Source organism: Nycticebus coucang, chromosome 16 (genome assembly GCF_027406575.1).
Source record: "Nycticebus coucang isolate mNycCou1 chromosome 16, mNycCou1.pri, whole genome shotgun sequence".
Classification (NCBI taxonomy): domain Eukaryota; kingdom Metazoa; phylum Chordata; class Mammalia; order Primates; family Lorisidae; genus Nycticebus; species Nycticebus coucang.
The window spans coordinates 66,848,008-66,920,096 of NC_069795.1; the positions used below are offsets into that span (position 1 = coordinate 66,848,008).

The 72,089-nt window shown below is 39.3% G+C and overlaps 1 pseudogene across 1 annotated transcript; it reads left to right on the top strand.

Annotated features, from left to right (window-relative positions):
- Positions 1 to 27,853: 27,853 nt before the first annotated feature.
- On the top strand, positions 27,854 to 30,247 carry LOC128567720 (Golgi phosphoprotein 3-like; annotated as a pseudogene). The gene has a single exon (XR_008374918.1). The product of XR_008374918.1 is annotated as a Golgi phosphoprotein 3-like (transcript).
- The last annotated feature ends 41,842 nt before the right edge of the window (positions 30,248 to 72,089 follow it).

Genomic DNA, 72,089 nt, shown 5'->3' on the forward strand with positions numbered 1-72,089 from the left:
GGAGTTATCAGAAGCAAAGTGAGAGATGGATTGATTTTTGCCTCCTCTCTGAGACCATCTTTTCAGTCAATTTCTTGGGAAAGTATCTAGTCACAACTGATGGTAGATCAATTATACAGACAGTCAGCACTTTTTAATTTGAGTTTGGGGTGTTGGTCCCAATTCCAATATAAAATAATTTTTTTCTGCATCCTATTAAATATGAATCTTTTCAATAACCATCTAATGGGCTTGGGATAGGACTGGATACATAATAAAGATTGTAAAGTAGAATCCCTGAGATGTTCCAAAGGCTATGATGTCTGAGAGAAGAGAGGTTCAGTCAGGAAAATGGACAACTGGCATTTGGGAAGATCCTGTATCAGAAGATCACGCCCTCCCAATTCTTCCCTGCTCACCCTGCAAGGCCTGTCTCCTTCCATGCAAGTTGATGGCTCCACTCAAGGAAGCAGGGTTTGAAAACACCTGTGTGCCCCAGGACCCAGCAGTAGACCTGGGATCCAGTGGGCACTGGCTCAGGTTATAGCTTGTATCCGTCCCACTTCTCAGAATATCTCACATTCCTCTCCAGCCAGCTCAGCAGGCGCCTGGTGCACCTGCCCCAGTCTCGTTTGCACTTCCTCCTAAAAGAAGCCTATTCTTACTGTTTTCTCGCAATCCCAGTTTTCTGCTCCCCTTTATTTCCTAGGTTTGCACTGCAGCTTGGCGGGGAATCTACTGTTTTCTCACTAGCTGTCTCAGTGTACACCCTCAGCCCAATAACTGTTCACACACATTTTGAGATCCCCACTGATTTGTTTTTCCCTTTAGTTTCAACTTCCCAGAAGCATCAATAAACTAATCTTAAAAGGTACAGGCCTCAACAGGAGCCCCAAACCCAAAGTATTGACAAGTGAGCTGAAAACACCATGAATCCACCAAGTGAAACCTGATAGTTGGGAAACGTGTTTCTTCTTTCACCGTCCTACCTATGGCCGGAAGTAACGAGGAGCAAGCACGGAGGGGACACGATGACACATCTACACACACCTCATCTATACACGGCTTCTCCCTCTGAGAGACAAACGCTGAGGCATTACCAACTGTCAACCACTGGAATCAATAATCTCGCCGTCCTGGGATTCTATGCTTGGGACTCACAGGTCTTGGTTGGAGTCGGGGGGATGCATTGGCTGGCATTTTGTCAGCACCTCTGTGCCTCGGAAGATTTGTATACTCCCCTCTAAGATAGATTCAGGCTCAGGGAGAGTAGGTAACTTGTCCAAATCCCACCCTGAGAAGTATCAGGGGCAGAGTTTAAATCCAGATCTTCCTGATCCCTTAAGCCACATGACTTCCTCATCACTTCCTGCTGTCCTCTGGGGCAGACATCCGGAACAGTAATCCCGAATCTCATGAATACTTGTGTCCTTTGAAGAATCTTTTTTAACACATGGATTTGGGGCTTTTACTTTGAGAAATTTTTAGTTATCAAGTCTCAGGTACAGCTATGGGCATCTATATACAGTTTGAAAGCAGCCCCAGGTGAGTCTGATGATCTGATGGTGAATGTGAAGACCACTATTTTAAATTATCCACCTCAAAAATGAATACACACTCCTGAGCATCTCCTGGCTTCTTTTGATAACTGATTACGGATTTTTCAAATATAACTTTATCAAAACCTATTTAAATTCACTTAGTTTATAGTACTACTTAAGGGTAGGAAATTGCATAAATGTACTCTGTGCTTCGTAAATGGCCACTGTCTTCTGCTCAGCTTTCCTCCACCCCGAGCTTCCCGGCTTCCCCACGGTCTGACCGTGTAATGTTGGCCATCCCGTCTGTGTTTACCTTATCTGTGCCCTTCCTACTTTTCTAGAGGTCAGCATGTAGAAAGGTAATCATTTTAATCTGCTCTCCTACAGCAAGCACCCTTTATTTTTATCCTTCTCATCATTTTTATCTGCCCTTCTTCAGACCTTTTCTAGCTCCATTTCCTCTCTTTTAAGGTTCATCAACCAGAACCACACATAGTGCAGATGAACTAAGGTTTTGTACGAGGGCATTGACCTTAGTGCTCCTGGGGGATGCAATGTAGTTGTCCTAAAAAAGGCAAATCTGAGGGGTTATAACTTGAAATAGTACGGGAAATGAAAAGGCAGACAAAATAGGCACATGAATAAAAATCCTTCTTCTTTTCTGTCCTGGTTTTTTTATTCCTTCCTTCCTTCTTGTTTCTTACAAAGGAAAGGGGTGGGGTTTGGAGGACAGGACAGTAAAGGGGCTGCAGTGACCTGAGAGAGCAGAGATGTTCATCAAGTCAGCTGGTCCACAAAGCAGTGGACAGGGTTGTAGGCAAAACTGTCTTTGCTGCATCCATCCCGCTTTTGAACGCCATTACTTCTGAATTCCATCGGTATTCTTCCCTTTGCCTTCCCCTACATTTCTACAAGTGGTCTGTTGGCTGTCCAAGGCATACCCCAAACCACCAGCTGCTCCCACATCCTTGCTTCCCTTACCCCTCCTACACTTAAAACAAAAGTGCAAATTTGCAGAAGAAATTTTGCTGAGCTGGCAACCCTTAAGGAGCTGGTGATTTGATTATCTCATTAAAGTAATTTATTCTGAGTGCGAATGAGCCTTAACCCTTCCAGGGATCAGATGAATTTTGTAAGGCATTTGTCAAACCTAAGTAATCTATGATTGATCACGTTTTGGGGAGTGTTTGAATATGCATAATTTCAGGGGTGGGAGTGCGGTTCTTTTTGGATAGAGGGCTTCTCTATTTGCACGCTCCCAAGTTGGTGGGCGGAGTGTGCATTGTGGGGGAGCGGGGTGGTACATAAGGAGGGAAGTGCAGAGGTTCTGCCTTGTAGCTATACAAAAGGTATACTTGGTCAGGTGAAGGAAAAGAATACTTTGGGGGAGAATACAGGTTAACTGATAGGATCTCAATTCCTTTTCAGAATTCAAAATCTCACAGCTATGGAGGGGTTTCTATGTTTCAAGTTATTTTCCCATTTTCCCTGTCAATATCTTTTCTAGCCTACAGCATTGCTTTTCCATATTTTCTAAGACACTGATATCTTCTAGAGTTCATCAATAATTCCTTCTGTATTCTCTTTTGTATATCTCTCCCTGCTAATCGTCATGCCAATTGCAAAACTGAAGCACAGTTTCATAGAATCTTGGCATTGGAAAGAATCTAAGAAATCATCCAGTTACACTTGTCATCCTAGTTTAATAGACATCTGTCATATTTTGCAGCCCATTGTCTACACATCGTTTTTCCTGATAAAGACCAGCCTGAATTACCTTTCAGAGACACCTTCATACTATCAGCCTGAGAAATTTGACGACTTTGATTCCATCCTCAATTAGGGTAGTCTCTGTCTGACTTGAGGCATGAAACAATTACTTCCTACTCCCTGGCCATAATAATTGGTTCAGGAACAGAAAAGGGGGCCAGTTACCAGTAAGGAGAACAGGATCTGAGATTTTCATTCTACCATTGATAGGACAGGTCTTTCTCTTGAATGTGAAATAGAGGTTGAGATACGGTAGCTATCTGACAACCATGAAACATAAGGAAAAGGGGGGAAGGCGTTCCTGTGGGCATGATGAGAGCCAAATAGCCTCTGCACAACCGAAACTTGATTGCACCCATCACCTCTCAGTCAATACATTCTCTTTTTGATTAACATAGTTTTGAGGAAGATTTTCAATCACTTGCATCAGAGCGGATCTGAAATGACAGGCCTGGGATGGGAAATGTGTTTATTTCTACTATAGCTCGACACACAGTTTTTTTTAAACATTAGGGAATCCTTCTGAACATCTTTGAATCTTTTGTGCATTTGCTCAGGTCTTTTACTTAAAACCTTACAGAGATAATAAAAATTTCTTTCATTGTTATCCTTCACACAGTGAATAGAGCCTGGCTCATCCTCCTTAGATCTCCAAGTTGTCAATTCTATAGGATAAAAATGGAGTTACTACAAGTTTTCTTTATATGACCATTACCATCGTCTAAACAATATCTATTGTTACAGTGCTTATTTAAACCTGGTTCCTGTAACAGAACACCACAGGACTGTGTGCGTTTATAGCTCTGTGACACCCTCATCCCCTACTAAAACTCTATAATTGTTTATACAACCAAAGTGAGAGTACTTTTCTATTAGTTGCCATATCACACTGTGGTAATTCAGAAAAAAAGTTTCATTTGAAAATGCAGGCCCCTTGGTCTTATATTTTCAGTATAAAATTTTTATCACAAAATTAATATATGTTGTGAAAAATCAGAAGACAGAGGTAAGCAGAAAGAAGAAAGTTTTGCTCCTAAAATTATCAACCACAGAAACCACTGACATAACTTCTGGATATTCATTCACATTGTTTCTCCATGTATTTACATATCTACATATACATAAACTTTATTTTATATATAAAACAATATTTTATAAAAATAAAGTATATAATTCCATGGTCTTCTTTAACCTGATTTATCATTAATATATTCTGTCAATAGGTAAATGTTTACCACATAATTGTTAACAGTTGTGTAATATTTCATTATGCTATAATTTGTTTGGTCAATGACTGTTTGTGGTTTCATTGCTTTTGTCTATCAATAGATATTTTCTTCATTGTTTCCTTAGACTAAATCCCTCAGGTAAAAGAACCAGTTATTAATATTTTACAGCTTTTTTCTCATATTTGTCTTAGCTCAGGAGTTTAGCCTGTCAAGTTTGTTTTAAACTCTTCTTTTTCTTATCAATGAACTATTTATACTCACCTCTTGTCACATTATCACCAATTACTGATAAGTTATTTCTATAACACAGTCAATAACGTGGCTACGAATCTTGACAAGGGTCATCCCTTATTAAGATTAGACACTGAGATCTTTCCAGGTTCACAATAATTTATGTTAATATACTTTGGATTTGTTAGCAAGCTATTGTTTTACTTCTCTTACTACATAACAACCCATACTTTCATCTTTTCCACTACATTTGGTGGCTTGACAAAAGAAGGAAAAGAAAAAAAGAAAAGAAAGAAAATTTAAAAAGTCAAGATATGCCTGTCTCTGGATTTCCCTACCACATCTCCAGCCACCTTTCCCTTAAGATTAGATTTAAGCCAAACGTTGTAGTTCCCACTGTAACATCTTCCGCCCTAAGAAAGATGAAACTGTCAGCAAAGTAAATCAGGTCAATGATTAATCAGAGCCTGCTTGTAGAAGGTATTTCAGTGTGAAAAGCCTCATCTAGAACATTTGTACAAGGGTCAAAACTGGCCCAGGAGGGATTCCTCTGAGTCTTAATTATCAGCTTTGCTTTACACATACATATATATGTTCCTGTATCTTTTCTTCTTCTTCTAATCCCATCCCCTATAATAAATTATTTCCTCTAACAGTAATTCATTTTTAATAGTGTTTATTATGTAAAGATAGTAATGCCCCAGGGCAGCGCCTGTGGCTCAAGGAGTAGGGTGCCGGTCCCATATGCCGGAGTTGGTGGGTTCAAACCCAGCCCCGGCCAAAAACCACACACACAAAAAAAAGATAGTAATGCCCTATTAATCCACATGAAAAAAAGCCAACAATCCCATATATCAATGGGCAAGAGACATGAATAGAACTTTCTCTAAAGAAGACAGACGAATGGTTAACAAACATATGAAAAAAATGTTCATCATCCCTATATATTAGAGAAATGCAAATCAAAACCACCCTGAGATACCATCTAACCCAGTGAGAATGGCCCACATCACAAAATCTCAAAACTGCAGATGCTGGCGTGGATGTGGAGAGAAGGGAACACTTTTATACTGCTGATGGGACTGCAAACTAGTACAACCTTTCTGGAAGGAAGTATGGAGAAACCTCAAAGCACTCAAGCTAGACCTCCCATTTGATCCTGCAATCCCATTACTGGGCATCTACCCAGAAGGGAAAAAATCCTTTTATCATAAGGACACTTGTACTAGACTGTTAATTGCAGCTCAATTTACAATCACCAAAATGTGGAAACAGCCTAAATGCCCACCAACCCAGGAATGGATTAACAAGCTGTGGTATATGTATACCATGGAATACTATTCAGCCATTAAAAAAATGGAGACTTTACATCCTTCGTATTAACCTGGATGGAAGTGGAAGACATTATTCTTAGTAAAGCATCATGAGAATGGAGAAGCATGAATCCTATGTACTCAATTTTGATATGAGGACAATTAATGACAATTAAGGTCATGGGGGGGTAAGGAAAAGCAGAAAGAGGGAAGGAGGGAGAGGGGTGGGGCCTTGGTGTGTGCCACGCTTTCTGGGGTCAAGACATGATTGCAAGAGGGACTTTACCTAATAAATGCAATCAGTGTAACCTGGCTTATTGTACCCTCAATGAATCCCCAACAATAAAAAAATAAAAACGGAAAAAAAAAAATGCAATCAGTATAATCTGGTTTATTGTACCCTCAATGAATCCCCAACAATAAAAAAATAAAATAAAATAAAGAAAAAAATTTAAGAATATGTAGTTTATAAAAGCAAATCTGCTGGAAATATGGACTGTTCAGGAATATTCAAATGGGAAAGAAACAGACCTTAGGAAAATAATTTAAATAAAGTACAACAGAGTTAGTTTGTTTCCTTATTTACCAAGGGGATTAATTCCTGCCATGTGTTCCTCACAGAGGTCCCAAGACTACGGAAGGCAAGTGCACACACGGGTGCATGTCATCATGAAGCACCAGATGAATAAGATACAATCATCAACAGATTTAATAAAAATAAGTATGTATAAATAAAAAATATCTCACTTTATTCTCAGGGATGTCTTGTCAAAGTTATTTAATGTCTCAATTTTAGTAGATGTTAATACTGAGGCTCCAAGAGTTTGCTAAAGTGTCCAGAATGAAATGGCAGAACCATTCCCCAGGCCCAGCCTACAAAGTTCCAAATCAGTGATCATTTAACTTAATGGGCTGTGAGGTGTGTGGCTGCAAGTAATTCCCTATTTATACAATATTAAAGCCTGGGAATTTAAAAAATAAATATAATTTAGAATAGGTCAAAATTATATCTTAAATTATGTCATTATCATTCATTGAAATTTCATGGTCTTTCTAGAGTGACAGAAGAAAAGAACAGAGGTACAGCTAGTATGAAATTAATTACTTATGCTGGGCATTCAGCCTTCTGAGGCACCTACAGGGAGCACGAGATACTGAAACCACTTTAATAATTATGCTGACTATGAATTATCGTAGCGCCTGACTTTACTGTAAATGTTGTGATGTTCGTTAAAATCTGGGTTTGCCCATGGGAGTGTGTTGAGCAAATGAATGTCATCTGTTATACATGTCACAGCAGAAACAATGGCAGGGGACGCCAGACAACACCAGGCTACAACTCTAGATGAGGGATTAAGTAATTTATATACTTTTCCTTAAAAGATTTTCATCTCTCATTGAGCTATCTGATATGTGGGATTATCTAATCCTCCAAGGCCAGGAAATTTCATTATTTTAAGATTTAAACCCATATAACTTGACTTATTCTGTTTCCAGAAGGGGAATCCTGCAGTAATCTCTTAGCTACCGAGATCCCATTTAATTAAGGCCCTTCAAACAGAGGAAAGACTTTTTTATAAAGTACAACCTGGGTAAAAGAAACACAATGACAGATTCCTGAAATGACTAAGAATTCCTAGTGATCAGGGGCAAACAGCCTAGGGAAAATAAGATAACCGGAGCCCTTTGGGCAGGGAAGCAGATGTCAACCCCGGCTTTCAGTGACATGCTGAATAGAAAATATTTAAGTATTAAATATAAAATGCCATATCTAGTCTTGTGGGATCTCCCACTAACAATGACTGCTTATGAAAACAAACCATGGAATCCCTTAAGGATATTGGCAGAAGGACAGTTCTGGCTAATAAGGTAAAATTTTCAGTAATATCGTATAGCTCAATTTATCTACTAAAATTTTCAATAATATCGTATAGCTCAATTTATCTACTAAAGGTTATTTTTGCCAAATTACACGTAACTTAAAAGATATTACTGATTGCAAGAAACTTATGTATTTGACATCACCAGAGAAGGAGGAGGTGCTTTATAAATGATATTTTCTGCATAATTCAAGCCTAGCCGTGTTAGGCCAAGATCTGCAGCAGCATGGGAGTGGCGAGCCCTGCTCGAAAAGGGCCCTAACTGCGGTACACCTGCAGCTCTTGTTTCTGCTCTGACAGTAAGCAATGTGACAGCAAAGAAAAATGCCACGGGCTGAGAAACCTGATAAGCAAGTCTAAACAAATCATCTCATGTAAGAGTAATAGGTTCTGGAAAAGAGTTTGAAGGAAAAAGCCCTGAACATTGATACCTGTGTAGCAAGCAAGATAGTGGGTATGAAGAAAAGTTCCTAATAATTACAGCTAAGAAGGCTGTGCAGCTCCACGCTTTTTCTCCAATATCAATACAGTCAACATCTCTGCCCATGAAAAATCCTGTTCAGCCCATCCTCAGGTGGAGATTGACTCTCCCTGCTATAGGGAGGATTGATAAGTTTCACAACAAACCTGTAGGAACCATTTCCAGCCAGATCAAAAAGAAGAAATGCTAAAGAAAGGACTTGGGGCAGCAGTCCCACACACGACCTCAGAGTTTGCTCTAAAACGGCCAGACATATCTGCTCCTCCAAAATAGAACTCATCCCAAATTTCTCATCCCTGCTTCCACACAATGTAACCCTTCTTCATCTACAGCTGGTAAAGACTCTCTTTAAAAAATCTGAACTCTGAGTAACTCTTGGAACCGAGGCTTAGGATTCTTCTGCAACTAGTAACAAGGATCCTTACTCAAACCAGCAATCATCCTGGGCACACTTGACGAGACAGGGAGGAGAATTAGCAGAACCAACAGGACGGACAGACAAGGGAAATCAGGAGCACGGCAGATACGCACACCCTAGTACCTCAGAAGCCGTGGAAAGAAATTAGAATATCAGAAAACCATGGCATATTGCATACTGCATATTGCATTCCATTATGCTTAAATTAATGGTACAATAAACTGTATTAAAACGTCCGTCAATAGTATGCGTTTAGTCTTTACAAGTCCTTAAATTGAAGGTTCCCCCCAGGTGTTATTATAATACTATTGTCAGCGACTGAACCAGAGGGATCCTAAATGACAATTGCAGTTAACATTCTGGCAAGCAAAGAGGGTAGGAGCACAGTCACTTCTTTTTTTTTTCTTTTCTTTTTTTTTTTTTTTTTGTAGAGACAGAGTCTCACTGTACCGCCCTCGGGTAGAGTGCCGTGGCCTCACACGGCTCACAGCGACCTCCAACTCTTGGGCTTACGCGATTCTCTTGCCTCAGCCTCCCGAGCAGCTGGGACTACAGGCGCCCGCCACAACGCCCGGCTATTTTTTTGTTGCAGTTTGGCCGGGGCTGGGCCTGAACCCGCCACCCTCGGCATATGGGGCCGGCGCCCTACTCACTGAGCCACAGGCGCCACCCGGAGCACAGTCACTTCTATAAACGCTAAACACAAGCCAACAGAGCACATTCATGTCAGTTGAGTACAGAGAACAATTCATCATTTTCTCAGATTGTATGTTTGCTCCCTTTAGGGATAAATGGTATTGCTGCGTAAAAGCAATTATTACGTTATGTTTTAAAAAAGAAAAATCTTCTATTATAAATACAAGCACTTGAATTTTTGAAATTTAATTTGCAATTTAGAGTGGACCTGATATACACTAAACAATAAATAACATGCAGTAATAATAATGGGGCACAACATCAGGACCTTACCACTTCCTCAGTGACTATTCCTTTGTTTCAGTCCCCTCCCTTCTGCACAGATATGAATGGTTAGGCTGACTCTTGTATTTTGTCGAATGCCAAGCAAAATTTGGAGGAAATATGTGATTGGTATATGATGATTTGGTTTCTAAAGTTTAAACAATCATTATTTCATTTCAATAAGCATTTAATCAACTTTCCAAATAAAAGTTCTAGATTTTTAGAACTAGATTCTAGTTCTTTGACAAAGAATTGAGGCCTTGTTCAAAGCTCAGTCTATAATGAAATATCCAGAGCCATTAAACCGAAGTCGTTACCCTCTCCTTTGCCTTTCATTGTACATTTATAACAGTTCTTACCTCTCTTTCTCACATCATGCCAGAGCCTCAGCTCCTCTGCTCAAGGAAATACTCGCAAAGTTAAGATACTCTATATCAAATTAAATTTCTTCCTTAAGATCAATACGGAGGGGTGTATATAGGCAGATAGATTATGATAAGCTACTGGTGAATCATTTTATGTTAAACAGAAATTGGCAAAATGAGCAAAAAAAAAAAGTGATGTATTTTAATGAAGTCAAAACCCCACATGAAATTAAAGCCAGTATAATTATTTATTCACATGACACCTTAGTAGATGGTCCATGTTTGTTCTCTCTCTTTCTTTCTCCCCCCAACCCTCCCTCTCTCCCCATCTTCTCTTTCTATTAGTTGATGACTGGATTATACAGGTTTTTTTTTCCTTTATACTCATTTGATGATGACAGAAGTTGAAAAATTCAATATAGCCCCAAATAAATTCAGAATACTACATACAAATGCATATACGTATACTCAGCTCACACATATGAACATTATCTTACAAGAGGACAGGTCTCTGGATGGCCTTGACTGATCCGGCTCTCCCCACACTGCCTCTTGTAGTTCTCAGAACACTGTAGAATATGCTTATAAATCAACATCCTGAGATAAGGGGGAAATGTCTGTAAGAGTCCAGGCTATGGGCAGTGTCCATAGCTCAGTGGGAAGGGTGCCGGCCACATACACCGAGGATGGCAGGTTTGAACCAAGCCCAGGCCAACTAAGACAACAATGACAACTGCAACAACAACAACAACAACAACAACAAAAAAAACAGTCGGGCGAGAGTTGTGGCAGGAGCCTGTAGTCCTAGCTACTTGGGAGGCCGAGGCAAGAGAATTGCTTAAACCCAAGAGTTTGAGGTTGCTGTGAGCTATGACACCACTGCAGCACTCTATTCAGGGCAACAGCTTAAGACTCTATCTCAAAAAAAAAAAAAAAAAAAAAGAGTTCAGGCTATGTATCTTTTCTTCCTAGAACAGGATGTCCTACAATACTTGTGCTCAGTGAGTCAACTTGTGCCCAGGTATAAAACCCCCAGCTGTGGTATAAGGTGGTGCCTGCACAAATAAGACTTATCTACCCTGAGCAGTTTCCTAAGCCTTGAGGAACAAGCTCAGTATGGATTCCCGGCTTCTGTTTATTCTTATGGTCTGTCTGTGAGTAATACATTTGTTTTGCCTGTTGTGTTGCACTAGTATTCTGTCTCACCAGACTTGAGAACACTTACATATTTGTACACAATTACTTAAACATTGCTGGAGCATTCCAGGAACATTTAGAATAATAAAATATTAATTAACACATGTCTCATTGGGCAAAAGGTATCATTGGTCAATAGCAAGGCTAGCTTGTTTATGAAAATCAAATCTTAATTTAATCATTCCCTAAGAATGACAAATTAATGCCACAAATTACAGTGTGGTGACAGAGATGATCTTGCTATAATACTATGAGTATTTCAATCTGCATAAAATGTGTACAAAAAGAGCTAAAACTATAAAGTCATTTTCTTTTATTCTTTCAGTATTTCTACAATTTATAAAGTTTTCTAACTAAAAGTTGAGTTTTTTAAGGGGAGTATTGCAACAGGCAGCAAAATTTGAAAACTGCAAATTTCATTGGAGAGAATACATTTCAGTTTTAATTAAGAATTCATTAGAAAGGAAGGCTAAATGAGCCATGGGAGAGGGGAAAAAAGAGAATAAGATCTAGCTGTTAGTAATTTAGAGAGTCAGAATAACCTGCGTTGATTAGAAGAAATGGTCACAGTTTCGGAAAAGGAATACAGAAAAGCCAGTGGGCGGGTTTTTTGTGCTTTTTTTTTTTTTTCTTGCTTTTAATATCCTTCATTTTAGACTTCAAGAGCAGTTGTGCAAAAAGACTGAATGGGTCTTTTTAAAAGGTCAGTATGTAGTGGGAAAGGAACCACAATGAGAGTTTTAGATCTCCCTACAAGAACTGATTAAGAAGGCTATTGTAAAAAAGCTAATTAAGGCAATTAACCCAGCATCAGTCAGAGCAGCTGGCGGGGACTTTCCAAGTAAAACCTGAACTAGCTTAGGTGTCCCACTGTCAATGACATAGTCCAGGGGCTCCTGGCTTTCACAAAAAGATGCGAGTAGATTGTAATTTAGGTCTGGGAGGGAATCCAAGGGTTTGATTAAGTTAAGTGATAATTGATAATTGCTGAGGGGAAATCAAAATTGTCTAAGTGTACTTAAAAGTAATAATGTGTACTGACAGTGCCTTACAAATTGCAAAGGACAGGCACATTTTGACTTGTTAATTCATCTCATTTTAACATCAAATCTAAGGTATGCTATTCTAAAATAAAACTTGCCTTCCTGTTGCAAACTATTCTAAGTGGTTGTGATCTGTGCATCACTTTTATGAACTCTATGGTCTAATCACAGGTCAGCGCCTACTGCCACAAACCTGAGAGAGATAATTAAAGTGGGTGCTCTGGTCTGTGGCATTTACTTTTAAAAACTGAATTAATTCTTTGTTCATAAACATGCTAAGAAACAGCAGGTAAGAATGTTGGGCTGAACTTGGAGGTAACAAGAGAAGAAAAGTACTTAAGGAAATGCAACTAAGAGAAAGCCTACATTTCATTATCAGGAATTTCACACTGATGGAGAAAATTGAGACCTGAATAAGAAAAGGTATTAGGCAGAGAAAATGGCCAAAAAGAATGAGTAGAGCAAGAATAGGATGGAATTAGGAATTGTAAATGGTTCTAAATGAGTAAATAAAAGTTTGTCAACAAAGTTGTAATAAAAGAGGAAAGGATTTGCTTTTGAAATTTTCTTTATAAATTCTTTCCTAAGGCCAATATCTATAAGAATTTTTCCTTCCAACATTTTTTTGTAGAATTATTATAGTTTCATGCCTTGGGGTTAAGTCTTTTATCCATTGTGAATTAATTTTTTGTAAGGGTTAAGAGGTGTGGATCCTGTTTCAGCAGATTACATGTGGCTATCCAGTTCTCCCAGCACCATTTATTATAGGGATTCCTTTCCCTTTCCCAAGATAATGTTTTTATTTGCTTTGTCAAAAATCAGATAAGAATTTTAAGGTGGTCTTATCTCTAGGTTCTCTGTTCTAATCCATAGATCTGCATCTCTTTTTGTGCCAGTACCATGCTGTTTTTGTTACTAGCCTTGTAGTATAGCTTAAAGTCTAGCAAGGTGATGGCTCCCACATTGTTCTTATTACATAAGGTTGCATTGGCCATTTGGTGTCTTTTCTGGTTCCATATGATGTTTAGAACTACTTTTTCTAGACCTGAAAAAAATGCCATTGGTATTTTAATGGGGATTGCATTGAATCTGTAAATCACTTTGGGTAGTATAGCCATTTTAACAATGTTGATTCTGCCAATTCATGAGCATGATATCAGTGGGACCTGATCAAATTAAAATGTTTCCGTACAGCCAAGGACACAATTGATAAATAAAAACCTCTCAGAATGGGAGAAAATATTTGCATGCTATATATCCCCAAAAGGGCTGATAACCAGAATCTTCAAAGAACTCAAGCAAATCAGCAAGAAAAAAATTAAACAATCCCATTACAAAGTGGGCAAAAGACATGAACAGAAACTTTTCAAAGGCTGATAGTCTAATGGCCAACAAACACACAAAAAATGCTCAACATCTTGGCTGGTCACAGTGGCTCAGGCCTGTAATTACAGCATTATGAGAGGCCAATGCAGGAGTTTTTGAGCTCAGGAGTTTAAGACGAGTTTAAGCAAGAGACCCCATCTCTTGTGGGTACCTGCAATGTCAGCTTCTCAGAAGACTGAAGCAAGAAGTTCTTTTGAACCCAAGAGTTTAAAGTAGCTGTGAGCTAGCATAATAGCACGGCTATTATGGTGTGTCTCCTGGATGGACCTGGAGACACTTCTTCCAAGTGAAGTCTCATAAGAATAGAAAAACAAATACCACAGTTACTCAGTACTAAATTGGAACTAGTTGATCCACACTTATGTGTACATAGGAAAGTATAACTCAGCGAGAATCAAGTGAGAAGGGTTGGATTAATTCACGTCTAATGAGTATAATGCACATATTCCAGGTGAAGGGCACACTTCCAACTTTGACCTGAAATGTATGAAACAAACTATGTAACCAAAACATGTTTACCCCTGTTATATTCTGAAATTTTTAAAAAAGAAGATTCATCTACACAGAAAGAGGGCCTCCAACATGTGTCAAATATGGGAATTAAGTAGAAGTTTATGCTAATAATGATGTAAGTCCAATCAGCATATACTTGTTTGGTATATTTTGTACAAAACTATTGATGAAATGGCAGGAGTTTGCATTTTAATGAAGGCTTAATAGTCAATATATTTTTATTTCTCCAATTATAACAGCTTGTATTGAATAAGTGCTTCCTAACTGCCTTATTTGATTAATACTTTACAGATGTTATCTCACATGAATTTTTTTCCCCAACCTTATGAGGTAGGTACCATTTCACCTTCATTTTTATACTTTAAGGAGATTTACACCAAGGAAGTCAGCCTCTCCAGAGTTACTGTTAGCAAACACTGCCGTTACAAGTTTACTTATACAAAAGTAAACTATATTTTGCAAAAAAAAAAACCAAAAAGGTGGTTATTAAGTAGTACAATCATTTTTTTTTATTGTTTAAAAATTTGATCATTAGATTTTATTTTGAGCCAGACTGTCAGAGTTCAAGAAGTACTTCTTAGAATTTTGATTGAAATTGCATTGAATTTAAAATTTAATGGGGAGTTTTTTACAAATTAAGATAGAGATTTCTCAATTATACACATATTTTATTATACCATTTGTTTACAGTATGGCTTCTTAATATTTTAAAATTTCCTCATAAAAGTTATACTTATTTTAAATATTTATTTCCAGTAGACTTACAGATTTTGTTTCCATTGAGAGTTGTATAATTTTTATTGGTTACATTTTAGGTTGGTTTTTGTTGGTATAGAAGAATACATTTAAGTTTTTCATGATGAACTTGCTGAACTAGAGCCATATACCCATTGGTATTCACTTTCTGGCAAGCTCCAGGGAGTCGTCATTTATTCATTTATTAAATGTTCTTTGAAGAAAGATTGAAAACCCATTAAGTACAATGATGTCACACAAAGTAGTCCATAAGAATTGGTGCATGAAGGCCAAGTCTTAACCCCAAACTAGTAACTTATACTTGCATAGTGGTTCATAGGAAGCAAGGAAGGTATCTTGAGGTTCAGAAAGAGCAACATGCTATTAAAACACAAACACACATGAGCCTCTAACATCACCAAAGCTCTTCTTCCTGGAACTCTTATCCACTCTTGTTAAGTTTCAGTTTAAGCACATATAAAGTAAACTGAACAAATCAGAAGTATACACTTTGAATTTCTGGAGCGTGACAAGGTCCAGGTAACTAACATCCAGGTTAATAAAAACAACACTCCTAAGTCCTTGCACATGCTTTAAACTCCTGACAGTCCAGTTGTCCAAGACAGGAAACCGAGAATGTCTGTCAGACCCTGTTCCCTATATATCTGCATACGGCTAATAGCCAATCATACTGATAGTATCTCACGGCCCTCGTCTTTGTTACCTCTTTCCAAGCTGATCTTCGCAGCCAGTTGCAGGCCTCTCTCTCTCCTACTGGAGCTACTGTGAGGGTCTCTTGCCCAGACTTCTCAGTCTCCAGTCTTGTTCCATCATGTGCACTTTCTGCTGTGTGCCACCTCCTCCAAGAAGCCTTCCCTGATCCCTCAGGTTGGACTCTACTGTCTCCTAACTGCCACAGCCTTACCCTATCACTCAATTTGTTCATTGTTTTAGAAATTCATCTTTCTTTCTGTTTCTCCAAATAACTTGTATTTACAGTAGCATCCACAAGTTCACCAGAATAAACATCTACTAGATGGTCATTGTGTGTCTACTGAACTAAAGGCAAAGAATTATACCTGCTAGTTCTTCTATTAACAGGTAATCCTCTAATTGTTGCTATTTTTTTCAGACCTTTTTTTTTTTTTTTTTGTAGAGACAGAGTCTCACTTTATGGCCCTCGGTAGGTGCCGTGGCATCACACAGCTCACAGCAACCTCCAACTCCTGGGCTTAAGCGATTCTCTTGCCTCAGCCTCCCGAATAGCTGGGACTACAGGTGCCCGCCACAACGTCCAGCTATTTTTTGGTTGCAGTTCAGCAGGGGCCAGGTTTGAACCCGCCACCCTCGGTATACGGGGCCGGTGCCTTACGGACTGAGCCACAGGTGCTGCCCTTTCAGACCTATTTTATAAACATTATGTTTAGAATTTATTTTCCCTTTCTGGCTGCTCTTTTATCTTTGATTTGACTTGATTTAGAAAATACTACTGGCTGGAAGGGGCAGCACAAGGGTAATGCACTGTGAGTATGGCCCCGAAGGATGGGCATGCGTTGGTCCTCACATGGATGAAAGTAGATGCGCAGTGTGGGTACAGAAGAACAAGGGTGTTTCTCACCGGGATGAGAGCGAGCTGTGGGCATTCTGGTCATTAAAATTTTAAGAAGGCATACAAAAGATTGTAGGTTTGCAGAGATATTTTTAGCCACATAAAATACAGAGCCACCATAGGTCCTTATTAAACTGAGAACCAGAGAAAGGTCATGGGTGGTACAGGAGACTTTTCTGTAGTTCATGACCATTCTAATCCTCAGGTTCAACAACCCCCTCTATTACTACTACTGAGTTCCACATCACTGGGGGGAGAGGAGCTGTTTCTCTTCTTTTAATATCTGTGATGAGGGAAGGAAAGAAACATTTCAGAAATGAAAGATTACTTTGCTAAATCATAAAGATGAGCTTTGTAATCATTTTCCTTTAAGCAAGGAATTAAAGGATAATAAAAGCCCTAATTAAGAACCTCGTTAGCTTAACTAGATTTTCATATGCAAAACGCTGTTATGAAGTGCCACCATCAGTGGAAATGCCTCCTGTCCACAGCAAACTCGAACGGAAGCATCCTGCCAGGGCTTCCCTTTGGCTTCTTTCTGTCCATAAAGGGTCATTTTGTTTTTCTAAAAGCGCTAATTCTTTTCACTTTCTTTGTGATTCCTCCTTCTTTTAGTTGTTCCGTCTTTCTGCTTTCATTTTCTTTTAAAATCTGCCATGATTTCTTCATTCCTTTATTAATTCAACTCACAATTATTGAGCCTTTAATACGAGTCATGCACAAATCAAGGAGCTGCGAGGCACAGATTAAGGCAGCATGTTCTCTTCTGTCGTCCCTGTTCTGGCCCATTCATTCATCATTAACTTTTAGTCCTTCTTGCTCTAAGCGTAAAAAGCCTCTTCCACGGTAGCCTGACAATCTCTTGCTTTCTTCCAACTCTCTTTCTCTCTTATGCAAGAACCCTGATATTAGTCACCCTGACGTACCCCAGTGACTAGGGGTGATATTACCATGTGTCATCTCTGGGTTATTCTACGTCCTCTGTTATTGGTGTAAGTCATCACATAAGGCATACATTTTGACAATGTTCTTTTAAAACTGGTCAAGACTGAGACAACTGCATGAAAAATTATTCTCACTGCTAGACTGGGAAAAACAACAATAACACATATTCTTGCCCATTAAAATGGAACCATTAGAGTTAATGTATAGCCTACTATATTACAGGAGTCAGTGGGTGAGAAGCTAAACTTTCTCAAATTATTTTGCAGTGAAAATCTTTGGTTCTTAACTTCAAACTTAAAATAAAAAAGGAGGAGTTGGTTTCTCAAAGTAAAGTCCTGAGATTTACTGTAAGCTTACTGAGTACGAATCTCCTGCAGGTGGGGCCTGTGAGTTTGCATATTTAAAAAAATTACCTAGGGAGACTCAAACATTAAACTCTGAGAACTATCAAAGTAAGATTTGAAGCCAGGAGATTTTGTTTAAAATCTCAGGTTCACGTTGACTCCCTTTCCCTGAGCTTTGATTTCATCATTTATAAAGTGGGATTAATAACTCCAACTTCATGGAATTGGTAAAATTAAATGAAATAATGTACTTCTCCTTTAAAGTATCTAATTCATAAAGGGCTCAGATGTGATGCATTTGAAAACCTGGTATAGGAAATATAAAACAATATAATTGAAAATATTTTATGTATTAGAAATTTATTTTTATATTATATTTTTAAATTAAATTATAATTGGTTGTCATTGATGCTTCCTTGTCAACTTTGTGAATCAAAACAATATCACGTTGCCCTAGGACCCAGAAAACCAAATAGAAAGTTTCTTTGGAAAATGATGTGAAAATGGCTAGTAAAATTATATGATCAACTAAAGCAGAAAAGGTGAGCTACACAACGGGTGAAGAGATGCAATTTTGTTTTCCTTGGCGGTCCCATTCCTATCGCTGTTAGTAACAGCTGGGTGCCTGCAATGCATTAGGCTCTGTGAAAAGAGAAGCAGAAAGTACCTTGGCCCACAGGAGGTCCATTATTGATCCAGAAAAGGCTTTACTGAAGATGTGAGCCTACCAGAAGAAGACAGAATGGTCAGTGGGAAGCAGTTCTAGAACTTTTGGTTAAGCAGAAAGAGGAGACAGTTCTGGGAGTGAGAAAGGGGAGAATATAGGAGTTAAAAAACACACGAACCCATTCATCCCAGACCTACAAGCTGCAGAATCAAAGTGCTGAAGCCAGTCAGCTAGAAAGCAGCTACCTCAAAAAGAAACAGAAGCACGGTCCATTCCAGTGATATTTCATTTTAAAAACACGATTTCAAATGAGAAAATGTTTACTGAATAAACAAATAGAAAAGAAAGATGATTAAAAGCAATGAGCATTCATAAATGCAAAAGATTATTCTGATTGTTTAGTAAGTATTTATTCAGCATCTAACATGTCTAATATTCAGTCCTCTACTGTGCTACCTGTGTGTGTACACGTATGTATGTGTGTGTGTGTGTTTGGTGTAGCTTGGATACAAGGATAAATAAAATTTTATCTCTGATCTCAAAGTTTAGAATATCAAGGGTGATAATGATTCAGATATGTAGCATTTGAAAACGCAGTGTATTAAATATAAGCAAGGCGTGGCAATTCAATATTTATCACCTTATTAAGGCCATGAACAATAGAATATATTGGTTTTCCAGAGCATCCATTTAAGATTTTTATGTTTTGAAATTATAACCCTAATCAATATCATATATTTTTTCACTTTATTCGGATACTTAGTAATGTAAGATAGCAAGTATAAAATGATTGTCTCAGAAATATATCATGTGTTGGCTCGAAGGTCAATCTATCTTTCTTGTAAGGCCTGAAATAACAGATTTTCTTCCTGGTATTTAACCAGTACTCCTGGTGAGAAATGGTTTTCTATAGGTTTTCAAGGTCTCATTATATGCCAACTGAATTTTCTGGGTAATGATTTTTTTTTCTAGTCACTTTAAGATGATTTTTTTAAACATAAGTTGGCCAAAGAAAACCCAGCCATTCGATTAATGTTGTCAAATTTGAACACTCCATTTTTAGAGAATAATATTTACTAATGCTCTTAAATCAATAAGTAAAATTTATTGGCCACTTGTTACCGGATAGAAACTCTGCAAAGCAATTTCCGTGTATTAATTTCATTTATGACCCTTGATACTCCTATGACGTAGATATTATTAATGTCTCCATTTCACAGATGAGGACAACTGAGGCACAGAACAGTTAGGTAAATGACTATGTTATATAGATACAGTGCTTCTTTTGCTTCTTTTTTCATTTTTAACAAATAATTGCATGACTGAAAATGTTATATTCTAGAGAAAAAAGGAGAATATTAATATTTATCCCCTAGATACTTTTTTCCAAAATTTACAACCAGATGAAAACAGAGAAATACATCACAAAGTAAAATGTCAGCCCCTTTAGTACTCAGAGAGATAGGAGTAGTAATTACATTGTGTTTCTTTAGAAAGTCAGAAATACATGTTTAACCTCAATTATTCAGTGAAGCTAATGTCATAACTCTCTTAGTCTACTTCTAACAAAAGCAGAGGGGATCCCTGAATTTGACATTTTTATTTTCTCAGAGCCACTATGCCAAAGAGGAATAGGACAACCACTGGAGAGCTGCCCAACAAAAGTGATGGTAGTGACAGCAGCAGATGGAAAGTAAACCATTGGTGGATTGAAAATAACCAGGCATCATCCTACAGCTGGGAAATCAGCAAGAAATGGAGATCAGGCTTTCTGCTCATTAAATCTGTAATTAAGGCCTCATTCTGCTTTGTTGAAATCCTGCTGTGGTGGTGCGTAACACCCTCTCTGTGCTGGGGTGAGGGAACCCCTGCAAACGTCAGAGTGATGTGTTAATCAAAGGGTTATGCTGAGATAAAGAAAAGTTGGTAAGAGATTCAGGACGGACTATAAATAATAAGGAAATAATTCTGATCAATTAAGCTTATCCCAATCGGATGTGGAAGTTGGAGGATACGGAAAAATATTCAAGAGTCTGTGTTTTTAATCTAAATTTTGATGGCAGGAATGAAAATCAGAAACTATTTTGCACGCTTAATGGATATAATTCTCTGGCATATATAAAAATAATAAACTACTCATTTGCATTAGAACCTTGACTGAGATTGTCAGAAGTACTGCAAAGTCAGATCCATGGTATGTTCTGCGAATAATTTAAATTTGACAGAGGCAATCCAGGATGATTTGCGAAAAATAATTCTTGCCTTGGCACATCAGCATGTGAATATGAAGCACATACCTAAATATTGCCAGACATATATAATAGTCCAATTCTGGTCTGTCATTAATGAGTTTATATAAGCATGTTTAATTGTTACTATCATACTAGCCTATACAATCTCTTGGGGTAAGACTTCCGTAAATTTAATTTCACCATAGGTATCTCTTCTATTTATAGACCCATAAATTTCCTCTTTCAGACTTAAGAAGCTTGCCCAGCTCTCATTTTCCTGAAATTTAATGTACCTGCACTGACCTTTCATAACTTGGTAAACTAGAATTATAGGCTTCTGAGTTTTTCCCAATTGGAACATTCTTCTTTTTTTGTTTTTTGTAGAGACAGAGTTTCACTTTATGGCCCTAGGTAGAGTGCCATGGCATCACACAGCTCACAGCAACCTCCAGCTCCTGGGCTTAAGCGGTTCTCTTGCCTCAGCCTCCCAAGTAGCTGGGACTGCAGGCGCCCACCACACCCAGCTATTTTTTTGTTGCAGTTTGGCCGGGGCCGGGTTTGAACCCGCCACCCTCAGTATATGGGGCCGGCTCCATTGGAACATTCTTAAAATACCTGTTAAATACAATTCAATTAGTTTCTTGAAATAACCTTCAGTATTGTTTTAAAAAATCACAATATATCATTCTTTCCTCATGAAAGGAAAAATACAAACATGTAATGGGTCACATGTCAATGAGGTCTGAAACCCAAATATCAACAGCAGCTATGACATAAAAGACACTTTATCTTGAGAGAAGCAAGGAGGGTGTAGATAGCCTTTTTTTTTTTTTTTTTTTAACCCTTGGACAGAGGCTTCCAATATTATTATTTCCTAAATTCTGTCACCAACAGATTCTCAAATAAATGGAGCCTCATGTCTTTTGCTGTAGAGTAGAAAGACCCAAGAAGCAGGTCTGCACTTGGACTGTAAATCCAGAACTCACTAATTGTGTAACTGTGATCAACAACTATAACCAGCAACAAACCTCCTGAGACCATCTCCTCACACATAAAATGGAGATAAAAATAATACTGATCTATTTTTACTAGGCTTATCAAAGATCTAATGACGAGATGTGCTTGGATTCATCTCTTCGTTTTCTATTCTGTTCCATATATCTACATCTCTGTTTTTGTGCCAGTACCATGCTGTTTGATCACTATAGATTAGTGTAATCTGAACTCTGGTAACATGATGTCTCCTGATTTGTTTTTATTTCTAACTAATGTATTGGCTATTCAAGTTTTTTTTTGTTTTTCTGATTCCATATAAAAGTACTAGTTTTTCAAATTCTTTAAAATATGACATTGGTGCTTTAATAGAGATTGCATTAAATCTATAGATTGCTTTGGCTATTAAATGCCCATCAACCCATGAATGGATAAACAAATTGTGGTATATGTATACCGTGGAATACTATGCAGCCATAAAAAGATTTTACATCTTTTATGTTTACCTGGATGGAGCTAGAACATATTCTTCTTAGTAAAGTATCTCAAGAATGAGGGAAAAAAGGATCTAATGTACACAATACTATTATGAAACCAATATATATACACTTACACATCCACACAAATGATAAAACACAAATCTAATCCAGAAAGAAAGAGGGGAGAGGAAGGAGAAGAGAGGGGAGAGGGGACAGCAAGTGGAGGAAGGGTATTTAGTGGGATCTCACCTAATGTACACAATGCAAGGGTACATTTCAAAACAACTATGAGTATGTTATAAATGTCTTACCACAAAAATAAGTGAGGCGATGGTTATGTTAATTAGTTTGATTTAAGCATTCCACATTGTATATCAAATCATTATATTGTACCCCATAAATGCATATAGCTACTATTTAATAAAAATTAAGTTAAAAAAATAATACTGATCTAACTTAACATTTATGAAAGTGCTTTGTAAATGGTAAATGACTATACAAATGTTAGTGTAGTTTGGGGGCTTAATAAATTCTAACCCTTTCCCTTATGGGGAGGGCCAACAGTGGACCCCAATTGCCATCTATGGACACTAGGAATGACAACCACATTTTAAGGAAAGTATTTCATCAAAAGGAAGATAATTAAACAGTTTGGAACTACTATTGTGCCATTTGGTGAAAACTATCAGATTTAGTGTATCTAGCTTTCAACACATGTCGAGAGCAATGCTCCCCCAAATGCAATGTGCAAAATTCACTAGAGGAGAATAACCTTAAATGCGGAAACCACTACAGAAGGTCTGGGTTGCACTGTGAGATTCCACAGGGTGATAAGGTCCCAGGTGACATCACCGCTGCTGGTATCTGGGCCATAATTTTAAGACACTGTAGAACAGTGTTTTTGAACCTTTTTTATTTCACAGCACACTTGAACCTTAGTTAAACTTCCATGGCACACTTAAATTATGTTCAAAACAAAGAGTAAAAAAAAAAAAAGAATATACTTACTGTGCTTTGAACGTCCTTCAGAAATAATTAATGAATCTTTAAAAGTTTTCATGGCACACTGGTTGAAAAATCACTGCCCTAGAGGTACATCGTTCCATGTGGTAGCCAATAGGCACACGCGGCTCTTACACTTAAATGGATTAAAGTTCATAAGATTACAATTCATTCCTCTTGTCACACCAGCCACACTTCCAGTGTTCACTAGCACATGTTGCTAGTGGCTACCACACTGGACACCAAGAACAGGACATTTTCATCATTGCAGAAAATTCTACAGTGTACAGCTACGGTACTCAGGCAGAAAAACTACCTTGACCTAATCAGTTTTTCTTTACCTCCTTGGGTTCTAAAGTCATATCCCCATGTGTCTCCTTGGCATCAATGGCTTAATCTTCTGTATCCTTTTGGTATAAGGATGATATAAATGACCTCACTATGAAATATACTCTTGGGGCCGTGGTGACAGGAGGAAGATGGATTTTCTGTGAGTCTCAGCTTTTAGAAAAAGGAGAAAAACTGAATGTCAGTTCTCTACCAGCAGGAAGGAGAAGAGGGTCCACTGATGCCCAATGGGAGAATGACTAAGAGGCAGCCTTGCTCCTCTCAAGGGGGAGTGAAGTGATATTAATCAGCACACTATTGTGTACAAGGAAGGTTCTCCCAGGCAGAGAGCCGCGCATCTGTCCCACTCACACATCAAAGAGGCCCAGCAGCTGAAAACGCTTGTGTCAAATCTCCACTCAGCCTCTTTTTCTCCTAGCTTTCCTTTCCTGGTTCATTTGCTATTCTGTGGGCTGTTTAGCAATAAGCCCTTCATCTGATTAACATTTCAAACCCATTGTTGGTCTGTGCTGGCTTAAATGAACTAATCATCATTAGTACTTCAAAACCTGTCTGGCTATGCCTTCCAGGGGGGAAAGGAGGGAGAGAAGAAAAGGCAAAGGAAGCGAGCCTGGCTCATTAAATAAGTCATCCAGAAGGAGCTGGTCAGGACGGAAACAAAAGCAGAATCCTGAGTATTTCCATCACTAATCAAGCCACAGCCAGGAATAGGAACCGGAGAGCAGAAGTGGGGCCTTGGGCACGGCTGGACTGGAAGTGTCTTCTTCAGGAAGACAAGGACCCATTCCTTCCTTTCCTCTGGAATATATCAGTTTATGACTGACATCACAGCAAAATTTGTTGCAGAAGCCATTTATTTTCTATTATTTCTGCTTCATCCATTTTGACAGAATTATATTCCCCAAACTAACTGGAATGGATCTTCTTTCTGATTTTCAATATATATTATGTAGAGTGTATTGCCCGATTCACAAGGGGAAAGACGCCATATTATTACTACTTCTTTTTTTTTGTCTATCAGACTTTCCTAGTAAGAATATCCATTGTTCATATCACTTTGTACTAAAGTTTCATCATGATATTTGTACTCCTGAGGACAAAGAAAAGGGAGAGGCTTTGTGCTAAAGTTTTTTATCATGATATTTATAATCCTGAGGAGAGAAAAAAAAGGGGGGGAGAGACACCACAAGACATAATGACAGTCTTGAAGAATGTTCTGGACTTCAAAGGTGAATTCAAACCTAAACGAGAACATATGTCTAGCTTTTCTTGTGAAATTAACATTTCCCACAGATTGTGAAGACCCTGTGATCCACTAATATGTTTCCTAAAGTGTAATACAGGCAACAGCCATGACTAAATATGGTTCAGCATCACACCATTTCACGTAATTGAATCACTCTGTGTGTACCACATCCTCTTTTCAATTCTCTTTTAATCCTTGGATCAAGTCTCTTTTTGTTAGCTTTTGCATTTAATACAACTTCTATTTGTCAATTTCTCATTTTAACACATAAAGTAGCCCTTAATCTCAGAGTCTTCTGGGGGAATTATAGTTAGCTAAAGATCAGTAACATTTTGGTCTCATTGAATAGATATTATTTTTCTATATTTTCCTTTGATTTATGGCACACAAACCTGGCTTTTATACTTGTGATAATCATGGTTCTTAAAAAATACGTTTATGTAAAATTAATCTTTAAGGAAAATATAAAAATTATAATGAAGCAAATGAATATGGCACAAATCATGACAGCAGCACTGATTTTGGTCACCCTTTTTAACATTTTGAAGTGTTAAAAGGAGAAAAGATGTGTTTCTCCTTAGATGGTAGCCACCTATATACATAACGGTTTTGATTTCAAAGTCAAAGACTGAACTCACGTAAGCTTATAGAAGAATGTTTCACAGAAAGTACAAGTGGGAAGACAAGAGGAAGGGATTGTCTAATTCAATAGTAGAGTGATGGTTTAGGCTTGAACAGGGTCCCAGAAAGCACACAGGTGGCTGAGTGGCAGGAAATGATGAAGCCCAAAAGCCCCACAGCAGAAGGACGTGCTTAAGGATCACCAGGAAAAACACAAGAAAACATGTTTCCTTCTATTCTAATGTAGTTGATTGCCATGTGGTGAGTTACTTAGAGTTTGTCACAAGTGTTTCCCAAAACTGAGCTTTTACGTGTCTTCTTGTAATCTTTACGAGAAGAGAGGAAACATAAGATTTGTTTCAAATCAGTGTCGCACTGTCATTTTTTGAAAAATGGAACCAAATTTACTCAAAGAAGCAAATATTCTGGACCTCTCTATCAATAATTGCCCTATTATAATTTCAAAACATCAGCTCTCACCTACCAATATGGCTTAGATGAGACTCTTTGCCAGTGTTTAATAAATATTTACAAAGCATCTACTATTCATAACATAGTTCGTGTTTGCTGCATCAAGGCTAGGATATGGTATTCTGATACTCAAAGTATGGTTATGGTTTGTGGGTAAGCAGCTCTGCTTCACCGGGGAGCTTGTTAGCAATATACAATCTCAGCCTCACCCCAGACCAATTGAAAGAGAGTTTTTGTTTTGAAGGTGATTTATATGTACATTAAAATTTGGAAAGCTCTGTAATAAGATATAGAGACTCTCCTCAAACAGGTTATGAAGCTATTAGTTCAGTTTGGAAATAATACTGATACCCAAACAAGGAAGCAACAAGTGATAGTAGTTAGCATAAATGGTGTAATCTACATAAAGACAAGAAAATGATCTCCAAAACTCATGGTGGAAACAAGAATGGAACCACATCTAAAGAACTATCCAGAATCAGAGCATAGTTCTACCTGCTACTACCTTAGAATGTGGGTGATTGTTAGAGAAAGGGAGGCTGGAACTGTACACAATCTAAAGGTGCATAGAGAAAATCTGCTTGACTAGAGTGACTTAGAATAGACTACATGCTGGGACCTTTTAGAAAACCAAACTCAGTGGGAAGTGCAGGTCCATTGTGGCAGTCAGCCAGGAAAGTTCACTTTGTGTAGCTGAGGAAATACATGCTACAAAAAGATGTGTAGACCAGGAAGTCCTACAACCAGAACAAATGCTCAGCGTTTGCAAAATTCTACTGGTTAGACTGGATGTTTGGTGTGATTACTCTGGCCCCATGGTGGGTTGTCTGATTGCAGGAGAAAGGTCAGGATTGCAGAGGCTATAAATCTGGATGTGTCATCAAATGCCTTGAATAATGTCTGTTTAGCAGAAGATAGGGAAAGGTCCTAACAACAATAATTACATGTGAGAGACTAATATAGTCAAACCACTGTACCACAATGACGATGCTGATTTAAATTTGCCTCAATTAGGGAGCTCTTTCATAGAAATAAAGTTTCTAAAAATGTTACTTAATGGCATTACTACACTTTTACCCAATTCATTCAGCTGAAACCCATGTACTTGCTATGTATCCTTTCATTCCCACATATTATTGTAGAAGAATCACAGCAAAAAGGAATGTAAACCACTGCATTTTAACTCAGAAAGTACCTTGCTACGCTGGTGCTTGAAACCTGGCCACAGCCCTGATCCTCACTTTGTCTGTAAATCCAAGTTAACAGTACCCGCTTGACATAAGACCTGGCACATAGTTAAACTTCCAAATTAGGTGCTGCCATTAACATCTTGTTCATACTCACCATCATCACCATTTATAGCAGACTTGACGAGAGAGTCAAACCCAAGGCTTACATATTCTCCTCTCACGTTTAAGGATACGCCTCTGATTTTATACCCATCCAAGTTTCTATAGAGTGATGCCACAGTTAAGCTTTTCAAATAAAGAAGAAAAACATTGTACCAGAATGTTCATTGTAGCCCAATTCATAATTGCTAAGTCATGGAAAAAGCCTAAGTGGCCATCAATCCACTTATGGATTAATAAATTGTGGTACATGTACACCATGGAATGCTATGCAGCCTTAAAGAAAGATGGAGACGGCGGGCCGCGGCCACAGGCAGGCGCCCTTCTCCCGGCTCGCTGGCACCGGTCCAGCCCGCTTCGCCCCGACCGTCTCCCCATGACTGCCTCCAGCCCTGCGGCCGAAGGACGTCACCCCTGCGCCCGGGTTTAACAGGGAAGCCCGGGGCCGAGGCCGCGGGGGGAGAGGAGGGAGACCGGGTCGGACCCGCGTCCCTCTCGGCCGGAGCTATGACCTCGCGGACCCAGCGCAGCTCGGGGCTGGTGCAGCGGCGGCGCACCGAGGCCTCCCGCAAGGCCGCTCCCGCAAGGCCGCCGACAAGGAGCGGGCGGCGCCGGCAGCGGCGAGGACGACGCGCAGAGCCCCGCGAGGAGCAGGACGACAACGACAAGGGCGACTCCCAGGAAACGCGGCTGACCCTGATGGAGGAGGTGCTCCTGCTGGGCCTCAAGGACCGGGAGGGTTACACATCATTTTGGAATGACTGTATATCATCTGGATTACGTGGCTGTATGTTAATTGAATTAGCATTGAGAGGAAGGTTACAACTAGAGGCTTGTGGAGTGAGACGTAAAAGTCTATTAACAAGAAAGGTAATCTAAGTCGGATGCGCCAACAGGAGATGTCCTTCTTGATGAAGCTCTGAAGCACGTTAAGGTGACTCAGCCTCCAGAAACGGTCCAGAACTGGATTGAATTAGTGTTGAGAATGGAATCCATTAAAATTACATTATCAGTTAAGAAACGTGCGGGAACGATTAGCTAAAAACCTGGTGGAAAAGGGCGTGTAGACGACAGAGAAACAGAACTTCCTACTTTTTGACATGACAACACATCCCCTCACAAATAACAACATTAAGCAGCGCCTCATTAAGAAAGTACAAGAAGCTGTTCTTGACAAATGGGTGAATGACCCCCACCGCATGGACAAGCGCTTGCTGGCCCTTATTTACCTGGCCCACGCCTCTGATGTCCTGGAGAATGCTTTCGCTCCTCTTCTGGATGAGCAGTATGATTTAGCCACCAAAAGAGTGCGGCAGCTTCTCGACTTAGACCCTGAAGTGGAGTGTCTGAAGGCCAGCACCAACGAGGTCCTGTGGGCGGTGGTGGCGGCGTTCACTAAGTGACTGCTCAGAGGGAGATGCTCTCCTTCATGTAAACCAGTAGATTTCCTTCTGTTGTCTTCTGGTTTTCTGCAGTTTGTACTGTCCCACACTATAATCTGCTTTTGTTTCACGAAATGGTGGGTGGCGTTTTCTTTTTGTATGTATGAGGGATTCTGCTGGTACGAGAGGCCTTCCTCTTTCTGTTTTTAAAAAAAGTTTTACTGCCATATCGGCATTCCATTCCCTGTTGCCATTCTCACTGTTACCTGTTGTAGGTTTCTGGTATACTTTGACTCTCAGAGTACCTCCAGTCTCCTCACACATGCACGACTTGTGGATTATCTCAGCTTGAGTTTTCCCACATGTGCGTGTGTGGCTAGCATTCTGCTATGATTCAGACAGAAGTCACAAAAAGGCCTTCAACTCACCAAAGGTAAATATCTGTATCTATTAGGACATTTTCTACATAGACCTCGGTTGTTGAGATGTATACTTAGCAAATTATTTTTAAATTGAAGCAGCACAGTAAATACTTAATATAAAATGCCCCTTGGATTTTGCTACCCATGTAAATCTATTGTATTATTACACTTGTTACAATTTTAACTATTAAATCATAAAGGTCCAATTGTTTCACAAAGCCAGTTTGGGATGGGCTGCATTCCAGTTTTGCTGTATATAGTTTGAGTTATATGTCAATCGCCCCTTTTGGCCACTCCTGCCCCCATCTTAGTATTTTGCAAGATTTAATTAGTTGTATACCTGGTGCCCCTCACTTGATTCAGAAGTGATTGTTATGTGATGGCAAAATAGACCTCACTGAAGGAGAGGAAAAGACACGCATCTGATTGGGCCCAGATTTTTTTGAGCTGTGCCATTCATGGTACTCTTTGCCTATGCATCTCCTTTTTGGAATTTTTTTCTTTGTGTTTTTTTTTTTTTTTTAATAATTTACATAGGGAAGAGGCTTGTGACCAGTACCAATCTTGAGTACAGATTTTTTTTTCTGTCCACAGTAAATTAATGTCTGCTCTGAAATGTCACTTACCTACTCACACTTTCTTAGGGAAAGAAATCAAATGTCAGTCCTAGCAGATGTTGCATGAAAATGGATAGCAAGTAATGACTACAACTCAGATGATAAAGAATTTTGTAACAGAAAGCTCTGCTATGATTTAATTTTTTATATGCAATTATGATAATTAGCATTGTAAGAGTATAAAACTTTGCTTTTTAAAGCTTATTTTTACTATTTCTTTATCATTGTTTATCCTACCAACATTGGTTTCATAATGTAAATAATATACATTGAACAAATAAATGTCAAATTTTTATTACCATAGTTCATGTTAATAGTGGGGCTTTCAGGTGTTTAGAGATCATTTTGGTTAACATTCAATGCAAAAGTACTAGATGGTGTATAACTCTAGAGTTGAATTTTGAGGGATTCCTTAATATGTATACTATCTTTTTATCTGAAGTAATAAATAAATATGATCTTGAAAGTGCCTGAATCAGAGCAAGCAAAAAAAGAAAAAAAAAAGAAAGATGGAGACTTTACCTCTTTCATGTTTACATGGATGGAGCTGGAACACACTCTTCTTAGTAAAGTATCTCAAGAATGGAAGAAAAAGTATCCAATGTACTCAGCCCTACTATGAAACTAATTTATGGCTTTCATATAAAAGCTACAACCCAGTTATAACCTAAGAATATGGGGAAGGGGGAGAGGGAGGGAGGAGAATGGGTAGAGGGAGGGTGATTGGTGAGATTACACCTACAGTGCATCTTATAAGGGTATATGTGAAACTTAGTAAATGTGGAATGTAAATGTCTTAATGCAATAACTAAGAAAATGCCAGGAAGGCTATATTAACCAGTGTGATGAAAATGTGTCAAACGGTCTATAAAACCAGTGTATGGTGCCCCATGATCGCATTAATGTACACAGCTATGATTTAATAAAAATAAATAAATAAAGAAGAAAAACAGACCAGGGTTTCATTTAAGCTGTATAGTTGTGCTCCACAAATGTAAAAATGCACTGAGTGGCAAGTAATGTGTTGATGTGGGAAAGTCTAGGGCCCCTGCTATGTCTTGTGCTGACTCTTTTCCCATCCTGTGAGTTCCAGTTCACCTCCACCCAGCCAGTTTTCGACCTGACCTCCTCTGTCTTCCATTTTTGTTCCCTCTTTGCTAATCCTGTGATTGAAGCTACAAGCAAAGAGCTCTCCCCATCCCTGCCCCATCCTCCCTTAACACTAACCCAAGCTAGCCACAAGAAGGAAGGGAGGAAGGAAGGGAGGAAGGAAGGGAGGGAGGGAGGGAGGGAGGGTCTTTCTCTGAAGAGTAAGGGAAATGAAAGAACCATAGCCCCTGAGTCACGACTCACTAACTTCCCTTAAGAGCTTTCTACTTATTACCATCTCTCCAGGGGTCATTGATGGAGCTTCCCTGGAGGAACTAAAAGGGGCTTTTGACTCCCAGCGATGATTGCCTCTAGATAAAGTGTCTGTCTGCACTTTTTCCTCTAGCCCTTCTGGTAGCTAAAAATATGCAAGTATGTTCTCATTTGTAAGTAAAGAGGATGTTCCCAAATCATTCATAATGAGACTAGTTTTTATTTGGAAGCCATCTGGTATGGTCAAGAGTGTGACTGGTAAGAAGGACTTGAGCCTACTTCTTTGGCATACACGGGATTTAATCCACAGTTTCCATAAGGACAGGAATTGCTCCAGAGTCTGGGGGAGGGGGGAATTTCTTCATTGCTCATGAAGCATTTATTTAGTCATATAGTATAGAGAACTACAGACCCGGAGAAGACAGGAGCTTGAACATCTAGTCCAAATTTATTTTCCCAGAGGAGAAAGAGCCTCCTAAAATGACTTAAACAAGTGACATCAGAGTCGAACCCAAATTTCCCTGTATCAGTGGTTCTCAAACTTTCAGCTGTATCAAAAATACATGCAGGGCTTGTGAAAACAGATGTCTGGAGACCACTCTGGAATTTCTGAATCAGTAGATCTGGGGTGGGAATTTACAAGTTCTCTGATGATGCTCATTCCGCTGGCCTGGTGGTAACACTTTAAAAACAATTGCTCTCTACCTGGCCTTTCAACAAGGCAAAAACATTATGAAATGCTCCCTAGATAATTTTTAAAATATTCATAATAAGTACTTCTTACAGGAGAAACAGTCAGAAAACCCAAATTATCTACAAAGTTTTATCATTATCTCCCAGTCTGCCCAGCCCTACTTACTTGCCATGATCTTCACAAACTCCTCCCTTACGGATGTACTGCCTGCTTTTAGCTCCATTTTGGGTTGTCAGGAATATACTCAATGAGAAATGAAATTAAACTAAAAGTCCTCATTTCTGTCTTTAAAGACAAGCTTTTGAATATTGAAAGTCAGTACAGTCTTCTCGAAAATACCATAGTGTGAACTTTCCTATACAGTATTTTTCTTAGGGTGAAGAAAAGAAATGTTGATTACTCAATTTTGATATGAGAACAATTAACAACAATTAAGGTTATAGGGGGTGAAGGAAAAGCAGAGAGAGGGAAGGAGGGAGGGGGCCGGGGCCTTGGTGTGTGCCACACCTTCTGGGGGCAAGACATAATTGCAAGAGGGACTTTACCTAACAAATGCAATCCGTGTAACCTGGCTTATTGTACCCTCAGTGAATTCCCAACAATAAAAAAAAAAAAAAAAAAAGAATGTTGATTAAACCAAGTGGGTTTGGGGGAAAGAAAGAGCCTTTGATAGAAGAGTAGGGAAAAAGCAAAGAAAAGAAAAGGAACATAAATCAGTATTTTGAGTACCTACTGTGTGTCTGGCACCAGCAATGCACCCTAGGGCAATTTCACGCGAATATCCAATCTTCAATGGTCCTAGGGCAGCTGCTTGCATTTTAGTGCTAGTGTTTATACACCATGCCACACCTCTCTTACTTACATATACACAGTCTCACCCCAGGACTGGTCAACTATTACAATATGTACAATCTGGATAACATGCCAATTCATTTTTAAAGTAATCCTTTATTTATATATGTTAGGTGTAAGATTTGTACACCTAAGCAACCCAAAGAGACAATTTACCCTTGGCTAAGTTGCTATTAAATGCTATTAAACTGGAACTATGACACAGGTTTTTCTGGGCACTACAGAGTTTGTTTTTTTATTGTTTTCCTTCTTTTATACTGGACACAACACACAAGAGGCTACGCATAAGAAAAATTAACAACTGACTGCAGGCCACACATCAAACAGCAGGTCTGGGATGCAGAGATCTGAAATAGATTTCTTCTTCTTCTTCTCTCTCATCATGGCCCCTACTCTTTCAATGCATCCCTAAAATTGTATTTATTGGGACAGAGGAGAAGCAGAGGGACCAAACTAGATGGAAGGGTGAGGGTGTCCCCTCTTGCCACCCTACACATGCTCCCAGCGTGGCTCATGGGCACTGCCACAGACCCTGGAGAGTATTTGTTGTCCTTGACATATGGCTCTGAATATGATGAATACCTGTTTTATTCTACGAGTGGGTCAGCAGAAAGAAAAGCAAGGAAATGTCGATTGCTGGTCTGAATGACAGGCTGCCAGAAGTCTGAGAGCACACACACCAATACAGTGTCCCAAGTCTGAAGGGAGAACGCAAGACCAAGGCTTGGGGGAGGCACCTCACCCAGCTATCCTGGTGGTCAGCCTGAGGCTTTCCACTCTGGGATATGAGTGTCCACAGCACTGGGAGGCTCAGGAGTCATCCCGCAGATGTTCAGGGTACAGATCGAAAGCGCTTCCTTGTATTTCCCTTGTGGTGTTTAAGGCCAGTTTGTACCATTTGTCCTAGTCCCTGTTCCCCATCCCCGACCCCATCTGTAAACACAGAGACCTGTACCTGTATAACATGCAATATTAATAAAAGAGTATCCTTCTCTGAGGAACTCAGTGAATTTGCTTCCTTCTTGTTTTTGCAAGGAAAACTAATCCAGGGAAGAAAAAAAATCAATAGCAGAAATAGCACGTAGGCACACACGAGCCGAAACCTGCCCAGCTGTTTGATATTAGTCCTCTGCGGAGAAGCAGTGTCTGGGCTCGGAGTGGCATTTCCTCCTGCTCCTCGTGGAGTCTGGGATAACTTAGCTCTTGGCTATTGAATTGAATTCTGAATTGAATTAATTTAATTTTGACATGGCCAGCATGGCACAGTATGAGATGAAGCAGATGCTGAGTTAAGTGTAACATTATGAGTCCCTGGGTCTAATATCTTCTTAATAAGAAATGTTGCTGTGCATTTAAAGCAAATTGTATTTGAGTGTGCTCAGAACTTACACAAGACAGAACTAGAGCTCCAGAGTTTATTAAGTTAAATGATGGATTGAGGATAAACCTAGTTAGGGTTGTGTGCATATTGAACAGAACTTTTACATCTGTAAATTCAAAGTACTATAAACCGAAAAGACTAGGGACCGAGTGATTCTGACATGCTTAGAACTAGCGAAAGTGACCACAAGCCACCAGGAATGGGATGACAGATGACAGCTGATCAGCTTGGCACTGAAGACTGACAGATGGGCCAGATGGTGAACCTCATTCAAGGCAATGCCATATTTTGATGGGGATTATCTTTTAATAACCTTTGATAACTTGTTAAATTCTGTAAGAGGGACAAATCTTTGTAATATACCTACATCTGCTTTTTTTTTTTTTTTTGCCAGAAACTATTAGTAAGTCATTCTCTGAGGTACTATTTATTGTCAGTAGATATCTTACAGTCTGTGGTCAAAGCAGGATTATACTATATAAAAACTATTTTTCAGATAGGAATTCTAGCATACTGGGAATTTTAGCAGATGGGAATTCTAGCATACTCACTTACAAAGTTTTATCAATTACAACTGACAATAGTCATTCAATAAATCATTACCACCATTCTCCTTAGGTCACAATTAGAGTTCATGGTTTTGTCTTTTTTTCTCTGTTAAAAATTAAATTTTCACTACAGTTCACAGTGTCAACTGAATTCAGTCTATACTTTCAACAAGAGATTAGTGAATCGTTAGCATATTTCAGGGTACACAAATACAAAATAGAAAAAATATACAGTTTTAGGCTTTACAAAATTTAAACTCTAACTTTACTTCAAGATCAAAATTAGACTTCTATCCCTAGTTTCATTCTAACTATTAGAGTTCTTTTACAATTATTTTTTTTAGACCCCCTTTCCCTGAAGTTAGAATGGTCTCCTCCCTCCACTCAAAGAATACTGTTAATTACTTAATTCTCATCCTCTTCCTCGAATACCTGTTTCTATCTGTCTCAGTCAGCACAGACTAAATTATACTGCAATAATAAATGACTCCCAAATCTCAAGGTCTTATGGCAACAAAGGTTTGTTTCTTCTCTTGCTATAAGCCCATTATGGGCTGGCTATGATTCTATTCCACAGAGCAGCGTTTATCTGAATCACTGCCAACTATGTGGCAGAAAGGAAAAAAAAATGTCACAGCAAAGCATACACTAATCCTTAAGTTTTCCTCCTAAAAATGACATACATTCCATTGGCCCAGAGCAAAATACATGGCCAAGCCTCACACCAATAGAGGCAGAGAATATTGACAACCATAATGCAATCGACCCTCCAGGCCAGTCTTACCTACTAGCTCTCAGCCCAAAGTCTGCTGTTAAGTTTTCCCACTTTCATTATCACTAACTCTTCTAATGTTCTTCAGCAGGGTTTATCCATACTAACACCCAAAAGCATTTATATGTGATATAATTATCTTGTAACATTTTATAAAATATCAATTTTGTTTGCACTGGTATTCTTCATTCATTTGTAAGCGCTTTGAAAATAGCAACTATGGGCGGTGCCTGTGGCTCAAGGATGGGTTCAAACCTAACCCCGGCCAAAAAAAAAAAAAAAATAGCAACTATATTTAACTTTTTTCCTTGTGCATACACACAGTTTATAAAACTGGCACTTGTATCGTTCAGGGGTTTTACTAGCCTTAGATATTTCATGTGGGTTGACTCTAAAAATAACTCAACCTATGCATATACTGGTTTTTAATTAAAGCGAGTGAAAACAAGACTCTTTTCTCTGCAAGCACTTTAAAACGAGGTATTTGTAACACAAGTTACTGTTACATCACACAGGAAAACCATGTTAGCTTTGAAATGACCACAAAATACACAAATGTGTTAACATTATATATGAAATCCAAGATAGCCATTATTTTAAGAAACAGAATCTTTAGGTTACCTTTGAAAACTACGTTAGGATAGAAAAAGTACAAAGTAATCAGCAATGATCTACAGAAAGATTAGAGTGAAGACACCTTATTCAAATGGCTAAATTTAATTAAATAGCTTTCGCATACATCTAGCAAAATTAGAGAAAAATGGTCTCATATGCGTGTCTTACCTTAGATTCAATATTATAGTTACTGTGATGCCCTTGCTTGTGATTATAGAGGAACTGAGTGCATAAAATTATAAATCTTTTTTTTTTTTTTAAACAAGTACTTGGAAGATTAATAAAGTAATTTGTTTGGCAGTTGTGGTATTCAAGGGGGCACACAATGGAACCTGATAAAAGTGTGTTAACCATATGTGATGATTGAGAGAGGATGTACAATTAGGAAATAGAAACATCAGCAGGCAGATAGGTAACAACATCAGAATTGTAAGGAGCCACTTAATAAAAACCAACTAAATACATCATACGTATTTAGCTCCTTGAAATCATTTCATTAGTCTGAAAATTAAGCATATGCTGCTCCTAAGTGGAGGAACAAGGGAGACTGGTTTGCTCAGGAGCTTGGTAAATGCATGCAAAGCTATTTATCTTGAGATTATAGGTCTGGCTTCGACCAAGAAGCTAAAGACAGTTATTGCTACTTTATGGCCCATATGAAATGAACTATCATTATCAGTGTAGATGCTCATTTCAGCAGGCTGTCACCACAGTGTGGGTTTAGATAACCCTAATGGATATGTGGACAAGCGTCTGCCTGCAGAGATAATAGACAGTACTGAAAAGAGCCCTTGGCTGAAAATCAGGGGGCCTGGGGGTTCCAATTCTATGTCTGATAATAAGTAACGTTATTGTCTCGTCTCTGAGCCGGAGGTGAAGAGCAGGGAGAGAAGGGAGGAGTCACATGACTTCCAAATTCCTTTCTAGCCCTCAAGTTGCATAGTGTCATATGCAAGAAAGTTCCTTTTTGGCTCTTCCCAGTAAGAACTTTGAAATTATCCTCCTCCAAGTGATTGTGAAAATAATTGCTGGCCTCATTTTTGGATTTTATTCTAGATCCATTTTCCCTTGTGGTTAAAGGGATAGGATGTCTTCTTCTCGTCTTCCCCTTCAAATATGCAGCTTACAAATTATGACTCAATCTTGGGCCGATTTTTAGGCCCCAGCGCATGGTCGGTTTCTTCCTTGAAGCTCTTTTCTTTTATCTTCGTGATATACCACCAGCTATTACAGAGAGTGTTGGAATAGTGCTTCAAGAAAATTACCTTTAAATATGTTTTAAATACGATGTATTTTTTAACCTAATACTTCCCTTATTTTTTCTAAACAAAGTATGGTGACATGAGTTCTGGGCCCCTGTAATGCTGAGATAGCCACAGCTCTTTCTGAGGCTCCTAAGTATTAATAAAGAATAGCTTCCAGGCCCGAATTGTGCATCGGTAGGCTAATTAATTACAACCTATCTGCAGTGTTCCCATTCATTGTTATTTCCTGCTGCTCTCTGTGAAAGCCTAAAGCTGCCTGCTTCTTTGTGAGGAAACAAATGAATTCCAGATGATGGAAAAGAACATTATGTTTACCTTTATACGTTTGTTTTATTCTTTTATTTTCTAATTTGAACTTTGCTGTGTGGGGACTTAAGAAAAGTGAAACTGATACTAAAACCTTCGCCCAGCATCCTGCCACCAAGTTGGAAGTGCTGAGGAAATGACGCTCCCTGGCGGCCGGGTTAAGGGCATGGTAACTCACACAGATTCAGACCCTGTTACAGACCAGGCCCTGTGCTATCTTTTACGTACATTAACTCTTTTGAGTCCTCGCAGCCTGACAGAGGAAGAAGCTGAGGTCCAGAAAGTTTAGTTCACTTGCCTAAGGTTACACAGTAGGGATGGGGCCAGATTTACACCTCGGTATTCTGTCTCTGGAGTTGATTGTGCTAACCAGGAAGCTGTGCAGGGGGCTGAGGATCACACTTCATTTTCATATCATGCCTTAAAAACCCATGCCTTCTCTCACCAGTTCAATCTTCCTTTTAACCATAAAGAAGCAGGAGTGATTGGACATAAAATAACAGTAAACACCAGGCGGACCCCTCCTTCCATCATGTACGCTACATCTGGAACAACTGCGCAGTGCTGTCTCCCAGGTCCCTCCCTGTACTCTGACAGGGAAAGCATTCTGCTTAGAAAAACTCTCCGTACGGCCACAGACATTTTCTAAAAGTGATTTAGTACAGGTGGGCATTTAGGGAAACAGATCTCACCCCAGCTCTGCTGGTTACCAGCTGTGTGGCCTTGTCTAACCCATGCAATATAAAGGGGTTTCAGATTCCACAGTTGTAACATGAGGACACCAGACATAATTTAAATCACTGGTTTTCAACATTTTCCCCACAGAGCAGCAAAATTTATTGTGTAAAAGATACCTCAGGCTTAAACCTAATATACGGAATAAATACAGTCACTTTCCCTGGGTGACAGGGACTCAACTGTCACCCCTTTTCCCACCCATGCCAACAAGGTAGGTGGAGGCTTCTTGGTCCACAGGAGCATCCATTAGGTGGTCTCTGAGCCCTTCACAACCCAGAGAGCCTGAGGCAGTTCCAGGAGTCCTTGGAGTCATGTCAGTCAATCTGCTAGTGTTCAATAAGACCTTCGCTGCCTCCTTTGAGCAGCTCTAATCATAGACCTTACAATTAGTCTCCTTTGAATTACAGGTGTGACTGACTTAGTTTTAAGCACACGGAAACACCCAGCAGGTTAGATAGATTTACTCTTCAGCTCAGAGGAATGAAGAACTGGACTTTGATCCATGACCACTGTGCTGGGAATTGATTTTGGGGAAGGATATGTGATTATGGGATAGAATGTGGATGGGGACAGTCTGGGCCGACCTCGACTCCGATTCTCCGTCTGTGTGTGGCGTGGCAAGAGTGACGTGGGGCATGAGGATGGCTTCGTAAGACGTAAAAAGAATGGATTGATTTATCGATCTAAGGAAGACAGTCTCCTTGATGGAGACACACTGTCAAACACTGGCAGGATGCGCTGCTAAAAGCCCTCGAGATTGATTACCATACCTGGCACCTGATCCCTCGTCACCGTGGCAGGGGAAGGGTTCTGGAAATACACTCACAGCTGCATTAATAAGATAGGAGGTGTGCAAACAAGCAGGCACAGGTCACAGAAGGTTCTGGCAGAGCGGCGGTGTTCCCACTACTCTGAATTTCCTCAAAATGGAAAGTCGCTCAAACAGTGCGAAACACAGAGGCTGAAAATGAGACAAAATAGCTAATCCAGCTGAAAATGCATGTGGCGGCAATGACACCTCTGGGTCCTGAAGTTCTGTGATTGGGTTTTCCCGTCTGTTACTGCTTCTAAAATTTGACAATTCCTGTCTGAATACTTACGTGATTAGAAAATGTTTTGGAAATACTTTACTAGGCGACACACCTGGCTTAACATGCAAACCCTTCTTTCAACCATGCTGGAGAATCTCCACGCACAAATGCCGCTGCAGCCTCCCACGTGGACCAATAAGAAAACTTACCAAAGCACGGAAATATGCATGTGCACGGGCAGAAGTGGTGTCTGTACACCACACTCTTCTCAGTAAGTCACGGCCAAGGATCAAACACCAGCCGATAATCAGAGAAGGTATCTGCATAATTCTAAGACCGTAGACAAAAATAGTGGGGTAAAGTAATTCATTTACAGTGATACTGAAAGAAAGTGTTGAGACTATGATTTTTTAAAAGACCAATGTAACCTGTGACAGGTGGAGTCACATCCTCTTGGAAGGAGCCTATCTGAAGCTTTGAAGTATTAAAAGAGAAATTAGGCATCCTGGAAGAAAATGAGAGTTTTGACAAAATGCGTATGTATTCAAAAGGAAGGAAATGTAACTACAGATGTGAAGCATTAAAAATGTTACTGCAGGGTGGCGCCTGTGGCTCAAAGGAGTAGGGCACTGGCTCCATATACCAGAAGTGGCGGGTTCAAACCCAGCCCTGGCCAAAAACTGGAAAAAAAAAAAAAAAAAAAAATATTATTGCAGTATTTCTAGCACTAAACTGAAATGAAGGTAAAGCTAGAAAGACCAGAGAATTGTCATCCCCTCCTTTCTTCTATGAGAAAACTAACCAGCAGGGAAGTCGATGAATTTGCCCCAAATCCACATGTTATCCGAGGCAGAGATGAGATCTGAAACCTGTCTGCAGACTTCTGAGTGCCGTGGTATTTCTGTTGTATTACAGTATCTTCAGCTTCTTTCTTCTCCCCAGATTTTACTGTCACCTTTTAAATGTACTTAAGTTCCTTATGAATATCAATAAGAGCCTCCCCCAAACAACACCAATATACAAAAATTCTTTCCATGGCCACAGTAGCACCAACTTTTCTTCTTTAGCTCCTATTAATGTCATTCACCAGCCAGTCACAGCCTAATTGAAGTAGGCCTCTGTCTCTGCCTGAATGATGACCAGACGATGGCCACCCACCCTCACTCTAGAACAGGTACTCTACCCTTCAAGGCAGCATCAGAGATGGAAGGGGCGGCCTTGACAGAGAGAAGGTCATTAAGGCAATGCTAATGCTAATCCCCTACCTCCATGCAAATAAAATCTGGCAAAAAGAAGCAATTTTTTTTATCAGTCATAATTATAGTGAGAAATAGAGACAGTTCAACTAAATCTCTGAGGACAGCACTGCAGAGGGAGCAACGGTTCTTCCAGACAGTTTCAGAGCCTACTGAATACTCCTTCTGCAGAAGGGCTGTTAACAGGGGATCTGTGAACTTGATGGGAAAAAAGTAACTTCAGTGTTTTCAGTATGCTCAGCTCAGCAGTTCTCAACCTGTGGGTCGCGACCCTTTTGGGGGTCGAAGAACCCTTTCACAGGGGGAGCCTAAGACCATCCTGCGTATCAGATATTTACATTATGATTCATAACAGTAGCAGAATTATAGTTATGAAGTAGCAATGAAAATAATTTTATGGTTGGGGGCCACCACAACATGAGGAACTGTATTAAAGGGTCGCGGCATTAGGAAGGTTGAGACTAATGCTCTAGCTGAATGTATCATTTCCTTCAATAATGAATGTATTCAACCAACCATGATAGTATTAAAATTACCTATGATATCCTTTATAGAATCATAGATATTTTCACATTACATTATTTCAGATGTTGTAGATTCTCGTGATGTAATTTACGCTCTTCTCTATGTTGGAGTTACTATCGCATAATTGACCCTACCTCTCCATCTTATCGAATGTACAGTAGTCCCCCATTATCCGTGGTTCTGTGTTTTGTGTTTTCAGTTATCTGTGGTCATCTGTAGTCCAGAATACGTGAGTACAACAGAGTAAGATATTTTGAGAGAGTGAGTCTATCTATACTCATGTAACTTTTATTTCAGTATGTTGCTGTAATGATTCTATTAATTTTTAAGATCTTACTGTGCCTAAACTATAAATTAAAATTTATCATAGGTTTGTTTGTATAGGAAAAAAATATAGACAGTTTTGGGACTATCTGTGGTTTCACGCTCCATGGTGGGGGGAGGGTGTCTTAGAATGAGTTTTTTTTGTGGATGAAGGGGGCTACTATATTAATAAAAACAAAATTTCATTCTGATTTGTATATTTTGATAATTATATTTTTAAATAATTGGTATTCTCTGAATTGCAGTGATACTAAAAATACATACACATTTTAAGAAAGGAAAAGACGATGTTAAAAATTGTAATACTCAATATGTGCTAGTAACAAAAGATGAATACAGATCACATCTGCCTTCTGCAATTACAAGAGGTGCTCAGAGTGGCTGCCATCATGTCCATGGGCTTCTGATTACCACAGACCTCTGCTGGAGACCAGTGAGCAAAGTGCCCACTTGTATGGTGCATGTGCCATGGCAATTTCTTCCCAAATTAGTGCCAGGGCAGCCTGTTGGGACACCACATCCTTTAAGGTCCCTCATCGGTGGAAATCAAAGGTATGAATCAGCAGAACATGGGAGAAACTCAATCACTTCTCTTTATCCCATCCACTGTCCTGGCAAGTTCTCATCCAAGTAAGCTCTCCTATCTCAGGGGGCATGCAATCATCTTGGGAAGAAAACTTTCTATTTTTCTGTTTTAAGAGGGCACCATATTAGCTGGGCGTTGTGGCGGGCGCCTGTAGTCCCAGCTGCTCGGGAGGCTGAGGCAAGAGAATCGCTTCAGCCCAGGAGTTGGAGGTTGCTGTGAGCTGTGTGATGCCATGGCACTCTACCGAGGGTAACAAAGTAAGACTCTGTCTCTACCAAAAAAAAAAAAAAAAAAGACTGCACCATATGCTTCTTCTGCTAACCCCTGTCTCAGGTACACATTGTTTGGGAGACTTCTGCGACGAGTGTGTGAACTGTTCCAACACCACAGCAGAGGAAGCAGGGCTGGTTGCTGCGTGAGGCCTCCTGGATCTTCCCCTGTGCACATCACACACAGCACCGTGCGTCTCAGACTCATCACGAATGTGGGCAGCTGTTAGGTGTTGGAGGTTCTGCACATGCCTCTCTTATTATCATATTTCTGTATTGTTTTCAAACTTCAAATACCACTTCAAAATGGTCTTGAGCTCCTTGAATGACAACTGTGCTTCAACATTTTCTTTGACTGTCCTGCCTATATCAGGGTGACCATAGCACTCACCTGATGAATTACATTTCAAAGGTAATTCGAAACTAATGCGTATTAGTCAGAAACTAATACATAGATAACATCTCTTAACATGTGTATACATCTTTTTGTCACCTCCAGTATGTATTCATATTTTTTTTTTACTTTGAGATAATTGTAGATAAACAGGTAGTTGTATGAAAAGATACAGAAAGACACAACGTATCCTTTCCCCACTTTCCCCAATGGTAATTTTCAAAACTATGGTGCAATATAATCATCAGGATATTGACATTGACACAGTCAAGACACAGAACCACAAGGGTCATTCCTGTTGTGTTTGCCTTTATAATCACACCCACTGCTTTTCCACATCCCACACTGTCCTTATTCCTGACAACACAGTCTGTTTAACTATTCATTTATCCACTGAGGGACATCTGAGGTTACTTCCACTGAAATTGGCAGATCCATTATATTGAGTCTTCCAATCCATGACTATGGTCTGTCTCTTTGCAGATACATATTTTAAATTTCTTCCTACAACGTTTTATAGTTTACAGCATATAAATTCTGACATTTTTGGTATGATTTACATTTAAATATTTAATTTTGAACAATGGCATTTTATTTTTAATAGTGGGACACAAATGCACATTGCTAATGTATAAAAACATTGATTTTTAAAAATTGATTGCCATATAGCCTATGACCTTTCTTAATACAATTAGTAATTTTATTAGACATTCCTTATAATTCTCTGCATATGCAATCCTGTCATCTGTCAAAAAGGATAGTTTTATTTATTTCATCCTGATCAATATGCCTTTTATTTCCCTTTCTTGCTATTGCACTGACTAGAACTTCTGGTACTATGTTAAATACAATTGGTTAAGAGCAGGTATCCTTGCCCCATACCCAGAGTTAGGAGGGAAGCATTCAGTTGTTCACGTTTAAGTATAATGTTAGCTATAGAACTTTTGTAGATGTTCTCTGCCCCATCAAGGAAGCTCATCTGCATTCCTTGTTATCTAAGAGATGTCATCATAAATGGATGCTGAATCGTGCCAAATGCTTTTATCTGCATCATTAACATGATCGGGTGATGTTTTTGTTCCTTAGCTAGTTAATATAGCAGGTTACATGGTTTTTAAATATGAAGCCAGCTTTGTATCCCCAAAATAAACCCTACTTGGTCACACTGTTTAAATCCCTTCATGTATTTCAGAGTTTTATTGCTCACATTTTGTTAAGAAATTTGGCATCTATAGTCGTAAGATACATTTTCCTGCAGTTTTCACTTACGTACGGTTTTTGTTTGGTTTTTGGATCTGGAAAATACTAGCATTGTAAAACAAATTCCCATGTCCTCTTTGTTTTCTAAAAGAGATTTTATAGAATTTGTGTTAATGTTTCTTCAAATGTATGGAAGAATTCTCTTGTGAAACTATCTTGTCTTGAGGACTTAATTGGGAATTTTAAAATTAAAAATTCAAATATTGTACTTATAAGCCCCATCAGATTTTCTGTTTCATATTGGGTAAATGGTGGTAGTGCTTTTTGGCGTATTAGTGCATTTCATCTAAGCTGTCAGATTTGTGGAGTTATCACTCACAGCACTTGCTTAGCATCTTTTAGATGTCAACAGCACGCACTTCCCTCGTGATATCAGTAATTTGTCTGCTCCTTCTCTTTTGCGAGGAGATGGGGATAATAAGTTTTGTTAGATTTTTGCCAAAGAACAAGTCTTTTGTTTCATGATTTTTAAAGATTATTTTTCTCTTTTACTTTCATTTATTTCTTCTCTGATCCTAATCCTTTCTTTCTGCTTAAATTTTACTTGTTCTGCTTTCTCTAGGTTCTCCAGGGAGGAACGTAGATTATTGATTTACAATTCCCATCTCTCCTCCCTTTTCGAATATAAGCCTTTAGAGCAACACATTTCCTTCTTAGAACTCCTTCAGCAATCCCCCATCAATTTGATAGGATGCATTTTCATTTTAACTCAATTCAATGTATTTTTTTATTCTTCGTAGTACTTGCTCTTTGACTCACAGATTGTTTAGAATTGTGCTGTTTAGTTTCTAAGTATCGGAAGTTTTTGTGATTTTTCTGTCATTGATCTCCAATTTTATTCCATACCGGTTAGAGAAGATATCTTGTATGATTTAAAAATTTTTTAATTTGTTGAGGTTTGTTTTATGACCAAAAGTGTGGTCTTTCTTTCTGTGGGCACTCGACAAGAATGTGTATTCTGATGTTATTGAGTGGAATGTTCTATAAATAGTATATTAAAGCCATTTAAAAGGCATGTGGGCCTTCAGACATATGAAAAAATGCTCATCATCTTTAATCATCAGAGAAATGCAAATCAAAACTACTTTGAGATATCATCTAACTCCTGAGACTAGCCTATATCACAAAATCCCAAGACCAGAGATGTTGGCATGGATGTGGAGAAAAGGGAACACTTTTGAACTGCTGGTGGGAATGCAAAATAATACATTCCTTTTGGAAAGATATATGGAGAACAGTTAGAGATCTAAAAATAGATCTGCCATTCAATCCTGTAATTCCTCTGCTGGGCATATACCCAGAAGACCAAAAATCACATCATAACAAAGATATTTGTACCAGAATGTTTATTGCAGCCCTATTCATAATTGCTAAGTCATGGAAAAAACCTAAATGCCCATCAATCCATGAATGGATTAATAAATTGTGGTATATGTACACCATGGAATACTATGCAGCCTTGAAGAAAGATGGAAACTTTACCTCTTTCATGTTTACAAGGATGGAGCTGGAACATGAGAATGGAAGAAAAAGTATCCAATGTACTCACCCCTACTATGAAACTAATTTAGGACCTTCACATGAAAGCTATAACCCAGTTACAACCTAAGAATAGGGGGAAGGGGGGAAGGGAGGAAGGGTGAAGAGGGAGGGGGGAGGTGGGTAGAGGGAGGGGCGTTGAAAGGATCACACCTGCGGTGCATCTTACAAGGGTATATGTGAGGCTTGGTAAATGTGGAATGTAAATGTCTTAGCAAAGTAACTAAGAAAATGCCAGGAGGGCTATGTCAACTAATGTGATGAAAATGTGTCAAATGGTCTATGAACCAAGTGTATGGTGCCCCATGATCATATTGATGTACACAGCTATGATTTAATAAAAATAAATAAAACACATTAAATGTAATTATTTTATTTTTTATTTTTATTTTTATTTGTTTTGTAGAGATGGAGTCTCACTTTGTCACCCTCAGTAGAGTGCTGGGCATCATAACTCACAGCAACCTCCAGCTCTCGGGGTTAGGTGATTCTTGCCTCAGCCTTCTGAGTAGCTGGGACCACAGGTGCCCGCCACAATGCCCGGCCATTTTTTTGTTGCAGTTTGGCTGGGGTGGGGTCTGAACCCGCCACCCTCGGTATATGGGGCCGACACCCCACTCTTATTGGTATGTTTTGAATTTCATTTTTGTTCATAATATTTAAGTATACCTCTTTGTGTACTGTTTGTATTGGTTGTTCAAGGCATTTACAATATAGATATAACTTATCATAGTATACTATTATGAAAGCACATATAGTGAGAATAAGGCGGAGTCAGGCAGGCTAAGGAGGGCATGACCCAGCTGGTCCAGGTGGGTTAAGTCCTGCCTCACCTTCACCCATCTCCTGTTCTTACTGTTTTATAAATTAAGCTCCCACTCTAAAGATGCCTATCTTGAGTAGTTTAGGTGCATTGATTTAAGAGATTAACTCTTGAATTGAAATGTAGTAAGTCACTGAGTTATCCTGATTATTTAAAATAAAGATTAAAAAAAATAAAAATAAATAAAATAAAAATTAATGTGATCCTTACTTTGAACTTTTATGTGCTCTTTACTTTGAACTTCCAGTAATTTTAAAAATAGAAGAACAGAATAGTCTTGGAGAGGCTACTCTCACTGTCCTCCAGAATCCAGGCCTTCTGACAAATAAAGTTTGGTGGACTTATTGGCTGACAGTGACAGGTAGCCAGACTCTCTTCGTCCCATAACATTATCAATATTTTTATCAGTGAGTGAAGTATAGAAACCTCACCTTTCTCTTTCTCCCTTTCTCCTCCTATTTATAACATAGCTATCTTAAATATTTTTTCAGAGCTTATTTAGAATCATATTTCAAAGTATTATAATATTTGCTTCAACCATCAAATATACTTTTAAAAACTCAATAAGAGAAGAGAAAGGTATTATATACCCCAATATTTTTATTCTTTCTTTTATTATTTTTTTTCCTTCCTAATGTTCTAACAGTCCTTCTTTTATTATTTCTTTCCCTTTAGGGAATTTCTTTAGCCATTATTTAAGGGTTGGTCTGGCTGGTCACAAATTCACTTAGTTTTCCTTCATCTGATAATGCCTTGATTTTCCGTTCCCTGGATACTGAACTCTGAGTTGATAGTTCTTTTCTTTCAGCATTAGAAAAATGTTGTGCCACTTCCTACTTGCCTTCATGGTTTCTGAAATTCGCTATCATCAAATTGTTTCTTCCCTAAAGCTAAGGTGTCATTTCTCTCTCACTTCATTCAAGATTCTTTTATTTGTTGTTAGTTTTCTGAATTTTGACCACAATATGCTTAGGTATAAATTTCTTTGAGCATATCTGTTTGAGATTCAAATTAGCTTCTTTAATTTTTAAGTTAGTTTGTCAAATTTGAGAAGTTTTCAGTCATTATTTCTGTAAACACTTTTTCATCTTTGCCCCTAGATCCTACCATTTTGAAACCCCAATGACATGAATATTAGATTTAATCTCATAGGTTCCTGAAGCTCTTTTTTTTTTTTTTTTTTTTTCTTTTCAGTCATCTTATCTGTTCTTTAAACTGGGTAAATTTTATTGTAGCATCTTAGAGTTCATTGATTCTTTCATTCATTCCCTTTAATTCTACTGTTGAGCCCATATTCTGGGGTTTTTTGTTTTTGTTATTGTATCCTTCAGTTCTAAAATTCCTGAAGTTTATATACATGTTTTTTTAATCATATAATTCTTTGTTAAGAGTTCTTAGTTGTTTGCTGAGGCTTTTTTCTTTTTCATTTGTTTCAAGTGTGTTTGTAATTGTTCATGGAAACATTTTTATAATGGCTACTTTAATCTTTGTCAGATAACCTAATAACTCTGTCATCTCAGTCTTGATATCTACTTTTTTTATTAAAAGGAGTTTGTCCTAGGTTTTGGTATGAAAAACAACTAGAATATATATATTTTGAGTATTATATCTTGAGGCTGTCAGACTTATTTAAACTTTCTGTTTTAACGGGCTCCTTCTGACACTGCTCCAGCACGGAAGTAAGGAGGGGGCTTACTCATGACTGCCAGGTAAGAGTGGAAACCTAGGTTCTCTCTTGCATCTCCATTGACACCAAGACAGGAATGGACTTCGGGTTACTGCTGGGCAGGATCCGGTATTTCAAACAGGTTGATAATCCTCTGTATGGGGGGTGAGGGGTGCCTCTTTACTGGTCCCCTTGCTGTCTCCACGCACACCTCAGTGGGGTGGCTGAGAGATAGTTAAACTCCTGACTGGCACTAGGCTTCCTACAACACAGCCCTAGGCGGGGAGGCAGGAATGCCACATTACTATCAGATGCAACAGGAAATATAGTCTTCTTACTCAGCCTTCTCTAACACCTGCAGGTTGAGGTACTTCATTATAGCTTAGTGAGAATGGAAGTTCAGAGTTCAGGCTCCCTTCAACCTTTGCAGGCCAGGGTGGGGGTTGGGCCATAGCACATAGCAGCCTTTTTATTTTCTTAAATTTATTTATTTATTTTTTTATTTTTTTGTGGTGTTTAGCTGGAGTAGAATTCTAAAATTGTTGCATCTTATGGTCTACTCCTTTCCTGATATTTTGGCCAGAAGTGAGCAGACTTTTGCAGGGACTTGCTTTTGGTATTTTGGCCAGAGACAGCAGACTTTTGTAGGGACTTGCTTTCGATACTGTTGCTTATTTTTTATTCTGTACCTCTTCGTGTTTTTAGGTGGCTGTTTTTTTTCACCTCCAAGTATGGGACAAAACAAACAAACTAGCCCCAGGAGCTGACATCACATCAGTCTGTCTGTCTCAGTGTGCCTCACCAGTCTACGTCTCTCCAACTTTCAGACCCTTTTGATGTTTGTTTTATGTTTGTTTCATGTATGTGTTATAATGTACAGGTTTTTAGTTTAATTTATTTAAAGAAGGAAAAGCTTACTTCCTATACTGCATATTCTCAGAGCCCAAGTCTGAATTCTACATATTTTGTTTATGAATTGCAGTTATTCTGGGAATAGATGCACTGACTTCATTAAACTGCCAGAGAAGGCTGTGGCACACAATTGGTGAAAGAGCCCCTTGCCAGACATTTACGTAAAGTGAGCGGTTGACAGCCACTCTGCCATTCATTTCATCCCTGCAGTTCAACAACTGCCCTGTTGTTTTACTGGTATTAAACCCATCCATTGTACTACCTGTGAGCTGACATCAGATGCTTACACATTTCCTGACCTCACGCACATTCCTCTACCTACAAGCCAGGCTCTGTCCCAGTCTTTATCCTGGCAATCTAGGGCTCATACATTTACTTCCCACCTGCATGAGTGTGTGGATTGCCTGACTTCAAACACTGTCTATGGTCATAAGCTGAACTCAAGGTCAATTCCCATCCTATGTCTTACTGAGGTTACTATAACTTCTTAGTTACTATAACATTAGAAAACAAAATCTAATTAAAAATATTTGACTTGGACAAATATATATATATATTTAAATCGCAAAGTTAAGTTATTTTCAAGATACTGGGGTAAAACAAGATTATTCGTTTCTTGTGAAATATTTATTTGTGAATGAAAATAACCACTTAACTTACACTTCAGAGTTGACTAGTGAGTCAGTGGAGTTCCTCTCAACCTGGGGACATGCATTTCAGTTTGAAGAACGAAGGGCTGGCCAGCTGTTGCAAATTCAGGTAATTCCTTTTTATCTTTCTGCAAGGATGAAAGTTTATCAGGGCCTCAAAAAAACACCCCTTTCATGCACAAGCTCTTCTAGCAACAATGAGCACAATTGTATGAGTAGAGCAGAGAAAAAGAAAAAAGAGAAATGATGAAACGATAGGATTAAAATAGAGGGGAGACCTTTGTCAGCCGGAGGAAGCCTGTCTTGATGACTAGTGTTCTTAAGCCCCTAAGTAGTCTTTGCTGTCAGCCGTAGCATTCTAAAGTTTTGAAAATGAGGGTATTATTGAAGGAAAATATTTATTGAGCTTCTCAAAACGTAGTGGATGTGAGATTTATGATTGAGAAATTACATTAAGTAATTAATTTATTTACTTATACAAGTGCTGATCTTAGATTCCTTGTAAATTAAATTATCTTCAAGGACAGAGTCAAGTAAAGGACAACCATGCATCTCTGGGAGTCAGTAACTAAATCAGGAAACATGGGGGCCTAACACCGGCCCACCTGAACTGGGGAAATGGACACTCATCAGCTGGGTGTGATTTTAACAATTTTTTTCCATCTAAAGTTGAGATCAAGATTTGTCCAAGTAGGCAAAAGAATGTTGAAAATGGAAAAAAAAAAAAAAAAAAAACTAGACAGGTGTATAATGGATGTATAATTATTCTCTACCCTACTTCTCCCTGGGCACCAGAATTGTTTACATCGAACAATTAGAAGTGCACATAAGTATCAAGCTGTAGCTTTCCCTGAATACAGGGGAAAGTAGGCTGCCAGTGTTTGACTACAGCTACAGTCTATGGTTTTTGATAGCAAAGGAACTTAAAATTTAAGGGCAAGAGGAACTGAAAGAAAACATGACAAATTTTAATTTACCTATTTTCTACAAGGGGAGATCTTACATATTTTTACAGTGCTTCTAGACACAGCTGATGAAAGAGGTAACTGGACCCCGGCACTTCAATAACTCCCAAAGCATCATCATGGTCAGACGTGCAGGTGACGGGGCCCAGGTGGATCGAGAGAAACACAGTAGCTATGCTGGTAAAAATGTGATAAAACTATAGCCCATTCCCCTGTAATCTGCAGCCCGCACTGCTCCCCTAGGCCTCCAGACTGAAGGACCGTGGGGGACAGTCCATCCTTTCATATCTCCCTTCTCTCTTAGTCAACACCCAACCTCCCCGCAGCCAGAAGATAATGAGGTGAGAGCCAGAATGACAGCCGATAAACACTTACTGAGAAAATGATTTTGTGCAACAGATATGTGCAAAATGACATCGGGGCCGCGTGTTATATAATCAAAGGACAGGAAACCTGTGGAGTCTTTCCTTCTCGCTCTGTTTGTCTCACAGAGGCTGTTTAAGTAGGTTCATCATGAAATGAGCATTTGTCTTAAGACTCAGTATCATAGCTCTTAGTTCCTTTTCAGTTTTACCTAAAACTATAGTAACCTATGATAGACACTCTCTACAGCATAACCTTTTAGGGAAATGGAATAAAGGTGACCAAACACAGGATTGATGCAGGGGCGCCTTGCTCTACACTCCTTGGGTAAAGACCACGCCATCTCCTGTTCTTCCTTCACATTGCTCAGGTGTTTGGGAGGAAGACACAGAGAAGCACCGGTATGCTCTCAGAATGATTCTCTCCCACAGCTTTGATTAAAAGCTCTGGAAAAACCTCTGCAAAGCCACCACCTTCCTTTTACCAGCTTCTAGGTCACACTTCAACAAACAGTGGAGGGAGGATATGGTAGAAGGAACCAAAGAACAAAAAAGATGACAGAGCTAGGAAGGATAGAAATTAAAAAAAAAAAAAAATCATTCCATGTATTGTTTCATCATGCCTGTCCCCTGGAATCTTAGGGGATTCTCTTTCAAGTGTTCTTTCCACTATGATACTGGGGAGATAATAGATCTGGAAAAGCCAGAAATTCTGAAACTCTACAAAACATGATCTCATCAATAATATATACCTTCCTCCCAAGTTGGTGAAAATAAAATATTAATATGCCCGATTTAAAGGAGGGAAACAAGACTGTGTGTGGAATGTTTTTCATCCAACATCAATGCTCTTGTTCATATATAATGCAGTCCAGTGATTTCCATGGTTCCTTCCCTGACAGGCACTCTGGCTGGGGAACCAATATCTCTGTCAGAAGAGAGAAGTCCTGGGATCCGGGACTAACACATGAAATATCAATTATTTTAGTTTGGACTCCCCAATGTATTTTTTTAATCTTCTTGGGGCTTTTCCCTGCCTTTCCCCCTATATTTTCCTGTATAGTCAAGGCACAGGCTTCACATTGCTCATCTGCACCACTAAACGTAGGCTTGCCACGGGCTCTAAAACATAAGACTAGTTATTGAAAAGAGATTCTAAAAAGCTAGAGGATTCAGGTAGATTTCATACCATTCCAGTTCAAGGGAAATGTTAATGTGTCTTGATGGAACATCATTAAGTTTTTATGACATCGTAAAAGGAACAGTAGGGCTGGAAAGTGAGACATAATATTCCTGAGATCAAATGTGGAAAGCTGGTCTTCAGGAGTTCTAGTATTTGAACTGGAAAATATGTACATACAGAATCGTTTATTATTTTTGTGGGTTTCACTACTCCCAAAAAGCAGTGGGACTAGTGAAAATTATATTTAATACATTCTCAAACATACTTATTGACATCAAATTACATCACCTTAAAAATCTAAAATACATACAAATGACTTTCAGATTTATAGATTATTCATTTAAAAGAATAACAGCCACTGTCTAATCCAGTGCTTTAAAAAAGATTTTTCTTTTACTTTTTTATTTTTTTGAGACAGAATTTTACTTGTCATCCAGTCTAGAGTACCATGGCACTGTCATAGCTCATAGCAACCTCAAACTTCTGGCCTTAAGCAATCCTCCTGCCTTAGCCTTCCAAGTAGCTGGGACTACAAATGCCCACCATACCACCTGGCTCATTTTTCTATTTTTATTAGAGACAGGATTTGCTAAGATGGCCTCATCTTGGCTAAGGTTGGCCTCAAACTCCTGAGCTCAAGTGCTCCTCCTAACTCAGCCTCCCAGAGTGCTAGGATTACAGATGTGAGCCACTGCACCTGATCTCAGTCAAACTTTTGAAGAGCCCTGGAACTCCATTAAGGTACCTCAGAGGTCCTGGGATGTGGGCTGAAGAGAGGTCAGTAGATGCCAAATGAATAGGGCTCTGAGTTATTTAATTTGCTCCAGTTGAAGGCATTCTATTACCATATGTTTTATACTATATCACAGTCTAACATAAAAAAAAAAGAAAGTTAGATGCATATTCATTTAAACTACTCCTTCTCTGTTTTAGAAAATAGCCGGGCCTTGTGGCGGGCACCTGCAGTCCCAGCTACTGGGGAGGCTGAGGCAAGAGAATCACCTAAACCCAGGAGTTAGATGTTGCTGTGAGCTGTGATGTCATGGCACTCTACCAAGGGTGATAAAGTGAGACTCTGTCTCTAAAAAAAAAAAAAGAAAAAAAGAAAAGAAAATATTTTCCTTGACTCATAGGGAGTGTTAGGTAAAAATATCATGATGTAAAAAATCGTATATAAAATATATATTTTAGAATCATAACAGTAACATAAATAGTTCATTTTTTATAACTGAAAAACTAATATTTTTTTGTGACAGATGCATTTCTACATGTGTCACTGAATACTACAGACTCCCAACACTGACAGACTTCCAGGTCATGATTTTTCTGAACTTAAAATTGCATTATCATATCTATAAAATTGACATTCTAAATTACTTAAAATAAATATGCACGGATGTGCACCTATGTATTGGCCATGCAAATTAGCCTATGCAAACATGCCTATAGATTAAAATGAATCAGGGTGTAAAACGAAATGAAATCAGTTGGCCAATTTAAATTTTAATAAATCCTACCCCTCACACACATTCAGCTGAAGAACTCATTGTGATTTGTGAGTACTTGCCACCTCACCAAGCTCCAGGTACTCCAAGAAGGAGGAGCAGCCCGTGAGGGGCAATGATAAATGCGTTGCCAATGGAGCCACTAAAAAAGCTAATAAAGATTATGCTGTTAAAAGGAAACAAAAAGAAAACAAGCATGCTCATGGAAAACACCTGTAAAAGGTGCTGCGACACTCCAAATTAATACACACTGTCCTTGTAACCCAGAAGTTTGCAAACTGAACTGATCATGTTTCAGAGAACCATTATTAATGGTTCCGCAGATGAGGAAGAACAGCTTGGTCTCAAAGGATAACAGATTTTATAGCTGGAAGTGATACTGGTAATTATAAGAGGTATTAAAACCCCCATTGCCTACAAAGGTCAGGCAAATAAACTGACTCTGTGAAGTGGGTTGGCCAGAAGACAACTGAACGGGGGGATGACAGCAAAGTATAATCAGTCTAAACGGGACCATGCTCATCAGAAAAGATGTTACTGGTGATTGGATATGTCAAGAAAATTTAAATATAAATTGATTTTTTTTAAATTCAACTTTTATTTCAATAAATAAACCAACCAACCAAAAATACTTGTAAGGACCAAACAAAACATGAATACAGGGAGGTACCTGTGGCTCAAAGGAGTAGAGCGCCGGCCCCTATGCTGGAGGTGGCGGGTTCAAACCCAGCCCCAGCCATAAACTGCAAAAACACCCCAAAACAAACAAACAAAAAACAAAATAAAACATGAATACGATTTGCAATCTTCTACTATTTAAGGACCTAATTTGCATCTTGGAGATTATAAAGGGGAGAAACTTCCCTCTGTCCTACTTCTCATATTTTCTCTTAATTTCTGGAGGCTTGATTGTCAGTTGTGTAGACTGGTACCTACCTCAGTTTCAGCTTCACAACATTGTGGGTAGCTCAACCGTGGCCCTGCCACAAACGAGCTGCTGCCTTCACCCTTCCCATGCCTTGCTTTCCCCTTCTCCTAATGGCTGTAAGGTCAGCATTCTGCTCGGGCACATACTAGTCTATCAAGTCCTTGAGGTTACTTCTGTCCGCCAGTTCTCCCTTCTATATAAAATTCTACAAAAATCAGGTCCTCCCTCCCACTGGAAGAGCTGCAAGTTATTTTAAAGGTTTAGGTCTGAACATATTCAAATGACATTCATTTTTCATTTCTCATCCATGTGCCCAGTTCTGAAACTGTTCCAATTTAAAAATATTTTTATTTTGCTATTTTGGTTTCCGCTTTTTGTTCAGCATTCATTTCTGTCAAGAGAAAGAAGCACGTGTCAAATGAAGGGAAGCTGCAGAGTGTCATCCAGACAGCAGACAATGGCCTGTATTGTGCAGCTGCTTTGCACACACACACCATCCTTAGGAATAGGATTAGGGTTACAGTAAATGAATCCTGAAGAATAGCTTATGCAAACATTGCAGTCTCCAAATAGTGTCTAATAATCAAGCAAGCTTCTTTAAAAAAAAAAAAAAAAAAAGGAGTGGCTAAAGGCAGAATACAAATGTCTACATACAATAACTAACAAAATGCCATGAAGGCTACGTTGAACAGTTTGATGAGAATATTTCAGATTGTATATGAAACCAGCACATTGTATCCCTTGATTGCACTAATGTACACAGCTATGATTTAACAATAAAAATATAAAATAAAATAAAATAAAGAAGAAAGAAAGAAAAAAATCTCATTTCTAAGTAAATGGGTGTTGTAACCTCAAAAAGTAACCTTGCTGTGTCTTGTCAATGGAACAGCATAATTGCTTCTCAATATGAATGGCAGAGTTCTGGCAGAGTTCTGCAGCAAGTTCCTCTTCTTTTTTTTTTTTGTAGAGACAGAGTCTCACTTTATGGCCCTCCGTAGAGTGCCGTGGCCTCACACAGCTCACAGCAACCTCCAACTCCTGGGCTTAAGCGATTCTCTTGCCTCAGCCTCCCGAGCAGCTGGGACTACAGGCGCCCGCCACAACGCCCGGCTATTTTTTGGTTGCAGTTTGGCCGGGGCCGGGTTTGAACCCACCACCCTCGGTATATGGGGCCGGCGTCTTACCGACTGAGCCACAGGCACCACCCGCAAGTTCCTCTTGAAAATGGAAAACACACCAGTTCACAAACAAAATGGAGCATTGTGTGCGTTCTTAGTAGGATAAAATCAACTGGAAACTTACATTGAAGCTTAGGAAGTAAATGCAAAAAAAAAAAAAAAAAGAAGAAGTGGAGAACGCTTGCTATGCCTCGAAAACTCTTTATAAAACCAGTGCATGGTGCCCCACGATCACATTAATGTACACAGCTATGATTTAATAATAATAAAAAAAAGAAAATCAGAGATTCAGAAATTCCAAAACACATGCTGGTAGATGTGTTTTCAGTTAAAAAGGAAATGATTGATTAAGAAGAGGGCATTTTTTAGAATAACATTACTCAGTTACTATTCTTTTGAGAACTCTTAAGAGAAATTTGTAAGACTGTTACTTGCATTTCATTTGACTTTATTGTGGCTTTTAAAAAGAAACATTTTAAGTTGTACTTGTTTGAAATTATACATAGGACGTACATAAAATTATCCAAATGTATCGTTTCTTATATCTTATTCATGCATACAAATGTTTGCCTATATTCCTGATTTAAATTTTGGCTGTTTAACCTTCATCATTTTTCTTTGTCATGTTAACACACTTCAGAGTGCACTTTCTGCTATACCTATTTTAATTTACTTTGTGTGAAGTTTGGAATGGTAACTTTTAGTGGAAGCCATTTATAATTTAATGTGATAATTGTATTATATATAGAAAAGTTTTGTTGTTGTTGTTAAATTTCTGGACTTGAGTTTCCAGTTTAAATTTCTTGTTACTATTGTGCCAAGCCTCTAAAATAGTTTTTTCCAATGGAGCAAGAATTAAAAATTAATAACCTATTAATATACTTTAAGGACAAGTTATGAGGTATTGTAATGAAAATTCATATATTCTGGCCAATTTCAGGCCATTTTAAATCATATGAAACAGCCTTCCAGAAAAGTTGACAGATACTGGATGCTGCTGCTTCCAATTACTGTTTCATCCTTGATCGCAGAAGATCTGCTTGAGAATAGGGGCGAACACTAGAATATTTACAATGGCAAAGTTGTTTTAAGTTACATATGTGTACATAGAACTGAAAAGCTTTTAGCAGTGATTTATTTAGTGATTTTATTATTATGCATATTTGGGGGCCTTTTGTATTTTAATATCTATTACATATTACATCTAAATAATGAAGTTTTGAAATACTAAGTTCATGCAAATCTTTATAGGTGTTCTGTGGTGATAACTGGTAAATAAATGTTGCCAACAAAAATGTATAATGTATAATTTAGCGACAATACAATTGTCAATACAGTTGAGAATAGCGATGGTCATCGCTAGTAATATTTATAATTTGAATTTGCCTATTGCAGTTATAGATTATTACTTTGATATAAAACTCGAGTATGACACTTATTTTGAAATTTACACTCTAGGAAAATTAAACATATACATGCCTAATTAAAAAAACGTCAAGTGTGCTAAATATATCTATAAAGTTATCTAACTTTTCATGTGATGTGGTATCAAGAGAAAGGATTCAACTGGACATTAACCATTCAGAAAAAGTAATGTCTGTTCTTCATTTGGAGTCCTTGAAGAAGGCTTTAAGCACTGACATGGCAAGGGTCAGGCTATGCACCAAGAGCTAAAAACAGTGTAATATCATCTGCTACTTTCTGGTGCAAATCGTCAAGCACCATCAAGAAGAAAGAGAAGATAAGCTACAGACCTGGAGAAATACACTGCAAACCACCTTTTGATAAAGGAATGTTTTTCAAAATATACACAGAACACTTAAAACTCAACAATAAGAAAACAAACGAGCCAATTAAAACATGGACCAAAGACTTGAACAAACACCTTACCAAAGAAGATATGCAGATGGCTACTACGTAAATGAAAAAGTGCTCCCTATCACATGTCATTAGGAAAATGCAAATTAAAATAAGACACCACTCTATACATATTAAAGTGGATGAAATCCAAAACTCAGACAGCATCAAATGCCAGCAAGGATGAAGAGAGACAGAAAATCTCATTCCTTGCTGTACAGATGCAAAATGGTGCAGCCACATTAGAGGACAGCTTGGCAATTTCTTGTAAAACTAAACACACCCTTAACCACAGGATCCAGTGGTCATGTTCTTGGTATTTAACCAAAGGAGTTAAAATTAATGTTCACACAAAAACTTGTATAGGGATACTTATAGTATCTTTAATTATGACTGTGAAAACTCGGAAGAAATAAAGATGTTGTTAGTAGGCGAACAGATTGACTATGGTACATTCGGAAAATGAAATATTCCTCACCACTGAAAAGAAACCAGCTATCACTCCACGAAGAGGCGTAGAGGAAGTGTGAAAGCAGACTACTTGGTGGAAGAAGCCAGTCTGAAAGGGTAGTTTTTGCATGATTCCAACTTTAGGAGATTCCGGAAAAGGCAAAACTGTGGAGACACGAAGTGATCAGTAATTGCTGGAAGTTGGGTGATAAACAGGGGAGGCACAGAGGACTTTTAGGATAGTGAAAATACTCTGTATGACACTACAATGGTAGAGGTGTGTCACTGTACATGTGCCCAAACCTGAGAATACACAACACCAAGAGTGAACCCTAACCTACGGGCTTTGGGTGAGCATGACATGTCAGCATAGTTCATTAATTGTAACAAATACACCACCCTGGTGGGGGTTGCTGATAGCGGGGCAGGTGCCTATGCCTGTAGGCAGGGAGCACATGGGAAATTTCTGTACCTTCCTCTCCATTTTGTGTGAACCCAAACACCCTCCCCAAATGTATTTTAAAAAATCAGCTGCAACGTATAAGGAATTATTCTGCCAAGATGGAAAACATTAATAAATATTGGTATGTTGGATATTTTCAAATAGAATTTCCTTTGATTGATTTTGCCCAGGGAGATGCCCTTTAGTAGGATGAAGAAAATGGGAAAAGCCGTAATTGGTGCAGGAAGAAGTCAGGTTCCAGCAGGGAGAGGAGACCACGGTACTGAGAGCGCATACGTCACCCCTGGCCGCCTGCACCCCAGGCAGCTGGGAGGGAGGTAAGTCTTCCCCAGAGAGAAACTGTGGGCTCTGGAGTCCAGTCCTATTTTCACCACAAAGTCATTATTCCTCATTAATAAGATCGTCCGACCTATTTCATATTGGAAGATCAAATTATAAGAACGGCAAAACATGATGTAATTTAAAAAGTATTCACTTGAGAGATAAGAGTTAGAATGTGGGTCTTTTCCACACAAACACCTTACTCTACAGCCTAGTGTGTGGTCACTTGTTCTGCTTTATTTTTCCTCTCTTTTCCATCTGAGTCCTTCGCAGGTGGGTGATGTGAGCATTAGGAAGAACTGTCACCGAGGCTCCTATAACGGAGTAGCTCTGTAACCGTGTACCATGCCAAGCATGAGTGTGTACACATTCTCTCTCTCTCTTTCTCTCTCAGTTGCATTCTCACAGTGCAAGCGCAGCTGAGAGGCAAGCAATCAGAATGGCTGGGGTTCTGCTCTAGCAGAGGATCCCAAAGGGTTGACTCCTTGGCCAAATCGGGCCGTGCTCTCCTGCCTTTACCCTACAGTCTTTCTTCTGCTGGACAAGTATGTTTCTGGCAAGGGGGAATGGATTTCATTCATACATCTGGAGAATTAAAGCTTTAAGCAAGAAAGCAGCACTAATCTCTACCTTTGAAATTGTCTTTGAACCAAAAATAACTCTCCATATGCTTGCCTGGCACACATTAAGAGATTTTACATTAGAATATAAGCCTCATGAGAGCAGGGGACTTGTCCACCTGAGCTGTTGTTGCGTATCACAGATTGAACACAGGGCCAGCATACTGCAAGTGTTCATTAGATCAATGCATTACATGATACAGGTGTTTACTCAAACTAAAAGTGTCATTCTGGCACACTGAATATTAACTTAAGTAAATGTTTTATTCCATGAGCAGCCAGGCTTCTCTCTCTCCATCTTGTAGACACACAAAACAGAATTTTTGTCTATAAACACTTCCTGTAATCAAATGCCAGAAATTTAAATTTTCTAAACATTTTGCTTCCTGATCTGTCTGAAGAAGTAGGTGCTGGTATCTTCAATAAACCAGTGAGTGGAGAGTGGTTAGCTACATACGTGGCTAAAATTCACCCAGAACAGAAAAGCTTCTCTAAGACACAGCTGCTGTCAGGGATGTGTTGGTGCTACAAACACCAGTGAGTATCCTAAGAATGCCTGCATCTCTCTCCATGACAGAGAAGGAAGCCTCAAAGAACAGCTTTAATAAACACAGTTACTCCCAAGTCAGTAATCAACAGAATGTTTATGCTCAGTCCCATACAACTTAAAACATTTTCAACATACTTAGATACACACTGTTAGATACACATGTTATTTGTATAAGTATTTATAAATGGTAAGAAAAGTAATTTTATAAATACTGGTCAATTTAAAAATATAGAAGTAATTTAAGTTTAAATTTCTATTTAGACCAACAAATTAAATCTAGCTTCCAATTGTAACTAAGTTAGGAAATCATAAAGAAACAAAAAATTTCTTTTTCTTCCCTGAAGCACGTATGATTCATTTGACTTCAATGATTTAACTAGAAGGTGAACCAATAATGATTAGTAAAGTTATCAAGTGACCGTATCATCAGGGGAAGAAATAATGTATTAAGTTGAATAACGTAGACTGCAAATAAACCCATAGATGTATTATTCATTTAAGAATTTAGAAGCAAACACAAGCCAAGCATTATGTGTGGTACTGGGCAGAAGGCAGAGCGTCAAGGAGATGGGGCCCTGCCTCATGCATCTTACAGTCTGCTGGTAGAGACCCAAGTCAATAAAATAATTACACAAACATAAAATTGTAAAATGTGATAACTTCTCAGAAGGAAAAGTAAAGTTTGTCCAGACAACATGTAAGAGGGGTCCTGATATGGTCTGGGGGATACCAGAGAGATGGTCCTGATTCCTGGATGCCAGAGCTGAGACCAGAGGGGTGAGGAGGAAGGAGGTGGAAGTAAGCAGGTAGGTGGGAAGTGAGGGTGGAGAGCACAGCAGGAGACCCTGCCGTGGCAGAAGGCGGCCCCTGCTTTCCGTGAAGATGCGGAGTTGGCTCGTGTTCCCTGAGCCAGAGAGAACAAAGCGGGAAATGGCTATGGTGCGGTCAGGAGGTTGGCAGGGCACACAGACCCTGATAGAAATTTTGGTCTTTGTTCTCAGAACAATGGGAAGACTTGGCAGGCTTTCAGCGTAGGTGACTCGCACTGGGAAAACAGGGCTGTGCTTGCAACATGGCTCTTTTCTAGTCCAGATAAATCTTTGTTGCAGTAGTTTGGACTGGTGTGGTCAGGGTGATAGTGCAGGGACAAAGGCATGGATTTGAGCAGCAAGTCACACATTAAATGTGGGGGACACAACAGGGAGGGACCAATGCACTTGCAGAATGAAAAAGGCTCAAGAACTCAGAGGCATTACTAGGCATTGAGTTTTGTCTTTCTTAACTTCCATTACCTTTATTGACTTCCATTACCTCCATTGACTTTATCCTGACTCCTCTGGGAGACAGGATCTTCCCAGAGGTTTTCATATTACAGTGAGGCCATGGGGAGGCGGCTGTGATGCTCTATGACTGATGGGACAGTGCCAGCTGTGAAGGCAGGACACAGCAGAGGCATGTGGGAGAAGAAGGCCATCTACCAGCTGAGGAGAGGCCACCACAGATCCGCCCTCACAGCACACAGGAAAGAACAATGGCTGACACCTTGACTTTGGATTCCAAGCCTTCAGAACTGTGAGCAAAATTTCCATCATATAAGTCATTCGTAGCCTTTTGTTAAGGCAACACGAGCAAACTAACACAGGCACCTGCAGCCTAAGAGTTAATTATTTCACAGTCAACAAGCCTAAGAGATCATAGTGAGTTGCTGTCAGCATTCACCCAGTTAATCTTAATGCTGATGACCCACATAGCCAAGGCACAATAGCTAAAAATGAAGACATGAACACTGGTGTATTACTAATGACTAAATGCTATCTTTATTTGTATTTTACTAATTTTTCCACTGTCTTTTTTTTTTTCTGTAATTGCTAGATCCAATTCAGGATGCCACAAAGCCTTCAGTCCCGTTGTCACCTCTGTCTCTTCCTATTTATGATAGTTTCTTAGTCTCTGCTTTGTTTTCATGACCTTGACAATTTAGAAGAATTCTGGTGAGGGATTGTGTTGAATATCCTCAAATTGGTTTTCCTTTTATTTTTCTTCATGGTGATGCTGGGGCTCTAGAGAGGGTTACTCCGCATCCCCTTCTCATCACATCCTGTCAGGGTTACATGATATCAATATTTCCCAATGTTGACATTAACTGTGACAACCTGGTTGAGATAGTGTTCACTAGATGCCTTCATTTTAACATTACCACTTGGACCACTCTTGAATTCTAAGCATCCCTGACTGTGAATTGGAGTCAAACAGACCATGCTTAGACATTTACTTGAGCTCACTGAGCTCATCATCAAATGGGAATAATGAGATATAATGCCCATGGTCATTGGGAGGATTATATTAATGGAATGTTGCACAGAAAGTGCTCAACAAGTGTGTGACATAAGATGGTCCCTATCATTATTTCAAGGAGTAGATCATAATGAATACATAGATAAAAATCAGTTTTCTAAGTCTTGGACTGTTCGTCAGAGTCACCTGTGGAACTATCTTACAACAGAGATGCCAAACCACATCCCCAGAGATAGTTATTCAGTAGCTATGTAATAGCATAAGCTATTTTCCTCTCCATATTCTATCACTTAGAAGTGAGTGAGTGTGTCATCCACATATTCAAGGTAAGGGGAAATTTAGATTTTATATTTAAAGGCTAAAAGAAAATACTGTTCTGTACACCTCTGTTTTTGAAATTTTATTCATTTCTTTTAGCCCTGGTTTGAACCACCCATCACTGATGCACTAACATAGCAACCAATGCGATCTGTATGGCCATCAGAGCAGAGCTTCTGAGTTTTAAGTGTTAGTTTTAGATTGAAAGAAAATTACTAGTGACTGAAAGGCAGTTTAGAATTTAAGAGGCAGAGCAGAACACCTGGAGACACTGCATAAATTAACTACATAAAAATACTTACAAACAGGTGTGAACAACACCTGTGACTTAGCAGATAAAGGTCAGTACATGGTCTCGGATAACAGCATCTTCAAAATCAGGTTAGGTGATTTCCTGAGTCATGACCATCTTGGTGAGGTATAGTATAATTACTAAGGGTAATTCATGAACTGGTTGAAAGCCAGAGACAAGAGATCCACTGAGTAAGGACATGTCCATCACAGTTCACCTCCATAGAGATTGGACAGTACTTTGAATCCTATGAAGAATGATTTTCAATAGTCACTTTAATCGTTGAAATCACCTAGGATGGGGCCTCAGCCATAGGTCATTACAAACATCTCATGGTGCAAAAAAAGAAGTCAAGACCCAGAAAACTTGCTGACATTCTCAAGTTTACAGAAAATGTATTGACCCAGGAAGGACTAACGTGAAGGTTCTTGTCTTTTCTCAAGTGTTTTTACAGCTGTCTCCTCTTCTCTCTTATTTTAGACTCTACTCTAGTCTGAAGCCAGCAACAAGATCTAGAAGGTTGTACAGCACGTGGTCCAGAAGACCTATGCAAGCCAGGTGAATGTGACTTTAAATGATGATGATCATATGCATAAAAATCCAATCTGCCCTCAGTTTTAATTTAACTCTTTATATTCATGCAGATTGCAGAAATTTGAGACAAGATGGTTCACAATTATAGAATTTAGCTTTCTCTTAGGTCAAAACTTGTTCCTGCAAACTTAACAACTCAAAAAATAAAGAGCACCAGAAACTAAATAATACTAATATCTAATCTACCTAGTAGGTATTTTATTTTTATTTTTCAGTACTAATAATATAAATAAGATGGCCCATGTAAAGACAAATGATATCAACTATCTTTCTCTAATTTTACATTATTTTCAACAGTGATGAAAGTACTGATCATGTAAGGACCTTGAAAACCTATTCAGTCATATTTATTTTTCAAAATGAAAATGGGAGCAAATAGAATAACCGTGTCATATTAGGTAACAAAAATGTGTAGATTATTTGTCCAAAACGATGACAAAAAAAATGATTATATAATCTAAAGATCTGGGTGTACATTGTTTAAAATAAACCAATTCATATTGCACCTCGTTGAGCCCTTTAGTAAACAAGGCCATATTCTCAGCTTAAAGCACTTCCCGAGTGTCAGACATTAGTGTGTACTTGGCCACGTAGTGATACGCTGAATGCTTTGGACTTGTATAAGTCTCTGTACATTTATGTCCTTGAAGCAGGGAATTTACACAATTAAGAAATAATCCCCTTCTTCTTGTCATTTAAATCATCTTGATGTGGACTATACTTTCCTTCTTCCCACCCTCCTCCTGCCTCCTCCAGCGTCTCCCCCGACTAGCATGCGCACCCTGCTTCCGGCCGCATGCCCTCCCTCTCGCTGGGTGTTACTACATCCCTCAGCGTCTCCCCCGACTAGCACGCGCACCCTGCTTCCGGCCGCATGCCCTCCCTCTCGCTGGGTGTTACTACATCCCCCAGCGTCTCCCCCGACTAGCACGCGCACCCTGCTTCCGGCCGCATGCCCTCCCTCTCGCTGGGTGTTACTACATCCCCCAGCGTCTCCCCCGACCAGCACGCGCACCCTGCTTCCGGCCGCATGCCCTCCCTCTCGCTGGGTGTTACTACATCTCCCTCAGCGTCTCCCCCGACTAGCACGCGCACCCTGCTTTCGGCCGCATGCCCTCCCTCTCGCTGGGTGTTACTACATCCCCCAGCGTCTCCCCCGACCAGCACGCGCACCCTGCTTCCGGCCGCATGCCCTCCCTCTCGCTGGGTGTTACTACATCCCCCAGCGTCTCCCCCGACTAGCACGCGCACCCTGCTTCCGGCCGCATGCCCTCCCTCTCGCTGGGTGTTACTACATCTCCCCCAGCGTCTCCCCCGACTAGCACGCGCACCCTGCTTCCGGCCGCATGCCCTCCCTCTCGCTGGGTGTTACTACATCTCCCCCAGCGTCTCCCCCGACTAGCACGCGCACCCTGCTTCCGGCCGCATGCCCTCCCTCTCGCTGGGTGTTACTACATCTCCCCCAGCGTCTCCCCCGACTAGCATGCGCACCCTGCTTCCGGCCGCATGCCCTCCCTCTCGCTGGGTGTTACTACACCCCTCAGCGTCTCCCCCGACCAGCACGCGCACCCTGCTTCCGGCCGCATGCCCTCCCTCTCGCTGGGTGTTACTACATCTCCCCCAGCGTCTCCCCCGACTAGCACGCGCACCCTGCTTCCGGCCGCATGCCCTCCCTCTCGCTGGGTGTTACTACATCTCCCCCAGCGTCTCCCCCGACCAGCACGCGCACCCTGCTTCCGGCCGCATGCCCTCCCTCTCGCTGGGTGTTACTACACCCCCCAGCGTCTCCCCCGACCAGCACGCGCACCCTGCTTCCGGCCGCATGCCCTCCCTCTCGCTGGGTGTTACTACATCCCTCAGCGTGTCAGGCTCTGCCGTTCCTCCTCTTTCTCTTCCTTCTGAGCAACGTACATAAAACCAATTACAAACAATTCAGTAGTGCAGTGAGAGGACAAATGATTCTTCTGTCCCTGAATGGTCTATGAAATTTGGCATCTGGAGCATTCTTCCAGAATCTCTGGAGCTGTTTTCACAATACCCTCTCCATGGGAAATGCCAATCCTTCTGTTGTCATTCAATTTTTTTTTAGCTTATTTTTTAGGATTCTTTTACCTTTTTATTCTTAAGCTTATTCACCTAAAAGCACACTTTTGAAGTGGACTGTTATTGTACTTCTAGAAATTCTTTTTTTTTTTTTTTTAATTCTAGAAATTCTTAAAATCATGTAATACTTGTTGCCATGGCAACAAGATATGGGGCAGAGGAAGGGAATAGAGACCATTGATTATTTTCAGATTCTCAAGTTTTATGAATGGTGTATAAGAATACAGCACTAATTAAATTATATAAGGGCCTTGGCCCACATCTAAGGCTACTCACATGTTCCTCCAGACACGATAATATTTAGCAATCGCTAGATCATTTTCAGTCCTGTGGCTTATATGAATTTTACATCTCCCACTTACTTATCTACAGCTTGTTATGTGATCTCTACAAGCATTATCTGAGGCCTTGCCCACCTTGCCTGGTTTTCCCTTTTAGCTGCACTGTGGTTGAGCCACTCAGTCCTGGATGTATCAAGCATAATGAATAACATGATACCCATCTATATTGCAGAAAAAAATTAAAGGCTGGTGTAGGTATCCAGAAGCCTAAGTTATATAAAAAAGCATGTATCTGATATTCTATTTATCTCATAAGAACAACATATGTGAGCATGTCAAATTTGTGGTTTTTCATCTCTCACAAAGTTTATACCATGACTGAAAAATGCTGAATAATGTTACTTTGTTGTTACTTTAATTATACTGTACATTGAATAGGAATATATATATTAATAAATTATAAATAAATTATATATAATATATTACTATAAATATAAATATATATTTATTGATATATATTTATATCTTAATATATAATACATTGAATGGGAATATGCATTAATAAATATATATAATATATAATATAATATATTAGTATAAATATATTTTAATATATTAATATGTATTGGTACATTGAGTAGGGATATATATTAATAAATAAATTATAAACATATACACACACATGTACACACATATATTCTCTCTCTATATGTGTGTGTGTGTGTCAGTTCTTAGGATACTTCCAAAATAAGAATCAATCACATTTTATGATATTACGAAATGTGATACTTTGGGACATTTTGATGTTAATGGTAAATTACTGCACACTAGACCAACCGAGTTCAAACCATTCTAATGAAAAAAAAAATAATAAAAACAAACATTCTAATGAATTTATAACAGATAAGTAGAACTATAAATGTATTATTGTCATGATAATCACCACTTTACTGATGCATCGCTACCAGAAAACCTCACAGTGCACTCATGAAAAATAAAACTTCACGCTTCTTCCATTTCAAAGCATATACAAAAATTTCCAAAAATTTGGAAATTTAAGGGATTCATATGAAATTATTGTATAACAGTGTTTGTATAAATTTGTAGCACATTTGTCCCAGATTGTGAACAAAAGAGAATATACATGTTCATTCAAAAAAGTATTTCAAATTGTAATAAGTGATGACAATACTGGAAAGACGTAAGGAAGAATGCCAGAATGTCTCATTTTATCAGACACGCACACAAAAATACATGACTTAACCATGTTTCTGTTAGAATGTTTATTAATTAAGTCAAGAGCTTAAGTATCCCACAGGCTAGATACAACCTAGACACTCTCTGTGTAAGTGGTACTGAAGGAATGTTCAAGGGCACCCTGACTCTCCTGGGAGCTCACAGGGTCAAGGATGCCTCTGATTAACGCAGAATGATCCTCTGCCACAAGCAAGAAGGGGCTCCTTGCAGTCATCTCCCAATAAGCAGAGTAGTCAGGCTTCCTCCTAGCAGACTGTACAACTTCAAGTTTCATTTTAAGGGGGGACCTAGTCTGAGCACTGTGAAAATTTGTGTGGCAGACAGAGGTGATAGAAGAAATCCAATGAGTTGTAGCCAGGGCTGAGCAGGAACAAATCTCTAACTTTTGTTGTGTTCCCTGTCTCAAAAAAAAAGAGAACAAAATATTTCTGTAAGAAACTTAGAAAAAAAAAACCTATACATACCTCAGACATGTGAAGAAAGTAAAAATGAGTCACAACCTGAGAGTTACGGGGGCTGTCAGTTTGTGAGCCTTGATTTGACTAGCAAATTTGCTTTAAAAAAAAAATTTGCAAATGACATCATTTCCCCGTGTCTCAGTTGTCTCATCTGAAAAATGAAGAGGTTTGAGCACTTTGCTATCTTGCCTTGGGGTCTACCCCTCTAACAGGAAAGCATCAGGAAGTCTTTGAAGGAGCTATTATCTCTGCTCTTTTCATTCCCCAGCAGGGCCCTCAGTTCCTTGCTCATCAAGAGCTGCCAAATGAATGAGCAAGACTCAAACTTCCCATGAGCCGCATCACATGACTTTTCTTCAAGTCTGGGTACCACCTTTGTTCTTTGAGCTTTCCCTAACTTTGAAGGCAATTTTTCCCATTGTCTCATCTCCATGTATTTCATATCCCTCATCTTCTCTTGTATAGAAACATGAGTTTGTTCAATGTTCAGTGAACAGCTTGCCTTACCCATTATTAAATAAAGGTAGGGGGATTGGCAGCCCCCGTAGTTCAGAGGATAGGGTGCCAGCCATATACACAGAGGCTGGCAGGTTTGAACCCGGCCCAAGCCATCTAAAAACAATGACAACTGCAATAAAAAAAAATAGCCTGGAATTGAGGCAGGTGCCTGTGGAGGCCGAGGCAAGAGAATCCCTGAAGCCCAAGGCTTTGAGGTTGCTGTGAGCTGTAATGCCACAGAATTCTATCCAGGTCAACAGTTTGAGACCCTATCTCCCAAAAAAAAAAAAAAGAAAAGAAAAAGAAAAAAGAAACAAAAAGAAAGTGGGGTAGCAGGGGGTGGGGCAGTGCCTAAGTCCTGCAGAATCTCAACAGTGCTCTCCTGCTCTTGTTAAAATTACCTTCAAGTTTCTTCAGATGGTCTTGAGACCACTTTGTAGGTAAGAAACTTACTTGGGTATAGAAGAACAGAAGTAAGGTGTCAGTTAACTGATCCCAACAACCTCTAGGACAGTGTTCTCCAACCTTTTTTATCTCCGGCATGGGCATACTTGAACCCACAGTTAAACTTCCTTGGCACACTTAAATTATGTTGATGAAAAAAAGTAAAAAAGGTTTAAACTTCTTTTGAAAATTATTAATGATCTTTAAAATTTTAATGGCACATCTAAGATCCTCTCATGGCACACCAGTGTGCCACGGTACACCAGTTGAAAATCGCTGCTTTAAGAGCTTGCATCTATCTGGTACAGCTGACAAAATTTCATCAGACAGATATGGGCCCTTTAAAAATATCTCATAATTTGGCTTTTGCCAGGGAAGGCAAAAAACACCTATTAATAGACATATGCATCTATTAATCAATCCTTAAAACATTTGGTGACTCATAGAGGTTAGAAATTTCCCCCCCGAATCACTATGTCATTGGCTGGGGTTAGAAGATCCAGTCTGTTGCAAAAAGAGCCCAGTATAGTGTTTTCCTGAGTTGATCTCAGGATGAATGTTCAGTGGTGTCTGCCTCTCCCAGGGACCCTCTGGCCTCTGTGTGGACGATGAGGGCACACAGGAGTGGGTGTGCCTTCTGCTCATACCCCAGAACCAGGAGAACATCATGAGCTTGGCATTTCTCCAAGGCCTCAAACCTCCCTGAATCTCCTGCCCTATTCATCCCGTGCCCGGGCAGAGAAGGAAATTCCAGCTGTGATCGTGGAGAAACAGGCAGCACATTCAAAACCACAAGTTGCTTTCCTTGCCTATAATTTTCTACTTTCCTTTTTACTGTTAATGCCAGTAATTAATAACAGCACTTGCATTTGAGTGCAATTTCTATCCCGCCCTCTCCATTGTTGACATTGGCTTTGAGGGTTGACAGTCTTTCCTACTCGTGAGGGGCAAGAATCACACTGCAAGGTGCCGTGGCTGAAAAGGGAAGGAGAGGACGGATAAGGACAAGGAGAAAGGCAACGCAAGAGTATAGAAAACAAAAACCAGGCCTCAACACTAACGTCAGCCTGTTTAACTAAGGATTATGTAATCAATAATATCACAGTTTCTTGACTTCTCTGAATTTATATGTCAGCTCCAATGGATGTATATAAATACTTGTCTTTGAAGACGTACGTCCCTGACCTACAAATTCCTTTCACTATTAAAGGACATTCAAGGGCACACTGTGTGAATTTTAGGAAAAACACTGGTAACAGATAGCTCATGATAACGTATCAGTACAAGGGCTGAAATAAATAATTTTATTGCTGTCAATCTTTGTGGGTGGCTCCTATGCAGTGTCTGTGACAAAACTTCACTTGATCTTTACAGCAACCCTATGATGGCATCCGGCTAGTCTCAGTCTTTCCAGGTGAGGAAACTAACCTTCAGGAAGTTTATGCAGCCTTGGCAAAGCCACATGGGAGAGCTGGCACCAACCACTCAGTGTGTGTGACGCAGAAGCAGCTCTCAAGGACATACTCCATTGTGAAGGAGAGGCCTGTGGGATTTTCCGTAAAGGATGATTTGTGCAACGTATGGTCAAGAGATGAGAGACGAAGGTAAGTCTGGGTTGCAGCGTGAGCTCATTACACAACCTTCACTGGATCTTTATTTCCCACTCTGTGAAGTGAGCATAATTGTCTGGCCTGCCAAGGATATGGCCTCCCAAGTGGATGTGAAGGCCAAATGAGTTAACGACCCCTAGAAAACTGTAAAAGCTCTCCAAATATAAAAGTTAAGATTCAGTGTTGTAAAGAGTGGTGTTAAGGGCGGCGCCTGTGGCTCAAAGGAGTAGGGCACCAGCCCCATTATGCTGGAGGTGGCAGGTTCAAACCCAGCCCTGGCTAAAAACTGCAAAAAAAAAAAAAAAAGAAAAGAAAAAAGAAGGGTGGTGTTAATATCCTGATTTCTGAAGAGATGAATGAGGTATGAGCAGAACTGTTTTGTGGATGTGAGGAAAAGTAAAGAAGATAATTCAGTGAGATAAATAAGATGCTATGGGAGAAGGAATCAGAGAAAGCTTGGTGGGCTCCGCAGGGCAGACGGAGCTCAGGAGACCAAACACAGACCAGAGGTGGAGTCTTTCTCTAACATCCATGAGATTCAGGCTTCCCCAGACCAGACAGAGAAGCAAATCTCCAGGGGAAGAAAATTATTTGAGACTCTCTGTACTCAGGATATGTTTCTTAGGATGCAGAAAGATACAAACCTGACTGTCAAATGTCACATAATAACAGGCTAAGTGCCAACTTAGTGTCTATGGGAGATTTTTTTCTAGAACCCCATGGACCCCAAAATCTGTGGATACTCAAATCCCTGATGTAAAATGGCAAAGCATTTGCATACCCATTATTCATATTCTCCCATGTACTTTTCCATATACTTTTAAATCATCTCTAGATTGTTTATAAGACCTCATACAATGTAAGTGCTATGTCAATAGATGTTTTGATGTATTTCAAAATGTGTACTATTTTTCATTGTTATCTGTTTTCCCTGAATATTTTTGATATATGGTTGGGTGAATCCATGGATGTGGAGAGCCCACTGTCTGGCAGGCAAATGAAAAAGCAAAATCAACATGGGATGGGATTTGCAATGAGAGGATAGCCCAAGTCCCATCCTAATGGGAAGGTTTTGCATGCCCCGCTGCAGATGTAATTAGTCCTGCTCTTTAACATTCCTTTATAATTGCCACTTCCGTGTCCACACCTACTCAATCCTGAATTCCCTGTGATTCATATTCTGTTCCCAGCAGAGTGGAATCTTGCTTTTCTTCCCATTTCATAAACTCTTCCATCTCTGAAAACTTTACTTCTCCTCCCTCCCACCTATGGAGAGAGGGTACAATGCAGACCGCTCTGAACAAGTTTGATTTAGGAGCTTCATCTTCGCTCCAACCTGCTGCTCCTTCCAAACATCGTTGCTGCCCTTCCCCAGCCTTCTATCCACATTCTGCTATCAGGTACAGCTTGTCCTGTAAAATTCTCTCCCTTATCCAGTGAAGTGCTTTTGCTGCTTGGCTTTTCTTCATATTTTCTGTTAAGCCACTATTTTTCTAATTAGGAAAATGTTGGGATTTTTTGTTGTCGTTGTTTTTTAGTATGAGTTGATCATACCAAAAAATTAGCCCCTTTAACATAACTGGGAGAATGATGCTGCAGTCAGATCACTCCCACATATAACCTGTGAATCCTAACTGACCCCTTCTCTTTGACCCCACAGAGTAATTTCTGTTCACTGTTTCTTCTGTCCACTCATCCATGGATCCTCACCTTCTTTTCTCATTGGCAGCACCCTAATTTAGGTCCCACAACTTCTTATCTTTGGGTAATTGGCAGATTTTTCTAATTGAACTCACTGTCTCTAACCTTTAGTATTTCCAGTGCGTCATTTGCATGATGCTGTATTAATGTTTCTAAGTGGTTTTTAAATGAAATTACCCCCTTAACAAATAATACTTTCACTGGGGTACCAATCAAAGGTGACACATCTCTCTCAGACATTTTAAGTCAGCATGTTAATATTTTTCAACATTTTGTTTCTTTATATCTCTATCAACCCCCTTAGGAGCTCTCAAAAAA